Genomic DNA, 72,089 nt, shown 5'->3' with positions numbered 1-72,089 from the left:
CATTGCCTGCCACCCTAATCGGCCTCCATGGCCGGAACCTCTTTCAAGCACTGGTGGCCCTGCGACTGCCCGCCGACGCCACGAAGGATGTCCACCTGGAGGTCGCGCTCACCACAAGGCGCCTCACCCTGCAAGAATTCGTCGACCTACACATCCACATGTACGAGCAAATCGTGTACATATGTATCTACAAGGCCAGTGAGGACGCTACGACGTTGGCCTTCCTCAACCGGCTGGAAGCCTTGGATGCCTTTGCTGAGAAGCACCTCGACCTCGCCACAAAAGCCGCCGCTCCTTAGCCGTCGGTCGGTGGCCTGGCGCACTAAGTTGAGGAGGAGGAGGTCGTACATTTGTGGATACATCTTTCTTCTTGCCTTCTGTAACCACCACTGCGATCGCATCATCGTGGCCTTAATTCTTATTGTGCTGTTGCTTTCTCGTTCCAGTCAATACCGACATGTGCGATCCCTTTGCTTAATTATATGCATCACTGTAACTAGTACTCCATTCGTCAATTTATAAGTTGTGCTTACCGTTTCCATCAACTTCGTGCAACGCGCGGGCATCTTGCTAGAAACACTACTCCCTCCGTCTAGGTGAATAAGTCATCTTAGATTGTGTGTATGTCATGTGGGGCCTTAGTGTAGCTTGCCTAAGGTGTGGCTTGAACCAAACACTCGCCTAAGTTAATCAAACTTGCCTAACCTTACATTCCATGAGATTTTGCCACATGTTAGAATCCAGAAAGCTCCACATGTAGAAGCATATTGCACAAACCACCAGAATCTCATGCGTGCAATGCACGTGTACCTTACTAGTACTAGTTGGTAGGAGTAGTAGTAAGAAACAAATTCCAGTTTTGGCACGAGCTCGTACTACGGGAGCACCACAAGGCCTACCGCAGGAGTTACATTTCCCTCTTGGGGCCCACGGGACCGAACTTCAGTGGCTTAGTGCCCGACCTATGAGTCAATGACATGCGGACCTTAAATGCGGCTGGCCCACATGTCATTCTCATGGTGGTGGCGTGGTTCGCGACTCACTCGTTCGAGATGAACCGGCCGGTGGTGACGTGGCCATGGCGAGGGTGCCACAGCTGGGCGTCGGGGCGTTACGAGGCGTAGATGGCCACACCGGCGGGTTCTACCTGTAGTACATAAGTACTCCAGCTGAGGATTGATGCCCGGGACGAAATGTGTCACAGCCGCTGGATGAAAATTCGATGGTGCGGGAGTACGGATCGGAGCACAACAGCGGAGCAGGCAAACTGCGTCCAATCGGGTGTGTCTGTGGTAGAAAGTTGATGGTCGCCGCAGTTCAGCTGGCCCGCATGTCATGCACACAAAGGCAGAGGAGCGGTGGGGCCGATAGGGATGAGGGGCACGTCGAGGGGATGAGGATCCCCTGACGTGAACAAGCCTACCATTTTGTCACTGACATGTGGGATCCATAAGCGTGGGTCCCACCTGTCAGCGAAGGAAAGGCAGGGCAAGGCAGTGATAGCCACGTCAGAGGATCCATGTCCACGTTGGGGGACATCGTGCCGTGGGTTGGAGCGGCATCGTGGGAATCGCGTGTGGGTGTGGCAGTGGTAGAAACAAGAAACGTGATGGTCGCCGTGGTTCAACTTCCATGGACAAGCTGTCATGTCTGCTGACACATGTATATCAAAACTAGAGTGTTTATATTTCAAGCACGTGAACAAGTATTATTCTACTACTTTGGATCCATTGCAACGCACGGGCCAGCACATTGGTAGTAGTAGTGTCCATCTCTATCTCTAGAGGCCTTCCCTCGTTCATCCTTTTCTCTCACAAGATAAACTACTCATACAAATGCATCTTCATGTTCCATGGAACGCACGAGGATGTTTCCTTGGGGGTCTCTCCAGTGCGGCGTGGCCATAGTTGCAAGTTGACGCCCCTTGAGATGCCGACGTTGAGGGGCACTCCGATTTCCTCCTATGAGCAGGTAAGATGAGTTTGATCACGTAGTAAATGCATTCTAAAGACTACTTCCGTGTCCATTTCCTAATTCTCCCCCTGCCCACTGTTTCACAGGTTAGGTTCGGTGCGAGTGGAGATTGGCTTGCATATGTACGGGAGGGTACCAACATCAATTTGCACAACATTTACAATGGTGAAACCGTTCCCGTAGAACCTTTGTCCAACATTGGGATCAGCCATGCAACGGGCCACCACATGAATTGGTACGATGGAACCACGGTGAGATTGAATAAGATAGCACGAACCTTCCACATGGCAGTCAAAGTTGGACCATGCTGTCTGCGGCCGATTTGTTGCCGTACGAGTAGGAAGACGTTGTGCTCCTTTCTAACCGCATCTTCGTGGTGACAAACCAGGGGACTTATTTTGTACGGGACACATCCTACAATACACTCCCTCTCTCCCAGTTTATTTGTTTTAAATCTTTTCGTTTTATAAGTTTCAAATTCAAATTTAGAGCTCCCCATCACATGTTGAGATTACAATGTCCATTAAATCGTTGTGTGTATGTATAGTAAAGAAACAAATCTTGAGTTTGGCACGAGTTCGTGCTGCGGGAGCACCACAAGCCCTGGCGTAGGAGTTACATTTCCCTCTCAGGGCCGTCGGGACTGAGCTTCAGCGCCTTACTACACCTACCTTTGAGTCAATAACATGTGGACCCGATAGGTGACTGGTCCACATGTAATGCTCCCATAGGTAGAGGGGCAGTGGGGCCAATAGGGGTGAGCCGCAGGTCAGGGGACGTGTGGTTTCATGGGTTCGAGCGGTGTCGTGGGAATCGCAGGTGGCTGTGGTAGAAACTTGATGCTCGCTGCATTTTAGGTGGCCCACATGTCATGCACATGAAGGCAGAGGGGCGGTGCGGCCGAGAGGGGTGAGGTGCACGTCGGGGGGCGTGGTGCCGTGGGTTGGAGAGGCGTCATGGGAATCACGAGATGAAATGTGATGGTCGCCGTAGTTGAACTTCCATGGACAAGCTGTCATGTCTACGGACACATGCACTGCATACCGATCACTGGAAGGAGTAGCAGAGAAAGCTATATATGCGGATAAATAGTTCCTTATAGTCAAGCGGACCCACGCTACTACTGTTCCAAAGACATGCACACCATCGAAATAGTCCATCTATATCAATATACACCAAGAGGGAATGATTTTTTTACAAGAGAGGAAATAGTTCATCCATCCATAATGCCCTCCTGCTGGTGCAGCCTCTTCTTCTTCTTCTTCTCATTCTCTGTGGGAGATAGCTTCGCAACAAGCTCTTTGGACCTTGCAGCTATCTCGAAACTCACACGGGCATCGAGGACGGTACACTTGATGGTCAAAATACTATTCATCCGGTCCTCACAGTGAAGTGACAACACCCTGCGCCTGCCACTAGTCCAGTCGGCGTGTTCGGGTTACCAAAGTCAGCCTCACCCTGTGCACTGTGCAGTCTGTCACCACCACTGTACAACACATTGGCGCCTTGCCTCGTCTCCCCCTCCTTTCCCATAGCACCACTCCATCTCCATCTTCTTCTCCGTCTCCGTCTCCGTCTCCATCTCACTATGCCCCCGTGTACCATCACCTCACTCGCCTCCCCCAGTACCACTATTCCCTCACTAGCCGCTCCAGCACCGACATCCTTCTCCCCCGTAAATCAAGCCCCCTTCCAAACTCCACCATGGCGGAACGCGAACCGCACAACATCCATATGAGCCGCGATTGGATCAATCTCCCCAGTGACATCCTCAACCTCTGTTGTTCGTGTATGGATATGTTGAGTGCCCTGCGGCTGGCTGCATGCTCGAGGGACATGCACACGGCCATCATCAAAGCGAGGCCTAAGCTTTTTAGGACACCCTGCTTGCTGCTATCTGGTCTTGCGAGATTGGCTCACCATGATACGGAGGCGTGCATGATGCCCCTCGACTTCAATCCGATCTCCATTAGTCGAAACTTCTTTGCAGGTATGTAGTGGGTCACCGTACATCATTTCCCTCGACATCGATCCGATCACCATCGCCCGAAACTTCTTGGTAGGTATGTACTGGGTCGGCATGAACTCCCACTGGATGGCTGCCTTCAGAGAAGACGGTAAAAATTTGGTGCTCGTGAACTTCCAGACCTCCCATGAGATTATCCTTCCTCCGTTGGATTATATAGAGTATTACCATCGCGGTCCAAGTCATCTAGATTACTACGTCAGTTGGACGGACCTTGTTTTGCAGAAGATTGTAATCTGCCAAGTGCCCACACGACATGCGAATTATGCAGACTTCAAGCTAATTGCCTTGTTCGACCGCGGACTCGCCTATCTTTACGCCGGTGCCTTCTTTAGCTGGAGACAACTCGGCTCGCAGTGGATCATCATCAAAGCTGATACACACTTCTGTGATGCTATTGAACACAATGGCATCATCTACGCGATCGACAAAGCAGATGGCACCACGTATTGCTGGGACGGCGCGTGTAAGTTGTTTCCTCTCATGTTAATGATGACGCCATGACACTGTTTGAACTTTTTGTGATGATTGGCATATCTCTGTTTGAGCAGAATTTGAGTAGAACTATGGCAATGTATTAGAGACGCCGTAAATCAGCTATATTTGGAATGAGATTATTCATGCGATTGTGACCATGTCATTACAGCCAATTTGTACCCTGAATAATCAAACGGTTAGGAATATATGGATATTATCCTTATTTTACAGTAATCTATATACTACTACTACTAAATATGAGTGTGTATCAATGTCCATGTTAGTTTCCTCATTTTCATGATGTAGAAACATGCACCACACTATTGGTTTCATCTAACCATACATTAGGGAAGTAAATGTGCATATGGAGAACTCTATATTTGGAAGTAGTGAAATCCTGCAATTCTTACCATGTGTACATACCTATATTCGCCCTTCAGCAATCAATGACTAGAATAATATCCTCGCAAAAATTTTGCCCACGGAACACGAGTATATAACAATGCATGGTCTGTTAGTTACCTTGAAGAATTTGTTTGTGAGGACAGAACATGATTACATAACATGCATGACATGGTAGTTTCCTGTGAAGAATCGATTGTGAGATAACATGAGTATAACCATGCATGGCACTTCTATATTTTCGAACCCATTATACATTTCCCTGTATTTTCCTCCCAGTTCCAACAGGGACATATCAATGTTGTTTCTTGCATTATCCTACTCATACTCTGAACAATGCTGATCTTACATTAACAATGCCTGTCCTTTTTGATATGATGCAGTGTCCCTACAGTTACTGCCCTTTGTAATCACACCACCTTCGCCAAAAACAGGGAAGCACAACTGGTTCCTCGCTCGATCAGACGACGGCAAAAGACTGATGATCATTCGGACACATGAGCCGGAAAAGTTATATTGCAAAAACCCCACTGTATACAAGCACCGTGTAATACGTGAGTATCCGGACAGTGGCTGTTACGTCTATGAGCAGGATACCAGCTTGTTGGGGCCTTTAGGATTTTTTTAGTTGGAGGCGGGTAAACAGCCTTGGTTCACACTCTCTGTTTCTCGGACTCAATTATCCGATTAACCAGGAGATCACCGTTGGCAAGGACCTTGATGGCAGAGAGGCTCTGTTTGCTATGGAAAACTGTGTCTACACAGCGAGCCCTAGGAGTTCGGGAGCAAACTCCCCTGATTGTCAACGATACAGCCTGCAGCCAAAAGAAGGTGAGAATGACAAAGGCAACCGGATTAACTTTGATCCTTGGATGTCTCAATTACGACAGGCAGTGATGTGGTCGAGCCTTCAGGTTGATAGGTAATTGGGCTGTTGCATCGAAAGGGTGGAGTACTGGTGTCTCCGGATCACTGGTCGCTGAAGCGGGGCTGCAAATTATGATGGTGTTGGATCATCTCTTCGAATGACTTTGTTGTCTTTGCTGCTGGTTCTGGATGGGTAGTTCTTTCTTTTGTTATGCATATTCCTTGTGATTTGGTCATCCTCGTCTATGTCACTCTTACTATGTAATAGTTGCTTCTGTTTAGAATGTCATTCTCATCTGGATCACGAGAGTCTGAGCGCTGCAGATGGGTGTGTTTTGGTGGTGTAGCAAGACTTCTTATGAACTATCATGTCTTGCTGTTTATGTCAGTAGTAGTCACTAGTCAGTGTTTGAATGTTGTATATATCATTGTTTCGAACTGTTTATTGTCTCGAACTACTGGTGGGCTAAATGAGGGCATCACCATTCTCCAGTGTTCAGAGTATATCTCCTTTTTTTCAAGTTATATAATTTGAGCTCAGTGTCTTTTCGATGATGTACACTTGTTTGGGCCAGTGAGATGTCGTTGAATATGGGTAGAGTAGTAATGCAATGCCAAACAGGTCAATTATGACTCTCAGGCCGGGCTCTCAAAAGATCCTGAAAAAAAAGGTCGGGCTCTCCGAAAAAGAATGAATAAGGACTCTTAGGCCGACATGTGGGCGCCACCGGTGTTTTCGTGCGCTTGCGCACCGAGAGCATATTGGCGTGTGCTCGAAATTCATGCTACCTTTTCATCCACAGTCTCCCGCCCCTCCCCCACCTCTGGAATCTCGATTCCTACTCTAGTTCCCCCAAATCCCCCTCCTGTACTCCCTGTACTCAAGCGCACTATCATGCCGCCGGTCAACGCGGATCTCCGAGCTGGAGATCCTGAGGTCCGTCCTGCCTTTGGTCGCTGTGTGCTGTCGCTCAACAGTGGCATGGCGGCGCTTGACGACCAGTTTGCCGGCAAAGTGCTGATGGTAACCATCAACGGCGACCGGCCTCCCGTCTCACCGGATGACCTTGTCAAAGCTCTTGGCATTGCGCACGGCATCCAAATAAGTGACTTGCTCGTCGAAGTCTATCCGCCACCGGCTGATTTCTTCATCAGGTTCCGAACAACTTTCGACTGCAGTCTTGTGTTCGAATCTTCCCGGTGTTTGTTCTGCGATGGCGCGCTGGTGAGCTTTGATCGGTGGCACCCAGGATGGGGCTCGGTGCCCTCTGAGCTTGAGTTTTTAACAAAGCTTACCTTCCACGGCATGCCTCGACGTGCTTGGAACAGCGAGTCCATGAACGAGCTTATCAACGACCTTGGAGGTGAGCTCATAAGTATGTTTGTTCCTCCAGACAGCCGGGCTCTGACGGTTATGGCATGGATGAAGAAGCCATCCAGCATACCAAAGGTGATTGGTGTTGAGATACTGGTGTAGGAACCGGGATTGTACTATTCGTCGCCACCAAGGCCGCCGCGGACCATGTTAGGGATGTACCTGTATCGAGTGTTCGTGCATGTCGAAGAAGTGGTCAATCCATCAATCGAAGTCCTGCCGCCGCCGCTGGTGCCAGGGTCCGTCGACGATGTCCATTACAGGAGTCAACATCAGACTTTCCCCGTGTTGCTCGGAACGATGGATGGCACAGGGTCTACTCCATCGCGCGGCGGAGGCCACTGCTTCTTTGGGAGAAGAGGCAGGGCTGGCTGCCTGGATGTGCTCTAATTTGAGGTAACAACTAAATCTTGTCAGATACTAGTTAAATTCGAGCTATGGGTGTGAAGCACTGATATGCCGGTACATTTGATTGTGACCTGTTCTAATTTTGTACCTGAACTTTTTTTAGAAAGGGCTGTACGCCAACTTAATGTGCTAGGAGAACTTATTGTGTTGTCTGTCTGTTTTCTTTGCACAACATTCAAGATATTTCCCCGTCATTGATAAAGATGATGAACCGTTATGTATGACTTTGTTGGTTTCAACATAGTCCTTCTCGTAGCGATCCACTGCTTCCATCCTGATTGTGCCGCCTGCGTGAAATTTTTGTATGCAAGTTCAGTATGCTATGATGTTCTATATTATTGTGTCAACTATATAAGTTTTTACTGAGCATCAGCAATGCATATGGCTGAAAGATGTATTTACGAGCATCGGTCGATGGGTCTCTCTCTCTCACACACACACATACACACACACACACGCGCACGCACACGCATAAGTGGGACCCGTTGAATTATTTATTTGCTCGTGACAGATTTTAATTAGGCTCCACTGTAATCTAACTTTTTTCTTAAGTTATTAATTGAGCTCAGTGACTTCAAAAAGTTCTACAGAAGCCTTGTTTGGGTCTTTCCGGCGTCGCTGAATGTGGGTTGAGTAACCATGTTAGGTTGTACTCTACTACACAGGCCTTTTTTGCTATTTTTTAAATAATACATTTTTTTAATTAATTTTCATAAATATTACACTGGGTAAATTTTTTTCAAAAATAATACACCGTCGGCCCGCTGCAGGCCGACTGGGCCTAGTCGGCCCACAGCAGGCCAATTGGATTCCAGTTGGCCTACAGCTAGCCGACTGGCCCCTGTCAGCCCACTGTGGGCTGATTGGGTCCTATCGGCCCACAGTGGGCCGACTGGAGCTAATTGGCTTGTTGTGGGCTAATTGTTTTTGCAAAAGTGTTAATCATGTATTTAAAAAATATGTGTATTGTGACCTCCTCCGCTCGCTGTGGGCCCACTGTTGACTAAAAAATATGTTTTAAAAAGTGTTAATCATGTATTTAAAAATTGTTAAATGTGTGTATAAAAAATGTTCCTTATCTATTAAAAAAAATTTAAATGTGTGTATAAAAAATAGCTTTTTTTCAACATCAGCAATGCAACTGGGCTGACAATTGTACACAATATTCGGGTCAACTTGTTATTCTCCGCCCCGCTGGGCTGCAAACTTTCTTAGGAGGTATACATTAGGCTTAACAATAAAATGGACTTTAAGAAATAATAAATGGGATGTAATTATAATAACTGGACAGTTACTATGCACCAAACACGTAATTAGTTTGAAAAATATATTATTTTTGGAATTTGAAAATTTTAATTTCATTACTTGTGCGTGCAATATTTTGTTGGATTTTAATGTAATACAACTTTATTTTGAAATTATATTTAACCTGACTAGAAATTTTGGATAAAAATATTTCGGATCTCATCAAAATGTGGGAATTTTTTTTGAATTCTGTTTTGAGCGGTTGTTTGAAATTATTAATCGTTGTCCTAGCTAGAAGTTGGGCTGTACTTTTAACAAACTGTAAATAGGCTGTAGTAAATTCTATTAGAATTAAAAAATGGGTTGTACATTCTTACAAATCGCAAATGGGCTATATGTTCTCTGCCAAATCCGAGCTGTGGGCCTACTAAGTTGACGCGTACCAAGGGCTTTCTCAACTTAGTCAATATAAACGATTCTAGCTGCAGCGATCGTACGATGTCCATCCAACGGCCGTAGTGCTTCTTCAACCTCTGGTCTTCTTGCTCCAGCCGCCCAAAGCAGCGCCAGTCGTGTCACGTGCTCCTGCCTCCCGTGGCCGGCTGTGATGCCACGGAGGCCTCACCTGTTGGGGAACGTAGTAATTTCAAAAAAATTCCTACGCACACACAAGATCATGGTGATGCATAGCAACGAGAGGGGAGAGTGTTGTCCATGTATCCTCGTAGACCAAAAGCGGAAGCGTTAGCACAACGCGGTTGATGTAGTCGTACGTCTTCACGGCCCAACCAATCAAGCACCGAAACTACGGCACCTCCGAGTTCTAGCACATGTTCAGCTCGATGACGACCCCCGGACTCCGATCCAGCAGAATGTCGGGGAAGAGCTCCGTCAGCACGACGGCGTGGTGACGATCTTGATGTTCTACTGTCGCAGGGCTTCGCCTAATCACCACTACAATATTATCGAGGACTATGGTGGAGGGGGGCACCGCACACGGCTAAGAGATCAATGATCAACTGTTGTGTCTGGGGTGCCCCCCTGCCCCTGTATATAAAGGAGCAAGGGGGAGGAGGTGCGGCCAGGCAAGGGGCGCGCCAGGAGGAGTCCTACTCCTCCTGGGAGTAGGACTCCCCCCCTTTCCATGTTGGACTAGGACTTGGGGGGAAAGGAGAGAGAGGGAAAAGGAAAGGGGGGCGCCCACCCCCCTCCTTGTCCAATTCGGACTGGGGGGAAGGGGGCGCGGCTGCCCCTTGGCCTCCTCTCCACTTCCTCCACTAGGCCCATTAAGGACCATTAGGTTACCGGGGGGTTCCGGTAACCTCCCGGTACTCCGGTAAAATGCCGATTTCACCCGGAACACTTCCGATGTCCAAACATAGGCTTCCAATATATCAATCTTCATGTCTCGACCATTTCGAGACTCCTCATCATGTCCGTGATCATATCAGGGACTCCGAACAACCTTCGGTACATCAAAATATATAAACTCATAATGAAACTGTCATCATAACGTTTAGCGTGCGGACCCTACGGGTTCGAGAACAATGTAGACATGACCGAGACATGTCTCTGGTTAATAACCAATAGCAGAACCTGGATGCTCATATTGGCTCCTACATTTTCTACAAAGATCTTTATCGGTCAGACCGCATAACAACATACGTTGTTCCCTTTGTCATCGGTATGTTACTTGCCCGAGATTCGATCGTCGGTATCTCAATACCTAGTTCAATCTCGTTACCGGTAAGTCTCTTTACTCGTTCCATAATACATCATCCCGCAACTAACTCATTAGTTTCAATGCTTGCAAGGCTTAAGTGATGTGCATTGCCGAGAGAGCCCAGAGATACCTCTCCGATAGTCGGAGTGACAAATCCTAATCTCGAAATACGCCAACCCAACAAGTGCCTTCGGAGACACCTGTAGAGCACCTTTATAATCACCCAGTTACGTTGTGACGTGGTGGCACACAAAGTGTTCCTCCGGTAAACGAGAGTTGCATAATCTCATAGTCATAGGAACATGTATAAGTCATGAAGAAAGCAATAGCAACAAACTAAACGATCAAGTGCTAAGCTAACGGAATGGGTCAAGTCAATCACATCATTCTCCTAATGATGTGATCCCGTTAATGAAATGACAACTCATGTCCATGGTTAGGAAACTTAACCATCTTTGATCAACGAGCTAGTCAAGTAGAGGCATACTAGTGATACTCTGTTTGTCTATGTATTCACACATGTATTATGTTTCCGGTTAATACAATTCTAGCATGAATAATAAACATTTATCATGATATAAGGAAATAAATAATAACTTTATTATTGCCTCTAGGGCATATTTCCTTCAGTCTCCCACTTGCACTAGAGTCAATAATCTAGTTCACATCGCCATGTGATTTAACACCAATAGTTCACATCACCATGTGATTAACACCCATAGTTCACATCGTCATGTGACCAACACCCAAAGGGTTTACTAGAGTCAATAATCTAGTTCACATTGCTATGTGATTAATACCCAAAGAGTACTAAGGTGTGATCATGTTTTTCTTGTGAGAGAAGATTAGTCAACGGGTCTTCCACATTCAGATCCGTAAGTATTTTGCAAATTTCTATGTCAACAATGCTCTGTACGGAGCTACTCTATCTAATTGCTCCCACTTTCAATATGTATCCAGATTGAGATTTAGAGTCATCTGGATCAGTGTCAAAACTTGCATCAACGTAACCCTTTACGACGAACCTTTTGTCACCTCCATAATCGAGAAACATATCCTTATTCCACTAAGGATAATTTTGACCAATGTCCAGTGATATACTCCTAGATCACTATTGTACTCCCTTGCCAAACTCAGGGCAGGGTATACGATAGGTCTGGTACACAGCATGACATACTTTATAGAACATATGGCTGAGGGATAGGGAATGACGTTCATTTCTCTCTATCTTCTGTCGTGGTCGGGTTTTGAGTCTTACTCAACTTCACACCTCGTAACACAGGCAAGAACTCCTTCTTTGACTGTTCCATTTTGAACTACTTCAAAATCTTGTCAAGGTATGTACTCATTGAAAAACTTATCAAGCATCTTGATCTATCTCTATAGATCTTGATGCTCAATATGTAAGCAGCTTCACCGAGGTCTTTCTTTGAAAAACTCCTTTCAAACATTCCTTTATGCTTTGCAGAATAATTCTACATTATCTCCGATCAACAATATGTCATTCACATATACTTATCAGAAATGTTGTAGTGCTCCCACTCACTTTCTTATAAATACAGGCTTCTCCAAAAGTCTGTACAAAACCAAATGCTTTGATCACACTATCAAAGCGTTTATTCCAACTCCGAGAGGCTTGCACCAGTCCATAAATGGATCGCTGGAGCTTGCACACTTTGTTAGCTCCCTTTGGATCGACAAAACCTTCTGGCTACATCATATACAACTCTTCTTCCAGAAATCCATTCAGGAATGCAGTTTTAACATCCATTTGCCAAATTTCATAATCATAAAATGCGGCAATTGCTAACATGATTCGGACAGACTTAAGCATCGCTACGGGTGAGAAGGTCTCATCGTAGTCAATCCCTTGAACTTGTCGAAAACCTTTTGCAACAAGTCGAGCTTTGTAGATAGTAACATTACCGTCAGTGTCAGTCTTCTTCTTGAAGATCCATTTATTCTCAATTGCTTGCCGATCAACAGGCAAGTCAACCGAAGTCCATACTTTGTTCTCATACATGGATCACATCTCAGATTTCATGGCTTCTAGCCATTTTGCAGAATCTGGACTCACCATCGCTTCTTCATAGTTCGTAGGTTCATCATGATCTAGTAGCATGACTTCCAGAACAGGATTACCGTACCACTCTGGTGCGGATCTTATTCTGGTTGATCTACGAGGTTCGGTAGTAACTTGATCTGAAGTTTCATGATCATTAGCTTCCTCACTAATTGGTGGAGGTGTCATAGAAACCGATTTCTGTGATGTACTACTTTCCAACAAGGGAGCAGGTACAGTTACCTCATCAAGTTCTACTTTCCTCCCACTCACTTCTTTCGAGAGAAACTCCTTCTCTAGAAAGGATCCATTCTTAGCAACGAAAGTCTTGCCTTCGGATCTGTGATAGAAGGTGTACCCAACAGTTTCCTTTGGGTATCCTATGAAGACACATTTCTCCGATTTGGGTTCGAGCTTATCAGGTTGAAGCTTTTTCACATAAGCATCGCAGCCCCAAACTTTCAGAAACGACAACTTTGGTTTCTTGCCAAACCACAGTTCATAAGGCGTCGTCTCAACGGATTTCGATGGTGCCCTATTTAACGTGAATGCAGCCGTCTCTAAAGCATAACCCCAAAACGATAGCGGTAAATCTGTAAGAGACATCATAGATCGCACCATATCTAGTAAAGTACGATTACGACGTTCGGACACACCATTACGCTGTGGTGTTCCGGGTGGCGTGAGTTGCGAAACTATTCCGCATTGTTTCAAATGTAGACCAAACTCGTAACTCAAATATTCTCCTCCATGATCAGATTGTAGAAACTTTATTTTCTTGTTACGATGATTTTCAACTCCACTCTGAAATTCTTTGAACTTTTCAAATGTTTCAGACTTATGTTTCATTAAGTAGATATACCCATATCTGCTTAAATCATCTGTGAAGGTGATAAAATAACGATATCCGCCACGGCCTCAATATTCATCAGACCACATACATCTGTATGTATGATTTCCAACAAATCCATTGCTCTCTCCATAGTACCGGAGAACGGCGTTTTGGACATCTTGCCCATGAGGCACGGTTCGCAAGTACCAAGTGATTCATAATCAAGTGATTCCAAAAGTCCATCAGTATGGAGTTTCTTCATGCGCTTTACATCGATATGACCTAAACAGCAGTGCCACAAATAAGTTGCACTATCATTATCAACTCTGCATCTTTTGGCTTCAATATTATGAATATGTGTATCACTACTATCGAGATTCATCAAAAATAGACCACTCTTCAAGGGTGCATGACCATAAAAGATATTACTCATATAAATAGAACAACCATTATTCTCTGATTTAAATGAACAACCGTATCGCATCAAACAAGATCCAGATATAATGTTCATGCTCAACGCTGGCACCAAATAACAATTATTTAGGTCTAAAACTAATCCCGAAGGTAGATGTAGAGGTAGCGTGCCGACCGCAATCACATCGACTTTGGAACCATTTCCCACGCACATCGTCACCTCGTCCTTTGCCAGTGTTCGCTTAATCCGTAGTCCCTGTTTCGAGTTGCAAATGTTAGCAACAGAACCAGTATCAAATACCCAGGTGCTACTGCGAGCTCTAGTAAGGTAAGGTACACATCAATAACATGTGTATCACATATACCTTTGTTCACTTTGCCATCCTTCTTATACGCCAATTACTTGGGGTAGTTCCGCTTCCAATGACCAGTCCCTTTGCAGTAGAATCACTCAGTTTCAGGCTTAGGTCAAGACTTGGGTTTTTTCACTTGAGCAGCAACTTGTTTGCCGTTCTTCTTGAAGTTCCCCTTTCTTCCCTTTGTCCCTTTACTTGAAACTAGTGGTTTTGTTTACCATCAACACTTGATGCTTTTCTTGATTTCTACCTTCGTCAATTTCAGCATCACGAATAGCTTGGGAATCGTTTCCGTTATCCCTTGCATATTATAGTTCATCATGAAGTTCTACTAACTTGGTGATGGTGACTACAGAATTCTGTCAATCACTATTTTATCTGGAAGATTAACTCCCACTTGATTCAAGCGATTGTAGTACCCAGACGATCTGAGCACATGCTCACTGCTTGAGCTATTCTCCTCCATCTTTTAGCTATAGAAATTGTTGGAGACTTCATATCTCTCAACTCAGGTATTTCCTTGAAATATTAACTTCAACTCCTGGAACATCTCATATGGTCCATGACGTTCAAAACGTCTTTGAAGTCCCGATTCTAAGCCGTTTAAGCATGGTGCACTAAACTATCAAGTAGTCATCATATTGAGCTAGCCAAACGTTCATAACATCTGCATCTGCTCCTGCAATAGGTTTGTCACCTAGCGGTGCATCAAGGACATAATTCTTCTGTGCAGCAATGAGGATAAACCTCAGATCACGGATCCAATCCGCATCATTGCTACTAACATCTTTCAATTTAGTTTTCTCTAGGAACATATCAAAAATAAAATAGGGGAGCTAAACGCGAGCTATTGATCTACAACATAGATATGCTAATACTACCAGGACTGAGTTCATGATAAATTTAAGTTCAATTAATCATATTACTTAAGAACTCCCACTTAGAAAGACATCCCTCTAATCTTCTAAGTGATCACGTGATCCAAATCAACTAAACCATAACCGATCATCACGTGAAATGGAGTAGCTTGCAATGGTGAACATCAATATGTTGATCATATCTACTATATGATTCACGCTCAACCTTTCGGTCTCAGTGTTCCGAGGCCATATCTGCATATGCTAGGCTCGTCAAGTTTAACCTGAGTATTCTGCGTGTGCAAAACTGGCTTGCACCCGTTGTAGATGGACGTAGAGCTTATCACACCCGATCATCACGTGGTGTCTGGGCACGACAAACTTTGGCAATGGTGCATACTCAGGGAGAACACTTTTATCTTGAAATTTAGTGAGAGATCATCTTATAATGCTACCGTCAATCAAAGCAAGATAAGATGCACAAAAGATAAACATCACATGCAATCAATATAAGTGATATGATATGGCCATCATCATCTTGTTCTTGTGATCTCCATCTCCGAAGCACCGTCATGATCACCATCGTCACCGGCGCGACACCTTGATCACCATCGTAGCATCGTTGTCGTATCGCCAATCTTATGCTTCCACAACTATCGCTACCTCTTAGTGATAAAGTAAAGTATTACAGCGCAATTGCATTGCATACAATAAAGCGAAAACCATATGGCTCCTGCTAGTTGCCGATAACTCGGTTACAAAACATGATCATCTCATACAATAAAATTTAGCATCATGTCTTGACCATATCACATCACAACATGCCCTGCAAAAACAAGTTAGACGTCCTCTACTTTGTTGTTGCAAGTTTTACGTGGCTGCTACGGGCTTAAGCAAGAACCGTTCTTACATACGCATCAAAACCACAACGATAGTTTGTCAAGTTGGTGATGTTTTAACCTTCACAAGGACCGGGCGTAGCCACACTTGGTTCAACTAAAGTTGGAGAAACTGACACCCGCTAGCCACCTGTGTGCAAAGCACGTCGGTAGAACCAGTCTCACGTAAGCGTACGCGTAATGTCGGTCCGGGCCGCTTCATCCAACAATACCGCCGAACCAAAGTATGACATGCTGGTAAGCAGTATGATTTATATCGCCCACAAATCACTTGTGTTCTACTCGTGCACAACATCAACGCATAAAACCTAGGCTCTGATACCACTGCTGGGGAACGTAGTAATTTCAAAAAATTTCCTACGCACACGCAAGATCATGGTGATGCATAGCAACGAGAGGGGACAGTGTTGTCCACGTACGCTCGTAGACCGAAAGCGGAAGCGTTAGCACAACGCGGTTGATGTAGTCGTATGTCTTCACGGCCCGACCGATCAAGCACCGAAACTACGGCACCTCCGAGTTCTAGCACACGTTCAGCTCGATGACGATCCCTGGACTCCGATCCAGCAGAATGTCGGGGAAGAGTTCCGTCAGCACAACGGCGTGGTGACGATCTTGATGTTCTACTGTCGTAGGGCTTCGCCTAAGCACCACTACAATATTATCGAGGACTATGGTGGAGGGGGGGCACCGCACACGGCTAAGAGATCAATGATCAACTGTTGTGTCTGGGGTGTCCCCCTGCCCCTGTATATAAAGGAGCAAGGGGGAGGAGGTGCGGCCAGGCAAGGGGCGCGCCAGGAGGAGTCCTACTCCTCTTGGGAGTAGGACTCCCCCCCCTTTCCATGTTGGACTAGGACTTGGGGGGAAAGGAGAGAGAGGGAAAAGGAAAGGGGGGCGCCCACCCCCATCCTTGTCCAATTCGGACTGGGGGGAAGGGGGCACGGCTGCCCCTTGGCCTCCTCTCCACTTCCTCCACTAGGCCCATTAAGGACCATTAGGTTACCGGGGGGTTCCGGTAACCTCCCGGTACTCCGGTAAAATGCCGATTTCACCCGGAACACTTTCGATGTCCAAACATAGGCTTCCAATATATCAATCTTCATGTCTTGACCATTTCGAGACTCCTCGTCATGTCCGTGATCATATCCGGGACTCCAAACAACCTTCGATACATCAAAATATATAAACTCATAATGAAACTGTCATCGTAACGTTAAGCGTGCGGACCCTACGGGTTCAAGAACAATGTAGACATGACCGAGACATGTCTCTGGTCAATAACCAATAGCGGAACCTAGATGCTCATATTGGCTCCTACATTTTCTACGAAGATCTTTATCGGTCAGACCGCATAACAACATATGTTGTTCCCTTTGTCATCGGTATGTTACTTGCCCGAGATTCGATCGTCGGTATCTCAATACCTAGTTCAATCTCGTTACCGGCAAGTCTCTTTACTCATTCCGTAATACATCATCCTGCAACTAAATCATTAGTTGCAATGCTTGCAAGGCTTAAGTGATGTGCATTACCGAGAGGGCCCAGAGATACCTCTCCGACAGTCGGAGTGACAAATCCTAATCTCGAAATACGCCAACCCAACAAGTACCTTCGGAGACACCTATAGAGCACCTTTATAATCACCCAGTTACGTTGTGACGTTTGGTGGCACACAAAGTGTTCCTCCGGTAAACGGGAGTTGCATAATCTCATAGTCATAGGAACATGTATAAGTCATGAAGAAAGCAATAGCAACAAACTAAACGATCAAGTGCTAAGCTAACGGAATGGGTCAAGTCAATCACATCATTCTCCTAATGATGTGATCCCGTTAATCAAATGACAACTCATGTCTATGGTTAGGAAACTTAACCATCTTTGATCAACGAGCTAGTCAAGTAGAGGCATACTAGTGACACTCTGTTTGTCTATGTATTCACACATGTATTATGTTTCTGGTTAATACAATTCTAGCATGAATAATAAACATTTATCATGATATAAGGAAATAAATAATAACTTTACTATTGCCTCTAGGGCATATTTCCTTCATCACCGCCCCGTACTACTTCCACCGCTGGCCAGGCCATCCCTCTACTCACCTAGACCCCCTGTTATTCTGCGGCGATGGCAGCCTCACACCGCAGCCGAACCAGTGAACCCTCGTACTCCTCTCCGTGAGGGCTTCCACTGCTGCGTCTTCACTGGCTCCGCGTCGTCCCCTTCCTAGGCCTCGCCGTCGTCCAGACCACCGCCCTGGTGCTCTCGGCGCGGCGTGGTCAACGTGGTCAACGACCGACTTCCATCGGAAGAGTACTGTACGTGGAGAGGCTGACAGCTGGGTCCACGGCAGCCGCAAGGAAGTGCCTCCTTATTACGTGCAAAATAATTATTCCTCCACCTGACAGCGGGGACCCACCGGACGGGCCACCATATTTCGCAAAAAAATGATTCGCCCCTGACTGCTGGGACCCACGAGCTACATCTTCGCACGCAAGGAAGTGCGTCCGGAAAAAAAAATGATTCACCCCCCTGACTGCTGGGACCCACCAGCTACACCTTCGCACGCAAGAAAGTGCGTCTGGGCAAAAAACAAAACGATTCGCCCCCTGACTGCTGGGACCCATCAGCTACATCTTCGCAGGCAAGAAAGTGCCTGACAGTCGGGACCCACCTGGTCGAAGCGTACGTAGCGTTGTCATTCTGGTCGCGAACGTGTACGTACATACTGGTCGATGTAGAGGTGCGCACGTGTCGTAGTAGAGGCGCGCACGTAGCATGTACACGTACGTACATCGGCCAGGGTGCAAGAAAGAAAATACGGCCACGTATGTGTACATACTGGCGGGGTCTCGAACGCCTACTCGCGCATACGTATGGCCAGGGCTCATGTACATGGTTGGGTCGGAACGGAGAAACAGCATCGTCGTCGTGTTCATTGGGAGGCACCGGAATGCGTCGTGTTCATGGGGAGGCAACGGAATGCGTCGTGTTCATCGGGAGGGCTTGGACGGAACAGGCGATGGAAACGAGGCCTGGGGTACCGCAGAACGGAGGAAACGGCCTTGTGTTCGACCGGCCACGTTCGAAACGGGATCCTGTTCATCGGGAGGGGTCTGGCGTACCGCAAAACGGAGGAAACAGACCTCCTACGGTCGAAACGGGGGTCCTATTAATCGGGAGGGGTGTGGCGTACCGCAAAACGGAGGAAACGAACTTGTGTTGGAGCGCTATGGTCGAAACGGGGGTCCTGTTCATTGGGAGGGGTGTGGCATACCGCAAAACGGGACTCCACGGGATACTGTTCATCTCCACCGTCGACCTCCTCCAGCCTCCACGGGCTCCTGTTCATCCAGCCTCCACCGCGCGCTACTCCACCGGCTACTGTTCAACCACCCCTCCACCGTCTACTGTTCATCCAGCCCTCCACACCACGGGGTCCTGTTCAACCACCCCTCCACGGGCACCCCTCCACCGTCTACTGTTCATCCAGCCCTCCACACCACGGGGTCCTATTCAACCATCCCTCCACCGTCTACTGTTCATCCAGCCCTCCACACCACGGGGTCCTGTTCATCCACCCCTCCACGGGCACCCCTCCACCGTCTACTGTTCATCCAGCCCTCCACCACACCACGGGGTCATGTTCATCCAGAGGTAACGCCACCGCTCACTGTTCATCCACCCCCCCCCCCGACAACGCTCACTGTTCATCCCATCGATCGGCTTCAGTTAGCAGCAGTAGCGAAGGAATCGCTTGATCAGGTTCAGTTAACAGCCATCGATCGATCGCTCGGGTTCAGTAACGCGTAGCCTGCAGTGCAATCGCTCAGGTTCAGTTAGAGCCCAACGCCTCGCTCGGGTTCAGTTAGAGCCAACGCCTCGCACACACGCGCGTACATGTACAAGAGAAACGCGCATCGCTCGGCCCCCGACCTCCCACCATAACCGGGAACTCCCCGAAATGTTCCTCGCCCTCGCTTCTACCACGGTTTTTTCCGTCATGGACGGCCCAAAGAATGTCATGCAGCTGCGTCTCCGGCCCGCCCAGGACGAAAAGCCCATTTTCTATCATGATTTTTTGTTATAGAAGTAGGAGCCCACCACATCTATGATGATACTGGGTTTTGTCACAATTATCGTCATAGAAGTGTCATATGTATGATAGAAAAAAATGTGTTTGGCCCAAAATGTCACGGATGTGTCTTTTTTTGTAGCGCATTCCCCTTGGCAACTTCCAAGCTTGGGGGAGTGCCCCAGTATCATATCACCATCACCTTTATCCTTACCGTTTTTCTTAGTTCGATCCTTTTGGTAATATCTTGATCTAGTAGAATAAAGTTTATGGCATGATCTAGTTTTGAGTTTTGCTTTATGACCCCACTATGTAATCGAGCCTGTGAGCTATATATAATAAAGATTAGTGTTGAGTCAAGGGCTTGATTATTTTGCCATGATCCTAAGTGAATAAAAGAAAAGAGAAAGAATAAAAGGGGAACAAAGAGATCATGTGGATCTTATGGAGAGTAATGAGCTCACATAGAAAAGTATGATGAATAAAAGTTGTTGAGAGTTGACAAACATGGTTTTGGTCATCATTGCAATTAATAGGAAGTAATAAATAAAGAGAGGTCTTCACATATAAATATACTATCTTGGACAACTTTTATGATTGTGAGTACTCATTAAAATATGACATGCTAAAGAGTTTACGTTGAACAAGGAAGACAACGTAATGGGTTATGTTTTCTTACATCTGAGATAAATTACATTGTCATGGATCATCCAACATGGTTGAGCTTGCCTTTCCCCCTCATGCTAGCCAAATTCATCGCACCAAGTAGAGATACTACTTGTGCTTCCAAATACCCTTAAACCAGTTTTGCCATGAGAGTCCACCATACCTACCTATGGATTGAGTAAGATCCTCCAAGTAAGTTGTCATCGGTGCAAGTAATAAAAATTGCTCTCTAAATATGTATGACTTATTAGTGCAGGAGAAAATAAGCTTTATACGATCGTGTGATATGGAAGAAATAAAAACGACAGACTACATAATAAAGGTCCGTATCACAAGTGGCAATATAAAGTGACGTTCTTTCGCATTAAGATTTTGTGCATCCAACCATAAAAGCGCATGACAACCTCTGCTTCCCTCTGCGAAGGGCCTATCTTTTACCTTTATGTCCCACCTTACATAAGAGTCATGGTGATCTTCACCCTTCCTTTTACATTTTATCCTTTGGCAAGCACAATATGTTGGAAAGATCCTGGTACATATGGCTAATTGGATGTGAGTTTTCATGAACTATTATTGTTGACATTACCCTAGAGGTAAAACGTTAAGAGGCAAAACTATAAGCCCCTATCTTTCTCTGTGTCCGATTAAAACTCCATACCCATAAGTATTGCGTGAGTATCAGCAATTGTGACAGACTATATGATAGTTGAGTATGTGGACTTGCTAAAAAGCTCTTATATTGGCTCTTTCCTATGTTATGATAAATTGCAATTGCTCCAATGATTGAGATTATAGTTTGTTAGTTTTCGATGAAGTTTATGATTCATACTTGAAATTGTGATTGAATTATGACTCTAGCATAAGAAATCATATGACAAGAATTATATAAGTTGCTGTTCTAAGAATGATCATGATGCCCTCATGTACGTATTTTACTTTTACGACACCTCTATCTCTAAACATGTGGACATATTTTTCGATTTCTACTTTCGCTTGAGGACAAGCGAGGTCTAAGCTTGGGGGATTTGATACGTCCATTGTGCATCATGCTTTTATATCGATATTTATTGCATTATGGGCTATTATTATACATCATGTCACAATACTTATGCCTATTCTCTCTTATTTTACAAGGTTTACATAAAGAGGGAGAATGCCGGCAGCTGGGATTCTGGGCTGGAAAAGGAGCAAATATTAGAGACCTATTCTGCACAGCTCCAAAAGTCCTGAAACTTCACGGAAGACATTTTCAGAATATATAAAAAATATTGAGCGCAAGAAGTTCACCAGGGGGCCACACCCTGCCCACGAGGGTGGGGGCGCGCCCTACCCCCTGGGCGCGCCCCCCTACCTCGTGGCCCCCCTGGTGGCCCTCCGATGGCCATCTTCTGCTATATGGAGTCTTTCGATGAGGAAAAATCATAAGCCATCTTCTCGGACGAAACTCCGCCGCCACGAGGCGGAACCTTGGTAGATCCAATCTAGGGCTCCGGCAGAGCTGTTCTACCGGGGAAACTTCCCTCCGGGAGGGGGAAATCATCGCCATCGTCATCACCAACGTTCCTCTCATCGGGAGAGGGCAATCTCCATCCACATCTTCACCAGCATCATCTCCTCTCAAAACCCTAGTTCATATCTTGTGTCCAATTCTTGTCTCCAAGTCCGGGATTGGTACTAGTAGGTTGCTAGTAGTGTTAATTACTCCTTGTAGTTGATGCTAGTTGGTTTATTTGGTGGAAGATCATATGTTCAGATCCTATATGCATATTAATACCCCTCTGATTATGAACATGATTATGCTTTGTGAGTAGTTACATTTGTTCCTGAGGACATGGGAGAAGTCTTGCTATTAGTAGTCATGTGAATTTGGTATTCGTTCGACATTTTGATGAGGTGTATGTTGTCTCTCCTCTAGTGGTGTTATGTGAACATCGACTACATGACACTTCACCATTATTTGGGACTAGAGGAAGGCATTGAGAAGTAATAAGTGGATGATGGGTTGCTAGAGTGACAAAAGCTTAAACCCTAGTTTATACGTTGCTTCGTAAGGGGCTAATTTGGATCCATATGTTTCATGCTATGGTTAGGTTTACCTTAATACTTTTGTTGTAGTTGTGGATGCTTGCAATAGAGGTTAATCATAAGTGGGATGCTTGTCCAAGTAAGGACAGTACCCAAGCATCGGTCCACCCACATACCAAATTATCAAAGTACCGAACGCAAATCATATGAACGTGATGAAAACTAGCTTGACGATATTCCCATGTGTCCTCGGGAGCGCTTTTCTCTATATAAGAGTTTGTCCAGGCTTGTCCTTTGCTACAAAAAGGATTGGGCCACCTTGCTGCACTTTATTTACTTTTGTTACTTGTTGCTCGTTACAAATTATCCTATCACAAAACTATCGGTTACCACTTATTTCAGTACTTGCAGAGAATACCTTGCTGGAAACCGCTTATCATTTCCTTCTACTCCTCGTTGGGTTCGACACTCTTACTTATTGAAAGGACTACGATAGATCCCCTATACTTGTGGGTCATCAACTATCAACCGGAAGATTAACTCCCAGCTGGGTCAAGTGATTGTGGTACCCATACATTCTGAGTATGTGTTCACTGACAAAACTATTCTCCTCCATTTTGCAGCTGTAGAACTTATTGGAGACTTCATATCTCTCAATCCGGGCATTTGCTTGAAATATTAACTTCAACTCCTGGAACATCTCATATCCTCCATGACGTTCAAAACGTCGTTGAAGTCTCGGTTGTAAGCCGTAAAGCATGGCACACTGAACTATTGAGTATTCATCAGCTTTGCTTTGCCAGATGTTCATAACATCTGTGGAGTTGCTCCTGCAGCGGGTTTGGCACCTAGAGGTGCTTCCGGGACGTAATTCTTCTGTGCAGCAATGAGGATAATCCTCAAGTTACAGACCCAGTCCGTGTAGTTGCTACCATCATCTTTCAACTTAGCTTTCTCTAGGAATGCATTAAAATTCAACGGAACAACAGCACGGGGCATTTATCTACAACAACATAGACATGCAAAAATACTATCAGGTACTAAGTTCATGATAAATTAAAGTTCAATTAATCATATTACTTAAGAACTCCCACTTAGATAGACATCTCTCTAATCATCTAAGTGATCACGTGATCCATATCAACTAAACCATGTCCGATCATCACGTGAGATGGAGTAGTTTTCAATGGTGAACATCACTATGTTGATCATATCTACTATATGATTCACGATCGACCTTTTGGTCTCAGTGTTCCGAGGCCATATCTGCATATGCTAGGCTCGTCAAGTTTAACCCGAGTATTTTGCATGTGCAAAACTGGCTTGCACCTGTTGTATGTGAACGTAGAGCTTATCACACCCGGTCATCACGTGGTGTCTCGGCACGATGAACTGTAGCAACGGTGCATACTCAGGGAGAACACTTGTACCTTGAAATTTAGTGAGAGATCATCTTATAATGCTACCATCGTACTAAGCAAAATAAGATGCATAAAGGATAAACATCACATGCAATCAAATAAGTGATATGATATGGCCATCATCATCTTGTGCCTTTTGATCTCCATCTCCAAAGCACCGTCATGATCACCATCGTCACTGGCTTGACACCTTGATCTCCATCGAAGCATCGTTGTCATCTCGCCAACTATTGCTTCTACGACTATCGCTACCGCTTAGTGATAAAGTAAAGCAATTACATGGCGATTGCATTTCATACAATAAAGCGACAACCATATGGCTCCTACCAGTTGCCGATAACTGCATTACAAAACATGATCATCTCATACAACAATTTATATAATCACGTCTTGACCATATCACATCACAACATGCCCTGCAAAAACAAGTTAGACGTCCTCTACTTTGTTGTTGCAAATTTTATGTGGCTGCTACAGGCTTAGCAAGAACCGTTCTTACCTACACATTAAAAACCACAACGTAGTATAGTGATTGCTTTTTGATCTTCAGAAAGAACCCTGTTCATTGAAACCGATTCAACTAAAGTTGGAGAAACAGACACCCACTAGCCACCTGTGTGCGAAGCACGTCGGTAGAACTAGTCTCGCGTAAGCGTACGCGTAATGTCGGTCTGGGCCGCTTCATCCAACAATACCGCTGAATCAAGAATCAACTAGTGACGGCAAGCAATATGTATATACCCACGCCCACAACTCCTTTGTGTTCTACTCGTGCATATAACATCTATGCATAGACCTGGCTCAGATGCCATTGTTGGGGACGGTAGTATTTCAAAAAAAATCTACGATCACGCAAGATCTATCTAGGAGATGCATAGCAACAGACGGGAAGAGTATGTCTACGTACCCTCGTAGACCGAAAGTGGAAGTGTTATGAAATGCGGTTGATGTAGTCGAACGTCTTCACGATCCAACCGATCAAGTACCGAACGTACGACACATCCGCGATCTGCACACGTTCAGCTCGGTGACGTCCCTCGTACTCTTGATCCAGCTGAGGCCGAGAGAGAGTTTCATCAGCACGACGGCGTGATGACGGTGATGATGAAGTTACCGACGTAGGGCTTCGCCTAAGCACTACAACGATATGACCGAGGTGGAAATCTTTGGAGGGGGCACCGCACACGGCTAAGACAACTGTCAACTTGTGTGTTCTGGGGTGCCCCCTGCCCCCGTATACAAAGGAGCAAGGGGAAGGTCAGCCGGCCCTCATAGGCGTGCCAAGGGGGGAGGAATCCTCCTCCTAGTAGGAGTAGGAATCCCCCCTTTCCTAGTCCTACTAGGAGAAGAAGGAAGGAGGGGGAAGAGAAGGAAGGAGGGGGCGCCACCCCTCCCCTTAGTCCAATTCGGACTAGGCCCATGGGAGGGCGCGCGGCCAGCCCTTGGCAGCCCCTCTCTCTCTCTTCCCTAGGCCCAATAAGGCCCATTACTTCTCCAGTGGTTCTGATAACCCTTCCGGCACTCCAATATATATCCGGTGACCCCCAGAACTCATCCGGTGTCCGAATATAGTCATCCAATATATCAATCTTTATGTCTCGACCATTTCAAGACTCCTCGTCATGTTCGTGATCACATCCGGGACTCCGAACAACCTTCGGTACATCAAAACACATAAATTCATAATATCGATCGTCATCGAACGTTAAGCGTGCGGACCCTACGGGTTCGAGAACTATGTAGACATGACCAAGACTCACTTCCGGTCAATAACCAATAGCGGAACCTGGATGCTCATATTGGCTCCTACATATTCTACGAAGATCTTTATCGGTCAAACCGCATAACAACATACGTTGTTCCCTTTGTCATCGGTGTGTTACTTGCCCGAGATTCGGTCATCGATATCTCAATACCTAGTTTAATCTCATTACTGGCAAGTCTCTTTACTCGTTCTGTAATGCATCATCTCGTAACTAACTCATTAGTCACATTGCTTGCAAGGCTTATAGTGATGTGCATTACCGAGAGGGCCCAGAGATACCTCTCCGACAATCGGAGTGACAAATCCTAATCTCGATCTATGCCAACTCAACAAACACCATCGGAGACACCTGTAGAGCATCTTTATAATCACCCAGTTACGTTGTGACGTTTAATAGCACACTAAGTGTTCCTTCGGTATTCGGGAGTTGCATAATCTCATAGTCATAGGAACATGTATAAGTTATGGAGAAAGCAATAGCAATAAACTAAACGATCAAAGTGCTAAGCTAATGGATGGGACAAGTCAATCACATCATTCTCTAATGATGTGATCTCGTTCATCAAATGACAACTCATGTTTATGGCTAGGAAACTTAACCATCTTTGATTAACGAGCTAGTCAAGTAGAGGCATATTAGTGACACTCTGTTTGTCTATGTATTCACACATGTACTAAGTTTCTGGTTAATACAATTCTAGCATGAATAATAGACATTTATCATGATATAAGGAAATATAAATAACAACTTTATTATTGCCTCTAGGGCATATTTCCTTCAGGTCCACGGCCGCAACAAGGAAGTGCCTCCTTATTACGCGTAAAATAATGATTCATCCACCTGACAGCAGGGACCCACCGGACGGGCCACCGTATTTAGCGAAAAAAAGTCCCCCCTGACTGTTGGGACCCACTAGCTACATATTCTCACGCAAGGAAGTGCGTCCATATTACGGGCAAAAAATATGATTCTCCCCCTGACAGCTGGGACCCACTAGCTATATCTTCGCACGCAAGGAAGTGCCTCCTTACCTCCCTGACAATTGGGACCCACCCGGTCGAACCGTACATAGGATTGTCTGTCTGGTCGCGAACGTGTACGTACATACTGGTCGATCGGTTTGTCTGCATGCTTTAGCGATGAACCGTGGCCGAGTAAGGAAGGGCACGTGTCGTAGTAGAGGCACAGACGTAGCATGTCACGTAGTCCGGTCAATATCGTGTACACGTACATACAACCAGGGTGCAAGATAGTAAATACGGCCACGTACATACATACGGGCGGGGTCTCGAATGCCTACTCACGCATACGTATGGCTAGGGCTCGTGTATGTGGAGAGGCAGTGGAGAGGAGCAACGTGCCCTGTTCATCGGCAATCAACCGGCTGGGTCAGAATGGAGGAATTGTGTTGTGTTCATCGGGAGGCAATGAAATGCATCGTGTTCATCGGGAGCCAACGGGCTTGGACGGAACAACCGAAACGAGGCCTGGCATACCGCAGAATGGAGGAAATGGCCTTGTGTTCGACCGCCTACTGTCGAAACGGGATCCTCTTCACCGGGAGGGGTCTGGCGTACCGCAAAACGGAGGAAACGGACTTCTCTTCGACCTCCTACGGTCGAAATGGGGTCCTGTTGCCCGGGAGGGGTGTGGCGTACTGCAAAACGGAGGAAACGGACTTCTCTTCGGCCTCCTACGGTCGAAATGGGGGTCCTGTTCATCGGGAGGGGTGTGGCGTACCGCAAAACGGAATTCCACGGGCTAATATTCATCCACTGTCTACTGCCTCGCTCCAGCCTCCACGGGCAACTGTTCATTCACCGTCGACCTCCTCCAGCCTCCACCTGCGACTGTTCATCCACGACGTCTCCCTCCTGCCTCCACCAGCTACTGTTCATCCAGCCTCCACTGGCTACTGTTCAACCACCCCTCCACGGGGTACTGTTCATCCAGCCCTCCACTGACTACTGTTCAACCACCCCTTCACGGGGTCCTGTTCATCCACCCCCAACCGGCTCGATCGGGGTCCTGTTCATCCAGCGGCAACGACCTCTACTACCACGGGGTCCTGTTCATCCAACCCCCATCGGGAAATGTTCATCCAACCCCCAACAACGCTCACTGTTCATCAAGAGGCAGCAGGTTCGATCGGCTTCAGTTAGCAGCAGTAGCAAAGAAATTGCTCGATCGGGTTCAGTTAACAGCCAGGGATCGATCGATCGATCGGGTTCAGTAACGTGTAGCCAGTGCAATTGCTCGGGTTTAGTAGGCTAACACCTCGCTCGGATTCAGTTAGAGCCAACGCCTCGCACCCACGCGCGTACATGTATAAGAGAAACACACAATCCCTCCGTGCATCGCTCGGCGCCAACCACCCACCTTAACCGAGAAATCCCCGATATTTTCCTCGCCCTCGCTTCTACCACGGGTTTTTTTCATCATGGACGACCCAAAGAATGTCATGCAGCTGCATCTCTGGCCTGCCCAGGACGAAAAGCCTATTTTCTGTCATGATTTTTTGTCATAGAAGTAGGAGCCCATCACATCTATGATGATATCGGGTTTTGTCACAATTATCGTCATAGAAGTGTCATAAGCATGACAGAAAAAATCCGTTCGGCCCAAAATGACATGGATATGTCTTTTTTTTGTAGTGCTTGGTGCCACGGATCTGGGCTCGCAACCTCTTCTGGACAGGTAGTGAATTAAATCGATAGTGTTGGTACGGGATTCAGGCATCACCCATTCCCCTTTGCAGGTGGATGGTGGATGGATAGAGATCTCATCCCGGTGAAGTAAGCGCTCTGGCTCGGACCTGGCGGATAATAGGGAGTGGTGGTGGGCACCTCACTTGGACCAGGGCGACGGCTGCCTTCTTAAGCTTCGAGGGGAAGTGCTTCAGGTGCCTTAGCAAGTTCCATTGTAGAAAGGACTGTAGAGACCCTCTTTGCTTCATCATCTGGAACTGGCACTGGGCATTGAGTTGATAGGTTAGTTCCCCAAAATGATCTAAAATTGCATATAAAGCATACAAGATTGATGATATAATAGCATGAGCAATCAAATATTATAAATACGCTGGAGACGTATCATTAACCATCGCGCGCCCCCGATCTGATCACACAAAAGTTTCTTCAATAAAAGAGAAATCACACTCCGACTTCCTCGCTAATGCTAGCGGCCACCACTTTCATGCATAAGGACTCACAAACTTTAACACCAATATTCATGCTTAGCTCTAATTATTTACTAACACACTCACATATTATTACCTCAGTATCACAAAACTATTGCAAGGAATAAAACTTATCATATTCAATGATCTACATGTCCATGCTAGTTTTTATTATACCACCTTTATGTACCAATCATTTTTTGACCAACCATATAACTCATGCAAATTATCACTTCCTATCTAACTCTCAAAAATATTGAAGTGAAGCAAGAGAGTGCAAATAATTTCTACAAAACATATCGCCATGCTCAAACAAATATAAGTGAAGTATTAGAGCAATTGCCTCAACTTAAATAGATATAAGTGAAGTACGGATGAGCAAATACCTATCATTTCTGGACCAAACATATAACTCATGCAAATTACCACTTCCTATTTAAGTCTCAAAAATATTTAAGTGAAGCAATAGAGTGCAAATAATTTCTACAGAACATATCACCATTCTCAAACAAATATAATTACAGTACTAGAGAATTGCCTCAACTCAAATAGATATAAGTGAAGTACAGATGAGCATATACCTATCATTTTTGGACCAAACATATAAGTCATGCAAATTACCACTTTCTATTTAACACTCAAAATATTTAAGTGAAGAAAAAGAGTGTAAATAATTTATACAAAACATGTCGCCATGCTCAAACAAATATAAATGAAGTACTAGAGCAATTGCCTCAACTGAAATAGATATAAGTGAAGCACGAATGAGCATTCTACAAATTTAAGATGAATGTGTGTCTCTCTTTATAGGTGTGATCAGGAAAAGATGATTACAAAGATAAACAAGCAAAACAAAAATAAAAACAAATACACTCCAAGCAAAGCACATATCATGTGAAGAATAAAAATATGATATATGATAGTTTTGAAGACAAAGAGGGGATGCCCCGAAAGCTTAGATGCTTGAGTCTTCCTTGAATTTTTTTTTTGGGGTGTCTTGAGCATCCCCATGCTTAGACTCTTGCCGCTCCTTGTTCTTCGCATATCTTGTTCTTCGCATATCTTCAGCTCACCCAAAACTTGAAAACTTTACTCGCACGGAACTTAATGTAAGCTCGTGAGATAGGTTAGTATAATAAAATAAATCAATTACTTAGGTACTGTCAAGACAAGATTCATAATTATTGCCAATTTATGTTTATTGTATTATATCATTTCCGCAATTTATATCCCCCAATATAAGTCATAGAAACTTTAAAACAAACAAACAAAGAAAACAAAACAGAATCTGACAAAAACAGGACCGTACGTAAAGATCTAATTTTTGGTCATACTTACCTAATCCAACAATTCTGAAAAATTAAGTAAACGTCGACAATTTGTATAGCACTACTGTGTAAAAATTTCAGCAATTGATCATGTTCCAGTACAGAATGAAAATTTAAATACTAGACGCAAAAGTTTCTGTTTCTGCACAGAACCAAATAAACAAGCATCCAAATCACGTGAGGCTGAATGTTACTCAGGCCACAAATAGCCCAAGTTACCGTCGGTCATTAACACACCGAAAGATGCACCGGGCTGGAATTGGCCCAACTCTGGAACGGGCCGTTAAGAGGCCAAAAACACACAAGGCCGTAGTTTGGCCCGTATATATGGCGAACTGTTAATGGACCGGAACTGCCGATGGGCCATGCGCAAGGAGGCCGTTAGTGGGCCGGCTCACTAACTTTTCTTTAAATTTTGTGGGCCTCTGTTTGGGCTGGCCTTTTTAAGTAAATGGACCATTGTTGGGCCCTGCCATGTGTCTCCTTTTCAGTGGCATGTATCGTACGTTGGATGTGCGACATCTGTCGCAACATAAAGCAGACACGTGGTTTAGTAGGCAAATGAGAAATTGATACGCGGAAAATCGCCATTGGCCGGGGTTGTTAACGGGTATCAGATCCAAAACCGACACCCGATAGCTTGATAGCGACCCGTTACGATGGCTGCCCCATGTCGGTTACCCTTGATGAAATCACTTTCATGATGTGCCATTTATAATCATGGAAGTGTACACTTTCGCGATGAAAAATGAATTATTTTTATGGAACACTTCCACGACAACGCATGTATGACTATATTGATTCTGTCATAAAGTCATCATGGATGTACATGCATGACAGAAAACATGACCTATTATAACAAACACATATTATCAAGAAAGTGTTTTTTTGTAGTAGAGGGACACAAGATTTAGCATGAAAACCCCCTCCAACACGAGTCAAGAAAGTGTTTTTTGTAGTGGAGGGACACAAGATTTAGCGTGAAAACCCCCTCCAACACGAAGGAGAAAAAATCACAGGTGCCAGCAAATGAAACTTCACTATATCGAGAGATGTTACAAATCCCAAGGATTTACATCTGATCAATGTATCCTATGCGGCGGCTTACAAAGAATATATGTAGTAGAGGCAACCTAGGTCGATACTGATCCATACCTCACACGCATGGGGGAAGGGGGTGTCACAACCCCCAAGAGTCCCTGGCAAAGGGCAGGCCAATATGGGTTAACTTCAGACTCCGCTCCGCTACGGCCCAAGCCTCTCCGTGACGGGCCTCCGCTTGGCTCCGTTAGAAGTTATAGCCTTTATACTATATATATGAATTTAGATCACAACTTAAGAAAAAAGACGAAGCCATCATAAGAGAATCGTTATTTGCTTGCGATCTACATAAGTGAAGAGAGGAAGATGTAGCCTAGCCCACATATCTCTCTTCCTAACAGATGTCGAATAAGGCGGCTTCTTCAAGTCCTCGAACTCTCGGCCATCTGATCTGCTTCTTGCAACAATTTCACCCGTCTGAGTTTCAATGCTCGCATGAAAACCTAGTAAAGGAGAAATGTCGGTGCTTTGTGTTGCCTACGGTCAAGCAGAGCTAGCCCTGAAACTACAGACCATTCCTCCGAGGCCAACTTTTGATTGTTTTAGGTACTTGCTTTGTCCTGGTTTATTGGATTTCATTAAAAAAATCAAAAATTGACCATATTTTAACTAGTAAAATATCATTCGCAAAAATAATAAAATATAAACTGGATAGCAAGTCAAAAAATGTACCCTAGAAAACCTCTTTTGTCAAATACAAATCCAGTAGTATACTTTATGTAGAAGATATAAGATAGTATTTTATTGATCGATACTAAATATATAGTAGAGATGACCTAGGTCGATACTAAATACTCCCTATGTAAAGAAATATAAGATTTTTATTGATCTAAAATTTTATATTTCTTTACGTAGTGTATAAGAGAAAAAGGAAAATACTACGTGAGGTTAAACGAGCCACGCTCATGCAGACCACAAACCATGCACGTCCTATATTTCTTTGTGGTGTCTAGGAATTGTTGTGTTATAGAGGAGTACTCAAATTCTTACCCTCTTGATCAAAGAACACTGGAGTACTATACTTTTAACAATTCCCATAGAATGTCACTGGCCGTGTATGTGCAGACAGACATAACAATTACAAAGTCATCAACAGAACGAATTGAACAGAACCTAGCTAGCTCTCCTTTTTGGCGTAACTTAGCTTAGCTATTTTTAGCTCCACGAAGAAACAAATTGAATCATGAGTCCTAATTGCACGCATGCATGCATTGCACGCACGTGTACGTGTAGCCACTCTACAACTCATCTCCTTCCTCCCGTGGTCTCCCTGGCCACTGCCCTGGCCCACAGCTTGAGCTTCTCCTTGACGTCGTCGTCGTAGCTCCGCGGCTTCCCGCCACGACGGAGGCGCGCTTCCTCCTCCCGCCGCGACGCCATGATCATGCCCACCGGCACGACCTCCTCCAGGAACGCCTCGAAGGCGCGCAGGTGCTCCGGCGGCGTGGCGGCGTCGTCGTCCTCGACGTGGTCGGGCTCGGAGCAGCACGCCGCCGCCGGCATGCAGCGGCGTGCGCCGGCCATGGCCAGCGCCTCGACGGACGGCCCGCCCTTGCTCGCCGCCGCCCCAAGCGTACGGCCGTGCTGCTTGTTCTCTTCCTCGGTGGCGCACATCGTCTTAGTCTTAGTAGTAGCAACCGCCGCTGCACTCCGTTGCTCTGGTCGGTCGTCTATCGGAACTGTATATAGGTTCGGATAATAAAGGTGCATGCTAAGAATGCAAGCTCCGTATTTATACGCAGCTTGCTAGGCATTGCTCGATCATGCACGGCCGGTGGTCAAATCATCCGTTGGTCTGGAGTGTTGGAATTGTATGAGGGGATCGGGGTACGGAGATGGCACACTCTTCTGCGCACCGTATCCGGGCATCACGGGTGCGAGCTTGGAACGGATTCGTGGAGCTAGGTACGTATAACAGAGCCGATCCGGGTCACGCGTACGTACAACCGAATGCAAGAAGATGGAGCTAGGTAGCTTGCGCGCACGTACGCACGCACGCACGCGTGCGGCGTGGCTGTTTCCGTATCCGGACGTGGTTCATGTGAGCTCGCCCCATCGACCAAGACCGGCCTTGCTCGCGCGCTCTGACCAACATATGCGTCAATTTGTCTGTCCGGTAGTCGTCTTTGGTGCATGGTCACGCTTGATTTCATGCATGCGTGCATGCGTGCGTACGTGTATGTATACGTCTCCATATTTTTTGTCGGGCAGGTGTCAGATCGGACGTATACTAGTACTGGTCTCGGAGCTTGCACGGGCGAGCCTTGACTTGACTTGCACTTGCACGTGTGAGAACCGATGGAAGGGTCTTTTGGATATCAAGGCGTACGTGCAGTTCATCCATGAGACGCGACAGTTTGGATACGGTACTCGAGTAGATCCTCCTGTGGCTAAGAGCAGCTGCACGTATAGGGGTACTACTAGCAGCTAGCAGCGTTTTCTTTTTTCGAGGAGAAGAAAGAAAGGCGATCTCGCCTCGTGCCGCCAGGGCCGCCTTCCTTCGCCGTCGTCCTCCAGCGGCTCCCCTCTGCTGACGACTTCGGTCGTCGGTGGTGAGGGGGGCCGCCGGATCCGCGCGTGTGGATTGATTTAGGCATTAGTTTTTTAGGATTTTGGGTTGTTCATCGTCATGGCTTCGGCTGTGGTGATGGCGGCGCCGACTAATAAATCTTCAGATCCTTTCCCGACGAAGCGATCTGCTTTTGGGGTGGATTTGGAAACCAGACTGTTCAAGCGAGGATGGTGCGGCAGCGGCGGCATCCTCGTAGTGGACCTGTGTCCTCGGGCTCCGCTGTTGCGATGACGTTTGCTCCAGCGCCGGCGTGGAGCTTGGGAGGTAGTCCAGGAGCGGATGCAGATTGTGGTCTGCATCGACGACATCTGGAAGATGGGGGATCTGGGTTCGTGGTTCGTGGCAGGCAGGTATGGTTTCCTCCTCCAACGTCTTAGTTGGGGGTGCCAGATCTGGAGTTCAATGGCGTGTCCGGGGTATTGCCCCGGTCTGATTCGTTCAACGGCAATGATTTCGCCTTTATTGATGAGCCACCTTGAAGGTCCGCAAAGCTGCATATCAGCGATGGAGCCGCGTCAAGCTCGGGTGTGGAGGTGACCCGTCATTTTCTCTTTTGGTGGCTGCTATGGTGGTGCCAGAGACAGGTGACGGTCGTTGGTGTCAAGCTCAGAGGATTCTTTAGTCTTATTTGTAATTTTACTTCTTGGCTGGTGTTTCTGTGTGCAAAGGCTAGCGTTCTGCTGTCTTTTCAGTTTTGTCAGGTCGGTATGTACGTGACTTGTACTATGACCCTTACGATATAAATGACACGTATTACCATGAAAAAAAAGTATAGGGGTACTACTACGATCGTGTGAACGCAGGCTGGATCCTGTAGCTGGCTAGGAGTACTAGTTGTCGCAACTTGCATGCATCCTCTTCGGCTAGCAGTAACTGACTATAGCAGCTGCACGTACATGCTGCGTGTGAACACAAGATGGGGTTTTGACTTTGGCTCACCGGTGCAAAAAGGTAACCACAAATATCTATTGACCGATCTGACAGATGGATGTTTTACCCGGATCTGGTGCAGATGGTATACGTGTCTTATGCCAAGCATTACAGTTGACATCCTCCTATATCCTGCATATCGAATGCTGAAAATGCGCATACGGTATCGTTTGCGAGTATATTCCTACGAGGTATTAGTAGTAAAATTATCGAGCTAGCAAGCCGCATGAAAACACTCGCGCTTACTAGTTTCTACTCCCTCCGTCTCATTAATGTACATTTTTTTAAAACATCTTACATTATGAGATGAAGGAGTACCAACATACACACGAATGATAAATTCTGTCATGAAACTGGGCGACTACGACGGCCAGCGCTTGGCCTTGCGAATAACCGACTCTTCTCGGAATGTTCCATCGGATCTCCGTTCGATTTGGTCACGAGCTGCATCTCCCTAAGCAGCCACAATTCTCCGTTCGATTAGTCCTGATTATGTATTAACAAAAAAAGTGGAATTTCCATGTGGGAAACTCAGGTGCATAGAGCAACGAAGAGAAAATTAAGTGCTCGTGGTATGCCAAGTACGCAACATTCAGCGCTACAAAACCTTCTCTGTCAAAGCAACTTCAATCAGGACCAACTATCATCCTACTTCTACGTATATGGTTCAACAAGTTACAGTGAGGTTCCAATTTCACAAAGGGCGATGTATCATAACACATGTTACAGGTTTCCTTTCTGCATGAACATGGTGGGCCAGTCGGCAAATGGTTAGAGAAAAACGACAACTCATAACTGGGCAAACGCTCCGTGGATGATCGCATGAACTTCAATTAACATCCTACAATCATCAGTAACCAGCTCTTTTCCTCGTCAACATGATAGTTGAGATCCAGGGGGCCTCTACAGCTCTACTGCATACTGAAGCTACACCGCATCAACAAAACACTGGGGAGTAGAAACCACCTATCTTGGGGGCAAACTGTTACACCTCGTCTACTCCTTGACCCCCTCTCCCTCTACTTCTTTGTGCATGCCGGTTTGTTCGCCGTGCATTTCTGTGTATGTGCCTGATTGTTCATCGTACGAGTACCTGCAAATACCATATAGCACATCAGCACAGATACTGCCAGCATTCAGAGACCTGCAGCAAGGACTCAGTCATATGGTATATCAACTACGAAAATACTGCAGTTATATGATATGGATGCCGACAAGCAACTTTGTTCTATAAATGGAAAATTGCAGAGCCAGCATATCCATCACTCAGTTACATGAGATTATGGTAACAGCACGGTTTGGATCTGGTACTCGTTTCCACAAACCAGTGTGTCCTGTTCAAACTGACAAAGCTAGTTTTCCCTTACGTTCTGGATATTTCTTGTGTCAAAAGCTTTGTTGGACGCATTCTGCAGTTCTATGGTCAACTGGACATGCATCAAACTAGAAACAAAAAACAACTCGAGCTGAAATGCTCAGGGATACTGGGATGCTTGAGGTAATTAGGTATGGATGCTTCACTAGCAGTGGTCAGTGATTACTTGCCTACAATCAAGCTACTTTTCATATGGGATACACCCTTATTATATATGGGGTACATCTTTTATTACAATGGTTATAAGTGGACACATGTTACACGTAAAAAAAAAAACAGGCTAGCAATTGAGAGCAACTGGCAGTAAACCTGGAATCACGCTTATCCACTTTATCATGATGATGCAATTAGATTAACATTACAACGCAACCCAATGAAAAATCACTGTGAAATAAAACAATAAGCAATTCCTCTATAACCGAAAATGACTGCAATGAACCTCGGATCATTCCCGGATAACCAGAACTACACTAAGAAATAACAAACTCGCTACAAAGATTCAAGGATCCAATCCTAACTACCATGATCTACTCCCCTATTTGGATAACGCCCACATGAACATGATAACTTCATCCACATCATAATTATTCCACGGTATACGATTCCTCTAAGCAGGTCATACTGTAATTACCACAAGCATACTAACCAAAAGGGAACCATACTAGAAAGCAAGTTGATGCACCCACAAAAAAGTGGTCAGACACACAGAAAGAAACATTAATTGATTGTGAATGAAAGAAAAACACAAAAAGAAATACCAGGTTCCTGTAGATGCAGCGCAATAACACCCAGATGCAGCATCATAGTAATAGCCTGTGCTGCTGCTGTAATAGTAACTGCATGAAAACCAATAAGGGAGTATAATCAACGCAAGTGATGAGATCAACAGTACAACAGTCAGCTGCTAACTACATATCTCTTGCTGTAACGAAAAACTAAATTATATAATTAGAGTGTAACTGCAGCAAATTACTATAAAGTAAGATCTATAACCTACCCTGACGATGGATCGTAGACATAATCTGAGTCTGCACTTCCATTACCAACCTCTGCAAGAATAACCAAAAGAGTTGCTAACAAGTACAGACATGATTCTTGACAAAAAATAAAAGGAGAGCATGAAATTCACTGAGATAAAAGCTTACTTTCAGCACCTGAGGTTCCAGAAGCATCTTGTGGTACTGGCTCGGGATTGGAACCTGAATCTAAAGTTTTTGCATCAGAATCAGGATTGACATCAGTGTCGTCATTTTCACTGAACATGTCAAAGTTATTATCATCATCATTTGCTATAGCAGTTGTCGCAGAGGTATTGGCAGCTGAAGGACCACTGTCCATCTCCAGTAAGGACGTGGTAGTCGGGCCACTCTCTGTGGCGTCTGCAAATATATCTTCTTCAACTTCTGGTATGCCAAGTCGGGCACGTGCTAGACGTTCATAACCCTCTGCAAAACGCAAAATGATGGAAACATGTAATCAGGTGCGATCCCCATTGAGACAATATTAAGGAATAATTTACAATAAGCATAAAAAAGCACAATGCTCTACAGCTACAAGACTATTCATAAAAGTAGCAAATATCCGCATGGATTTAGACCAACAGGCTCTATCTGCTTCTTATCATTTTCTACCATCACCTTTTGTAAGCTGGGTAGATTCTTAGTTCATCTACCGGTGGGTCATCTTTTGAATGGGGAAAATATATTGTGTGTTTGTTTAATGAGCCATCATGTTAGCTTGACTAAGTTATGTCAACACTCATTTTGTATGGACAATGGTGCTAGCTCCAGAATAGGTGATAGCAGTAGCACGAACCATCTAAAGTACTTCTATTCATTCAAGCGGGTGAATGGATTCAAATGGGTGGTAAGTATTCGGGGCTGTTTGGATGACTACCAATAGTTGCCTTACCAAAATATTGGTCACGCACGACCTTTTTGGCCTCCACTTGGATCACGACCAATTTTGGCTCGCCCCAGCGCGCCCGCATCAATTTTTTCCAAATCGCGGGCGAAACGGCGGCGCGGAAATCAGCCGCCAAAAAATTGGCAGCATCAAGTCGCGCGCGAACTGAGCGCCGAGTATAGAAGGTAGGCAGCGAAATTTCCTCGTCGGTTCCTTCACTTTCCTCTTCTCATCCCAGGCAAACACACAGGAGCGAGCGGAGGGCAAGATCTGCAGCTATCACCAAGGCCGCTGGATTCCTGCGACAGTACGAGCTTCTCCGGCCGCCGCTGGCGTTGCTCCGTCTCTCATTCTCATCTCTCAATCCAACCACGGTCAGCAGCTCACATCCCCTTCAATCCCACCCCGATCCCCTTTTCTCTTGGCATGATTTGCTTCAATCTGACCTTTTTAATTGGTGATATGCTGCACGTACGTATATACTTGCTAGATCTAAGTACTTGCCTACCAAATCCATGCCCTTTGCCCCTGCTCCCAGTCTTAGATCTCCATATGCAGCATCTGTGAAGTCTTGAAAAGGCAGCCAAGGCACTAGAAATTAGGACATGAGAAGGATATTTGACACAGAGCTAGTTATGAGTCCATACGACCTCTGTTTTTAGAACATTGTTGTTGTCCATAAATTTCTTAGAAGCCGGCTGGACATATATGATTAATTGTTGATTGGGACTTATTATCTCTGTCTCTTATTTCTGGTTCACAAATAGTCAAGCACATATCTGTATTTTTTGTTAATGATTTAGGTGGATCTTTTTATAAGTTACTCATCGGTATTATTAGTTATAAGCAGCTCTGATTTTGTACAATGTAAATATGATTTAGATCATTCATATTAATGTACTTACTATATTGATTCAGATGGACTTGGATCAGCAAAGATATTATTATCTCACCATGTTGTGGCAGAGAACTCTGTATGTCATTGTTCTTCTCTTGGCTCTTTGGTATAGAAACAGAGATGATAGAAAATTTAGAAGTGGAGGAAGAAAGTATGGTCCACTAGTTGAGAGAGACATCTACAGGACTAATGTCCTGGTTAGGCTAATTGACATATCCGATGCAATATGTATCAAGCAACTGCGGATGTCTCGAGCTGTGTTTTACAAGCTATGCATTAGGCTCAGGCAGAAAAAGTTGTTAAGTGATACACTACATGTTTCAGTAGAGGAACAAGTAGCAATGTTCCTATACATGATCGGTCAGCATCACACAAATTCATCCATTGGATTTTGGTTCTGGCGATCTAGTGAAACAGTGAGCAGATATTTCAATATTGTTCTTCGTGCGATGGGGGAGTTAGCTCGTGATCTCATTTACGTTAGATCAACGGACACGCACACAAAAATCACTAGCAGCCCGGACAGATTCTACCCGTATTTTGAGGTAACCCTTAGACCGTAGATTTATTACTGATTATACAAGATCGACCTAACCCAAGCTTGACATGAACTCCCCTTTCTCATATTCATAGGGATGCATAGGGGCACTAGATGGCACTCATGTTAAGGCTTGTGTTCCTGCCCACATGGTCGACAAGTTTAGGGGTCGCAAGTCATACCCCTCCCAAAATGTGCTAGCGGTTGTTGACTTCGACCTTCGATTCACATATGTTCTAGATGGTTGGGAGGGCTCTGCCCATGATTCTCTTGTGCTAAAAGATGCCCTCACACGTCCAGGGGGATTAAAAATACCCGAAGGTACATATACAACGTAACATACATGTTTGTCACTGTGTTGTGCCAACTTGACTTTAACTCACTGTTAATACAACATGACTGTAGGGAAATATTTCTTGGCTGATGCTGGGTATGCTGCGAGGCCGGGGATATTACCTCCTTATCGTGGTGTGCGCTACCACCTAAATGAATTTGCTGGAGACCGTGACCCAATTGCCCCAAAAGAATTGTTCAACCACCGCCATTCATCACTTAGGACCACAGTTGAACGGGCATTTGGGACTCTTAAGAGTCGCTTCAAGATTCTTACTCAAAGGCCCTTCATACCTATAAAATCTCAGATTAAAGTGGTAGTTGCTTGTTGTGCTTTGCACAATTGGATATTAGAAAATAGTCCAGATGATTATGTTGTGGATGAGGCGACATGGTATACCAACCTCCCTAGGAGTAGTGGGCGGGTTCGTGATCAAGAGGCTGACATACGTGAGTGGGCTGCCAAGCGAGATTTAATCGCTCAGCAAATGTGGACAGATAGAGAGAGTGCACGTGACAATGAGGCTGATGCTATCCCAGCTTAGGCCTCCTTTGGTTCATAGGATAGAAATGTTGTAGGAATAGGAAAATCATAGGAAGTGAGATGACATGCATCTCAATTCCTATAGAGAAAGAGATGTCATTTGATGCATAGGATAGGAATTTTTCCATTGAGTCTTAGCTAATGTTTTTTTCCTCCAAAATGTGAAGGATTGATTCCTATCCTATATAGGAATAGGAATCCATTCCTACAAACCAAAGGGCCTCAAAGGAAATTTTCCTATGCAAATCCTATCCTATAGAAATCCTATGACATTCCTACAAACCAAAGGAGGCCTTAGTATCTTTGATGTATTTCCATGTGATGGAACATTTGAAGGATGTACTATACCTTTGATGTATTTCCATGTGAGGGAACATTTGAAGGATGTACTGTACCTTTGATGTATTTCCATGTGAGGGAACATTTGAAGGATGTACTGTACCTTCGATGTATTTCCATGCGAGGGCAAATTGAACGATGTAGTGTTCTATTTTAATGACTTTGTGTAAATTATCGTATCCTCGTAATATTGTTTGACTTATTTCAATTTAATCTGGTCTCTCTGTCCTATTAAATAAGTTTAGTTCTGTCCTGCTATAAGTTAGATCTGTGATGCTTCATGTTCGTATGCTGACATTTTTTTGAGGGTTTTTGCTTCCAACTCACTTTCTTAATAACTACTCCCTCCGTCCCAAAATATAAGAACGTTTTTAACACTAGCATAGTGTCAAAAACGTTCTTATATTCTGGGACAGAGGGAGTAGTTGTTTGCAATGGTGACCTATCTGTAGGTCATGGGGAAGCATAAGCTCACTCTGAAGACCGAGGAGGACTCCAATCCTGGTGATAAGTACATAACCTGGACTGACGAGGCGACAAGGTTTATGCTTGAATGGTATATCGACCTTCGTAAGGACAAACCTGCAACTTTCAAGTTCAAGAAACAACACCACTTGCAATGTGCTGATGCTCTAAATGGCAAGTTTTCGCTTGGTGTCACTCAAACCCAAGTGGATCGACACTATCGTCAATGCAAGGAGAAGTGGGGCTGGGTGCGTCGTGCCATGGCCAATAGTGGCAATGGCCTAGACAGAACCACTTTCACATTCACACTTTCTGAGTCAGAAAAGCAAAGACTCAATGTAAGTTCTTATTATTTTTTTCTCTTATTTATATCATGGTCTGATCTAAAAATGAGTGGATAGCTGCTATTGTCTATATATATGTATGCTTCATATTCACTGTCTCTTGTTGTGTTTTTTTATACCTGCAACTTCTCTCATGTTTTGTGTTCATTACATCATTATTTTACTCTTTTTACCTTACCTTGTGTGCAGAAAACTGCAGTCAATTATCATACCAGACCCATTAGGTTCTTTCATCAATTGGAAGAGTTATTCTTGGATCAATCTCATGCTGATGGCTCACTCGCAGTTGACCAAACCACTGTCAATGTGGATGATGCTAGTGATGACAGCGAGGATGTGAGGGAACTTGAGGGAAATCTAATTCCAGTAGACAGTGATGAAGCTGACTCTGACACTATTGACCGTCACAGTCCTAAAGTCGACTTGGATGGCAATCCATTAAACAAGAAGCGCAAGTGTGTGTCATCATCACCTTCCAAGAAGCCAACCAAGGGCAAAGCAAACAAGAAGGGCAAGGTATCTAATGATGATATGGTAACCAGTATCAAGAAGCTAGCTGAATCCCTTGCATCCAATGCAACCTGCAGATCCTTATGCAAATCTTTGGAAGCAGATCAATGCCCTTACCATCCCAGCTAAGGATAAACTTGAGATTGTTGCCTATCTATCCAAGCCAGACCAAGATATCTTCCGTAGCTATCTTAACTATGCCGATGAAACAATTCTTCGAGAGTGGGTCATTAGCTACTTTGAGCCTCAGTTTCATGAAGGTGGCAGTGATGGATCTGCGGCTGCTCACTGAATTGCCACATGATTAGATAGAGTTTGTGGCAACCTTTTGTTTATATCGCTAGGAACGCTTTAACACCTAGTGGGAGCATGGATAACATCGTCATGCATATTTTGTCTATATACAGCGAACTTGGGTGCATCATGTACTGTTTGTATGGAGTGCATTTGGTGCATGGCTGGCTGTTATGTCCTAGATGGTATGGTAAAGTATGTGAACCTTATTTTGTCTATCATGTATCAAACAATATATGAGCTACTTAATGTATGAGTTTAGTTATGTCATTCTGAAGTTCTGGAAATGCATAGTTTGTGTGCGTACGTGTTTTGGTTAATTCAATTTTTTTTGTAGCATGTGATATGTGACTACTTGTTTACACACAAGTGTTCTTTTATTGGCTGGCATGCATTTTTCAAATTTTGAAACCAAACCAAACACATGCCAGTGAAAGGTGCCAAACATTTGGCTTCAAACCAAATGACATCCAATGGTTTTGCCAAAAAATTGGCAAGTACTAATGGCTACAATCCAAACAGCCATGACTTGCCAATTTTTTGGTCATGCCCTGGAATTGGTCATGCCAATTATTTGGTAGGGCAAGATTGGGCCCAATCCAAACAGCCCCTTCATTTCATGTATTAATTGCAGTAACACAGATGGATCTGTTTCTGTTGGAAATAGACATAACCTAAAATGTAGCATATCTATGTGACTTGCAAGCTTTTACTGAAACAATGTCACAAAACTGGCACCTGATTGGTGATGGCTGATATTAAGCATATTCGTTAAGCACACACATTTCATATAGCGTTCATTTTAACTGTCGCCTATTGAGTTTTGACTAGTAACACTAATGCAATATTGTTTTCACGTTGGGAATGGGAACATGTGGTAGTATCAAAACTGAGACATGGTGATAAGAAAAAGAAGATATGGATAAGTTAGTAATAAGGGAGGTACTAACCAGCCTCACGTACAAATGTCTCCCGATCATCTGAATATACATCTACACCAGGACAATAAAAAATGATATAAGAATGCAGATCATGAGAAGGTTATTGCCATACCGAAATGATTAATGAATGGTTTAAAAACTAACAAACTAAAAAAGTTAAACAGAAAAGGAACACATACTGTACTCCCCATTCTCCATTAGATTCATGGCAGCTTCTGTCAGCTCATCAAATATGTGCTTGGTCCCCTCAGTCATTCTTCCCCGATTGTCAGTAGCTGTACTCTTCAATCGTTTCAAAGCCTGAATTATCTGGCAGAACACCATTCAAGAAAAGATTTAACATGCATTCAACCCATGAGTGCATTATTAACAGAAAAAGGTCTCACATGGTTTCCTTTGTTTCATGATAGGTTTTGACTCATACAATGTTTTGCTACAAGTCTATAAAGATTCAACAACAATGTGACATAGCAGACATGGTTGTAAGCTGTATCCAGGTAAAAAAAAGTGTACCACATACTCTAAGGTTATAACTGTATCAGACTTTTTACTGAACATTTGGCATACAATCTGTAATAAAAGCATATGCTCCAAGAAATGCCGTGAAGCAAAAAATGCAATAGTTTCTGGATTCGTTTGTTACAAATCAAGTTTATAACCTCAGCATTGAGAGAAGATAATGCAGCACACGAGCATATCAAGAGCATGCTTCCCTCAGTCTCCAATAGACATGATAAGTACAAACAGCATTGTGCGTTACAGACATGCAGTGCAATTCGATTGATTATCCATACAGCAAGGATGTAAGGGCAAAAAGTAACACACTGCCAGGTTTATGTCACCAAGCACCTTGAGACTACGGTTAAACTAATTCACTAAATCATTTCTCTAGTGATGTTGCCGGTAAGCCAAGAATACAACAAGGGAACCTTGTGCCCCTCTTGTAACTATCACAATGTTAAAGTTAAAGCTATACAGAAGCTGCAATTGAACATACCGTTTCTGCTGGTTCAAGCATGTTTGCTATTCTCCTTTTTATCTTTCCAATATCATCAGAAGAAAGGTCCTGGAACTCCTCTTCTTTGTCTTTTTTCTTTTGAACCTTTCCAGCAAATTTGGTGTCTACTTCAACATTATCCAACCAGGCATCCTGTACAAAACAGGTGATTGCGTCACCAAATTACAGATTGTAACTCCATGCGCAACATCCAAGACGATAAACATAAAATAGACCATACCTTCATATCGTTGCCTCTTGCAAACTCCACAAAATTCCCATTTTCATCAAAGTATCCTTCTTCCCTCTCTTGCTCCAAGTTAAAAGGTTCTATCTCAATACCATCATCGATAAAGTTGGCGTCGTCCTGTTGAACATCAAAGTCTGTGTTATCTGACAATGATAGCAAAGTGGTTAGCTTCAAACTTATGCCTAATAATCATACTACCAATGATAAGCAGGGCAAAGTGCAGGTATAAATATATTATCATGCTTAGAAGTCAAAATATGAAAAAGGCTAAGTAAAAGTCATGATCACAGGATTTTATACAACAGCCAAGCAATATGAAAGAGCAGCTATGTAATATTTCAGTCGTAAGTTGAAAAGCATAGTAAAATAATCAAGTTCATTTTTTACCAAAACAATGTAAAAAAAACTGCATCCTTCCCTGCATAGAACGTGCTAAGATGTGAGCAATATGCATCGTAAGAAACACTAAGGGCACGTACAACGCGACGCTAAGGACGGACGCTAGGGATCCTAATCTCGGATGTTTCACTCATTGGGAGAATTTTTCCTGGCGCCTGCTAGCTAGCGCTGCCAAGTCTGGCAGCAGGCGCTCTAGTTGACATGGGCTGATTTTAAGTGAGAGACTTAGCGCCCCATAACATCTCAGCGTTGGAAAGTCAGGCTCTTACGCAAACGCTAGGAAGCATTTTTTAATTTTTAATCCTTAAACATCTATACAAGCGCCTATGCAATGGATATGCCCTAATCCTTTAACATAGGCCCATGGCTTCAACATGAACCAAACAAATGCCCAACTAATAATTTATGTAATCTAACCATAGATACTAAACCAATTGGTAGAGGCCTGGTCTATGCCACTAGTTTTTCTGTTTGGTGTTTGATCACCGGATGTTTTGCTAGACCAGTGGCCATACATAAACGCAAACACCTCCTCTATTTTTATCTTTAGTGCCCTCAGGACTGCAATTTTCCATCAGAACCTTCACAAAAAATACAGGATCATTTGAAGTTACTGGGTAATTTCACCAAGTTGGCATGTTACCAAATAATATCCATAATGGACATAGTTTAATAGTTTAATTGGTCGCAGCCATGTGAGAAAAATGCATTTAAAAGTAGCACGACAACACAGTATAGCATCAACTAGCTCCAATTCTGCCTAGACATCATCTGGTCGCAGCCATATGGCAGCTTGTAAATTCCGACGAGACTTCATAGAAACTAGAAACTACAAGACTACAATCACTTGCATAAGAATCCTATCTATCCGATCCACATAAGAAATCAAGCCCTCTGAAGAAACTCAAGGGCAGGAATAGCACTGCATACCTTGTAGCGCATTTCGAAGCCCTTGACGTTGGCGGTGCCCTGCGCGTCGTCCCCTTCCCTGCGGTGGCGCCGTCGCGCTCGCTTCACCGCCGCGAGCTCGGGGTTCATCAGCTCGTCGATGTCCTCCGCGGCGGCGCCCCCCTCCCCGCTGCTGCCAGCGGCAGCAGGGTCGCGGTACTTGGCCTTCTTCCCCTTGGGGAACCGCACCTTGCGGTCCCTTGACAGGAGAAAAGATGGAAAACATCAGCCGAACCGGAGCGCGAAACCCTAACGCGGGGTACCGGGGAGAACGGGAGAAAACGGATAGGGGTCAGGCCGGAGGGAGGGGGTTGGGTTGACTTACCCGAGGGCGGAGCGGTCATCGTCTTCGTCCCCGGCGGCGGTCGCGGGCAGGGGGCGCTTGGTGCCGCGCTGCGGCGCCGTGGGATCCATAGGTCGGCGGCGAGCAGAAGCGGCGACGGTGACGGCAGAGCGAAGGAAGAGACCAGAAGCACGCTTGTATATTTGGGCCCTTGCCAGCTTTCTCTCTCGTGGGTTGATTTCAAATTGACCGAAGGAAAGGGCTGGGCTGGGCGGAAGTTGATTTCAGATAGGCAAAGGATTGCTAACCAAGGTTGTAGGCCGGCCTTGTCACACACCTTCCAGACGTCACGCAAAGCCCCCCGTTGCTGATTCTCAAAAGGCAAAAAAAAATAAGGCCCGTTGCTGGCCCGACACATGGTACTTACAGAGGGCTGGACCTTTTTTTAAGGGCTAGAGCGCTGGAGCTATATCTCGCTTAGAGCATCTTCAACAGGCGCGGCAAAACGTGCGCCCGCGCGGTAAAAACAGTTTTTCGCGCGCGCCGGTTGGTTCCGTGCGCTCCATCGGTGGCGGGAAGTTACCGCGCGCGGGAAGCGTTTGCGCGCGCGGGAGAAAGCGGCACGCGGCGCGGTAGATTTGGCGCGCCGCTTCACGCGCGCCTATAAAGTCCCGCGCTTCGCCACGCGCCCTTCTCCTCGCAACCTCGCCGCTTCGCCGCTTTCTGCGCCACCACCGCGCCACCATGCCGCCGCGCCGTCGGGGTGCTTCGTGCTTTCGCGGCGTCCGCGAGCGCCCCAACGGCTGGTACTCCGCCGAGATACGGTCCGGCGACGTCCGGCTCGGCCTCGGGACGTTTCGGAGCACGCGCGAGGCGGCCCGCGCGTACGACGCGGCGGCGTGGCGCTTGGAGAGGCCCCGGTCGCAGATGAATTTCCGGGACGTCTTCACGCGCGAGGAGGCGCAGCGCCTCGCCCCTCCGCCGCGTCTCATCACGGACATGGACCGTGCCGACCACTCTCGGTGGCAGCGCCGTCTCCTCGTCGCCGAAGAGGACGAGCGAGCCATGGCGGAGTGGCGCCGTCGCCACCCAGAGGACGTCGACGCCGAGCGTGCCTACTGGGCGGAGAGGACGGCAAGGCGCCGCTCGGAGCGGGTGGACCGGCGTCAGCAGAAGGCAGTGGCGAACGAGCAGTGCGACATCGTCTTCGCAGGTGGGAGGTCATTCTTCACCTCGGACGATGAACGTTGGGACGACATATGGCTCTCAACCTCGGACGACACCGACGAGAGTGATGATGGTGATGATAGCGACTTGGAGTAGTTTTCTATCTATGTATGCCGTAGTAGTTTCTATCTATCTATCGTTTTTTATCTATGTAGTTGCACCTCGGATTTTACCACTGCTTGCAAACTTCCACAATGGGGTAGTATAAGGGATCCTCGCAAATCTGAATTTATAGATTTTCTTGCTAGCATAACTGTAGGAGAATCTAGAGATATTACACAAGCTATCATAGGGAGCATTCATTTTCCTGCTATACATTATTTTGCTCTCTTTATAGGTTGATGCATTAATGGTAAAGATGAAGCATGTCACATGTGTGTCCTCGATCTCAGTATTCTTAGGACTGCTGTGTTAGGAGATAAATCTTATAATTTGGGAGCCATTGTTGCACGTAGGTTGCATCTTAATAGATTTAATGGAGATTTCTTTGGAGGAATGTATGCAACCCGCATAGCTAATTTTCTTGGTATAGCCATACGCGAAGATGATATTGAACTACCTCCTGCTTACCTAGATTTTAATGCTATGGTTCACCACCAGTTTGTCGAGAGGAATGAATCACCTCTCCAGTATCGACTAATCTTTGACAGGCGCCGTGCTGTCCATATTACTCTCCCTACTCCTGCCTTCTTTGATTATCAGGCAAGAGGGAGATATACCATTACCAGAGAGGAGGCAGATGAGTACGAGAGGAGAGCGGAGGCCACTCGTCGCCATGCTGCAGCTCAGCAGGCAATTGCTGCTGCATCGCAGTACGACCCCAACTATTATTATGGATATCCGCCAGGCCAGCCGTGGCCATAGACCAACTTAGGCCAAAAGCCTAAGCTTGGGGGAGTACGTATTTCCCACCAACATTACATTTATGTTCACACACTCATTGCTAGATGTCGGTGCTCATACTTTTTCATTGTATCATCCATGCTAGTTTATTTTCCTTTTTATGCTTTCTTCTTGTGTGTTTAATAAACCTTAAGAAAAACCAAAAAAATAGTTGTAGCTTTTAATCAGTTTAATTTCCATGCTTGTAGTAGTAATTAAAAATGGAAGATCGTAGATGTCGCCTAGAGGGGGGTGAATAGGCGTTTTAAAATAATTACGGTTTAGGCTTGAACAAATGCGGAATAAACCTAGCGGTTAATTTGTCAAGCACAAAACCTAAAACAACTAGGCTCACCTATGTGCACCAACAACTTATGCTAAGCAAGATAAGCAACTATGTGATAGCAAGATATATGACAAGAAACAATATGGCTATCACAAAGTAAAGTGCATAAGTAAAGGGTTTGGGTAAGAGATAACCGAGGCACGCGGAGACGATGTATCCCGAAGTTCACACCCTTGCGGATGCTAATCTCCGTTTGAAGCGGTGTGGAGGCATAATGCTCCCCAAGAAGCCACTAGGGCCACCGTAATCTCCTCACGCCCTCGCACAATGCAAGATGCCATGATTCCACTAAGGGACCCTTGAGGGCGGTCACCGAACCCGTACAAATGGCAACCCTTGGGGGTGGTCACCGAACCCGTACACTTTGGCAACCCTTGGGGGCGGTCACCGGAACCCGTCAAATTGCTCGGGGCAATCTCCACAACCTAATTGGAGACCCCGACGCTTGCCCGGAGTTTTAGACCACAATGATTGAGCTCCGAACACCACCAACCATCTAGGGCACCCAAGCACCCAAGAGGAACAAGCTCAAGGGTACCAAGCACCCAAGAGTAATAAGCTTCTCAACTTGTAACTTCCACGTATCACCGTGGAGAACTCAAACCGATGCACCAAATGCAATGGCAAGGGCACACGGAGTGCCCATGTCCTTCTCTCTCAAATCCCACCGAAGCAACTAATGCTAGGGAGGAAAATGAGAGGAAGAACAAGAAAGAGAACACAAAGAACTCCAAGATCTAGATCCAAGGGGTTCCCCTCACATAGAGGAGAAAGTGATTGGTGGAAATGTGGATCTAGATCTCCTCTCTCTTTTCCCTCAAAAACTAGCAAGAATCCATGGAGGGATTGAGAGTTATCAAGCTCGAAGAAGGTCAACAATGGGGGAAGAACACGAGCTCAAAGGATAAAATTCAATGGGGAAGAAGACCCCCTTTTATAGGAGGGGAAAATCCAACCGTTATGTGCTCAGCCCGCACACGAGCGGTACTACCGCTCAGGTGGAAGAAACAGGGAAAAGGAGCAACAAAACATGAACCTTGGGGTGGTAGTACCGCAGGAGACAGCGGTACTACCGCTGGGTTAAGCGGTACTACCGCTCCCTTCGGCGGTACTGCCACGCAGAACGAAGGGGAAAGGGAAAGAGGGAACCGGGCGGTATGACCGCGGAGGAAGGGCGGTACTGCCGCTAAGGAGCGGTACTGCCGCAGCGAGGTATCGCACAATCTGACACAAAAAAGACCCCTCGAATCGACGTGGTAGGGACATGGTAAGCCAGCGGTAGTACTGCTGCGGAGTCGCCGCCAGTACTACCGCTGCGGAGCGGTACTGCCGCTTGTGACTCCTCGGCGGTACTACCGTTGGGTACCACGGTACTACCGCTGGGACCCTGACAAAAACCACACTCAAGAAAACCAGAACTGCCATAACTTCTACATATGAGCTCCGAATTGAGCAAACTCAAGCTTGTTGGAAACAAGACGACGAGTAGCACCAAAACAACGACTGGTTATAGTAAGAAGAGGCAGGGGAGGTATGCCTAACAAATGGAGGAGTGAAACCTCCAACCGAGAAGAACCGGCAAAACCTCCAACATTGAAAACATCATAGAAGATGCAAGCGAACTCCGTTTTCGATGAACTCAAGCTTGTCAACAAGATGACCATAAGCTCTAAGACTCACAAAGAGAACCAAATAAGAACCAAGAAAGATGATGCAAGGATGCAATGGTTTGAGCTCTCTACTAATGATACGATCAAGCTACCAACTTGAGAGCCCCCCTTGATAGTACGACAAACGATCCCATAACTTGGTCTCCAAACTACCACCATGAGACCGGTAAAATAGAAAACCTATCAAGAGCAAACCTTTGCCTTGCACATGGTCCACTTGAGCTAGATGATGACGATCTTGACTCCCTCAAGTTGGACCACCTTACTTGATTGCGTTGGCACGATGAAGACTAGATGATTGCTCCCCCATAGTCCACTATGGGTGAGCCACTCTTCGGCACATCTTCACAAGTCCATTGTCACCATAATGGCCGGGAAGCTTCAAGCACTTGATCTCTCCGCGATGATCCACTTGAACTTGCACACGACACAAATGGCTAGTCACCGGGATGCCCGGTCCCATGCTTTATGCAAACTAAATCAAAATAATTGCAAACAAAACTCCCCCTGGGACTCTTGTTAGTTGGAGGCACTCGTTGTTTCGAGCAAGCCATGGATTGATGCTTGTTGGTGAAAGGGGGAGTATAAACTTTACCATTCTGTTTGGGAACCGCCTATAATGTGTGTAGCATGGAAGATATCGCCATCTCTTGGTTGTTATGTTGACAATGAAAGTATACCGCTCAAAATATTATTCACCTCTGTTTCAAAACCGAGTTCTGGCACCTCTACAAATCCCTGCTTCCCTCTGCGAAGGGCATATCTATTTACTTTTATGCTGAGTCATCATCCTCTTATTAAAAAGCACCAGTTGGAGAGCACCGCTGTCATTTGCATTCATTACTGTTAATTTACATTGGGTATGACTTGACTAGATCTCTTTTACCATGAATTACAATGTCTAGTCAGTCCTTGGTCTTTAAAGGTGCTCTGCATTTATGTTTTGCGGTCTCAGAAAGGGCTAGCGAGATACCACCTTGTTATATCATATTATGATTGTTTTGAGAAAGTGTTGTCATCTGAGATTTATTATTATTGCTCGCTAGTTGATTATGCCATTGATATGAGTAAACTTGAGACCTATGCGTTATTATGAATGTGGTTAGTTATAATCTTTGCTGAAAACTTGAATGCTAGCTTTACATATTTACAACAACAAGAGCAAACGGAGTTTGTAAAAGTTTTTCTTTATCACTTTCAGTTTATCAACTGAATTGCTTGAGGACAAGCAAAGGTTTAAGCTTGGGGAAGTTGATACGTCTCCGTCGTATCTACTTTTCCAAACACTTTTGCCCTTGTTTTGGACTCTAACTTGCATGATTTGAATGGAACTAACCCGGACTGACGCTGTTTTCAGCAGAATTACCATGGTGTTATTTATAAGCAGAAACAAACGTTCTCAGAATGACCTAAAACTTCAGGGAGCGACTTTTCAGAAAATATGAAAAATACCTGCAAAAGATGAAGGCCAGGGGGCCCACCACCTCTCCACGAGGGTGGGGGGCGCTCCCCCTACCTCGTGGGCCCCCTGTTGCCTCTCCAACTCCATATATTGTGTTTCGGGGAGAAAAAAATTAGAGAGAAGAAATCATCGCGTTTTACGATACGGAGCCGCCGCCAAGCCCTAAAACCTCTCGGGAGGGCTAATCTGGAGTCCGTTCGGGGCTCCGGAGAGGGGAATCCGCCGCCATCGTCATCATCAACCATCCTCCATCACCAATTTCATGATGCTCACTGCCGTGCGTGAGTAATTCCATCGTAGGCTTGCTGGACGGTGATGGGTTGGATGAGATCTATCATGTAATCGAGTTAGTTTTGTTAGGGTTTGATCCCTAGTGTCCACTGTGTTATGAGATTGATGTTGCTATGACTTTGCTATGCTTAATGCTTGTCACTAGGGCCCGAGTGCCATGATTTCATATCTGAACCTATTATGTTTTCATCAATATATGAGTGTTCTTGATCCTATCTTGCAAGTCTATAGTCACCTATTATGTGTTATGATCCGTTAACCCCGAAGTGACAATAATCGGGATACTTACCGGTGATGAACGTAGTTTGAGGAGTTCATGTATTCACTATGTGTTAATGCTTTGTTCCGGTTTTCTATTAAAAGGAGGCCTTAATATCCCTTAGTTTCCGTAAGGACCCCGCTGCCACGGGAGGGTAGGACAAAAGATGTCATGCAAGTTCTTTTCCATAAGCACGTATGACTATATTCGGAATACATGCCTACATTATATCAACGAACTGGAGCTAGTTCTGTGTCACCCTAGGTTATGACTGTTATATGATGAACCGCATCCGGCATAATTCTCCACCACTGATCCATTGCCTACGAGCTTTCCATATATTGTTATTCGCTTATTTACTTTCCCGTTGCTACTGCTATCATCACTACAAAATACCAAAAACATTACTTTTACTACTGTTACCTTTTGTTACCGTTATCACTACTATCATATTACTTTGCTACTAAACACTTTGCTGCAGATATTAAGTTTCCAGGTGTGGTTGAATTGACAACTTAGCTGCTAATACTTGAGAATATTCTTTGGCTCCCCTTGTGTCGAATCAATAAATTTGGGTTGAATACTCTACCCTCGAAAACTGTTGCGATCCCCTATACTTGTGGGTTATCACTCCTTGTTGTGGAATCTCACTATCTGGTCTAGAGCAAAGGATTTGACCTAGCAGAGATGGCCGGTCGAGTTGACGACAAGGGTGACACCGCCAAAGATGAACATCTACCCTAGCGGAAAGATCGTGTCAGAGCCGATCTGAGCATTGATTCGAACTCACATTGAAGTGCGACAATCACCTAGCACGACTTCTATAGGCCACCACCATCGGAGCTAAATCCAGCAGATTCCTCGGTATGATATCCTAAGCTAGATGCCTTAGGATGATGATAACAAGGGCACAAAGTTTACCAGGTTCAATCTCTCCTGAGGAGATAAAACACTGTGTCCTGCTTTGTGCTTCATTGGGTTGGAGTGTATCAAGAGTACACAATACCGAGAGATTTTTGTCTTTCTATCTACGAGCCTGCCCCGACTTATATAGCATACCCTCGGGGGGGCCTAGTCGGTGATAACCCACAAGTATAGGGGATCGCAACAGTTTTTGATAAGTAAGAGTGTCGAACCCAACGAGGGTCTAAAGGAAGAACAAATATTGCCTCAAGTTCTATCGACCACTGATACAACTCTACGCACGCTTGACGTTCGCTTTACCTAGAACAAGTATGAAACTAGAAGTACTTTGTAGGTGTTGTTGGATAGGTTTGCAAGATAATAAAGAGCAAGTAAATAAAAAGTAGGGGCTGTTTAGATAAAGACACAACTAAGTTAGGTTTAGTAAAGAGCTTGTTGTTACAAGAAAGTTATTTGTCCCTAGGCAATCGATAACTAGACCGGTAATCATTATTGCAATTTTATTTGAGGGAGAGGCATAAGCTAACATACTTTCTCTACTTGGATCATATGCACTTATGATTGGAACTCTAGCAAGCATCCGCAACTACTAAAGATCATTAAGGTAAAACCCAACCATAGCATTAAAGCATCAAGTCCTCTTTATCCCATACACAACAACCCCCTTACTCGGGTTTGTGTTTCAGTCACTCACGCAACCCACTATAAGTGAATCATGAACGTATTGCAACACCCTACAACGGGGATCCCTCATGCTTGCGCGACACGGAGAGCACCATAGGACAACACCAATAATAAAACATGCAACTCAAACCAATCACAATCATCAAATACCCCATAAGACAAAGCAGATCTACTCAAACATTATAGGATAGCCATACATCATTGGGAAATAATATATAGCGTTGAGCACCATGTTTAAGTAGAGACTACAGCGGGTAAGAGAGAGGTTACACCACTGCATAGAGGGGGGAAGAGTTGGTGATGATGGCGGTGAAGTTGTTGGTGAATATTGCGTTGATGATGATGGCCACGGCAGCGTTCCGGCGCCACCAGAAGAGAAGGGGAGAGGGGGCCCCTTCGTCTTCTTCTTCCTTGACCTCCTCCCTAGATGAGAGAAGGGTTTCCCCTCTGGTCCTTGGCCTCCATGGCTTGGGAGGGGCGAGAGCCCCCTCCGAGATTGGATCTGTCTCTCTGTCTCTCTCTGTTTCTGCGTTCTCAGATTCTACCCTTTCACCATTTCTTATATTCCTGGAGATCCGTAACTCCGATTGGGCTGAAATTTTAACACGATCTCTATCCGGATATTAGATTTCTTGCGGCAAAAGAAGGGCATCAACTGCCTTACGGGGTGGCCACGAGGGTCAGGGGCGCGCCCCCTGCCTCGTGGGCCCCTCGAGCATCATCTCGCGTTGATTTCACTTCCCAAAATTCACATATATTCCAAAAAAATCTCCGTTAGTTTTTATCTCGTTTGGACTCCGTTTGATATGGATTTTCTGCGAAACAAAAAACATGCAACAAACAGGAACTGGCACTCGGCACTGGATCAATATGTTAGTCCCAAAAATAGTATAAAAAGTTGCCAAAAGTATATGAAAGTTGCATAATATTGGCATGGGACAATAAAAAATTATAGATACGACGGAGACGTATCAGCATCCCCAAGCTTAATTCCTGCTCGTCCTCGAGTAGGTAAATGATAAAAAAGATATTTTTTGATGTGGAATGCTACCTAGCATAATCTTGATCACATATCTAATCATGGCATGAATATTAAGATACGAGTGATTCAAAGCAATAGTCTATCATTTGACATAAAAACAATAATACTTCAAGCCTACTGTAGGATCGAAAGTATGTCTAGAGGGGGGGGGGTGATTAGACTACTTGACCAAATAAAAATCTAGCCTTTCCCAATTTTAGTTCTTGGCAGATTTTAGCAACTTTGGACAAGTCAAGCAATCTTAACACAATTCAAGCAAGCATGCAAAGAGTATATGAGCAGCGGAAAGTAAAGCATGCAACTTGCAAGAATGTAAAGGGAAGGGTTTGGAGGATTCAAACGCAATTGGAGACACGGATGTTTTGTCGTGGTTCCGATAGGTGGTGCTATCGTACATCCACGTTGATGGAGACTTCAACCCACGAAGGGTAACGGTTGCACGAGTCCACGGAGGACTCCACCCATGAAGGGTCCACGAAGGAGCAACCTTGTCTATCCCACCATGGCCATCGCCCACGAAGGACTTGCCTCACTAGCGGTAGATCTTCACGAAGTAGGCGATCTCCTTGCCCTTACAAACTCCTTGGTTCAACTCCACAATCTTGTCGGAGGCTCCCAAGTGACACCTAGCCAATCTAGGAGACACCACTCTCCAAGAAGTAACAAATGGTGTGTTGATGATGAACTCCTCGCTCTTGTGCTTCAAATGATAGTCTCCCCAACACTCAACTCTCTCTCACAGGATATGGATTTGGTGGAAAGAAGATTTGAGTGGAAAGCAACTTGGGGAAGGCTAGAGATCAAGATTCATATGGTAGGAATGGAATATCTTGGTCTCAACACAAGTGTAGGTGGTTCTCTCTCAGAAAATATAGGTTGGAAGTGTAGGTTTGTTCTGATGGCTCTCTCCACGAATGAAGAGGAGGTAGAGGGGTATATATAGCCTCCACACAAAATCTAGCCATTACACATAACTTTCCAAACTCGGTGGGACTGAATGATTAAACTCAGTTGGACCGATTCAGCAAAGCTACTGACCGTTAGGGTTTTCGGTGGGACCGACATGCAACTCGGTAGGACCGATATGATTAGGGTTAGGGCATAACGTAATCTCGATGAGACCGATTACACAAACTCGGTGAGACCGATTTTGGTAATAAGCTAACCAGAGAGTTGGTCAGGTAAACTCGGTGGGACCGATCACTCATTTCGGTGAGACCAAAACGTTACAAAGGGAAAACAGAGAGTTTACATTGCAATGTCGGTGGGACCGATCACTCATCTCGGTGAGACCGAAATGTTACGAAGGGAAACAGAGATATTACAACCCCATCTCGGTGAGACCGAGATCCCTATCGGTGAGACCGATTTTCCTAGGGTTTGTGGCAGTGGCTATGATATTTGAAACTCGGTGGCGTCGGATAGAAAGAATCGGTGGGGCCGAGTTTGACTTTTGGTTTAGGTCATATGTGGATGTGAGAAAGTAGTTGAGGGTTTTGGAGCATATCACTAAGCATTTTGAGCAAGAACCTCATTAAGCAACACCTCATCCCTCCTTGATAGTATTGGCTTTTGCTATAGACTCAATGTGATCTTGGATCACTAAAATAGAAAATGTAGAGTCTTGAGCTTTGAGCTTGAGCCAATCCTTTGTCCTTAGCATTTTGAGGGGTCCACTTTTCTCATCCATGCCATGTCAATCATTGAGCTTTCCTGAGATATTAATCTTGAAATAGCATTAGCTCAATGAGCTATATGTTGTTAGGAATTACCAAAACCACCTAGGGATAGTTGCACTTTCAATCTCCCCCTTTTTGGTAATTGATGACAACATATAGATCAAAGCTTCGAAAAATGATAATAAGAGTGAAAAACATTGTCGCTTTGAGAAGTACGTGAAAAGCAAGAGCTCCCCCTAAATTTGTGCATAGTTTAAGATTTGCTTTGGACTGCAAATGCACAAAGAGTTAGGATCATGGGTTACTCTTCCATGTCACATACATCTTGGTGGAGCGCTCAAAATGATAATAATTAAAATATATGCACTCAACACCAAGAAAAGTGAATGATCATATGGAATATAAAAAGGATAATGTCATCCAACAAGCATTAAGGTAGCATATGATCAAACAGATGATCATCTAAGCAAGCACAAAGTATAAAGTATCTCAACCAAGCAAATAAACGAAGTTTAACCACCAAACAAAAAGAGAGAATAAAAAGCAACACTCTCTCTCGAAGCCTATGATCTATACATTTTCTTCCCCTTTGGCAACAAGTTACCAAAAAGTTCATAAAAAATGCATAGTGCTAGATCGACACTCAGGCTTGGTCTTCAGGTGGTGGTGTAGACAGAACTCCAAGAACGAAGGCATCAGTCGATGTAGATGGAGCTGGTGGAGTAGGTGCTGGAGCCGGTGGTACTGAAGCTGTAGCTGGTGCAGATGAAGTAGCTCTGATGTCTGAAATAGGCACTGCAGCAGACCTCTGACCTCTGGGCACTCTAGCAAAAGCATCAGTGGTTATCTTGCCCTTCTTCTCCTGCACTTCATCCTGAAGTTGCTCAACGACTGACTGGATCTTAGTGACCTTCACATCTAAGTCATAGAACTTCTGCTCCATGATCCTCTCCAAACTCTCCTGGTTTTGAGTCAGAGTAGCCAATCCCTTCTCAATCCTCAGGGTGGAGGCAATCAAGTAGCCAAGCTATTCATGCGTGCTCTTCAGAAGATACTGAGATGCCTCTTCAGTGGTTGGCATCTTTGCAGCCTTTTCAGCCCTTGCCTTCTCCTTCTTGGCTTGTGCGTGCACAGAAGATGGTTCATTTTCATCCATCACCACAGTGTTGTCCTCAAAGTCTAGGTAGATGGGCAGGTGCTCCTTGTCCAGCAGATATGTGCTAGTGCCCATCTTGGAGTTGATTAGCTCTTGGATCTGTGGGGCATACCCACAACTCCTCTTCTGATCTACAGCTGTCCTCTTTATGGTTTCCACTATTAGGCTCATGACTTTGAACTTCTGTGGGACATCAAAGATGTGAAGCAAGTTAATTGCATGGCCTCTGATCATCTTGTGATCACCTGACTTTGGCAAGAGAGTGTGCCTGAGGATCCAGTTGATAGTTGACAAGCTTGACAGAAGGTAATGTATAGATCCAAACTTGTGTGTCTCAAGAGCAACATCTGGGATCTCCTTGTACATGTGTGCCATGGTGTTGTGATCCTTCTTCTTCTTGGCATAGACATCCAAGTCATCTTCACTCTCTTCTAGGGCATTGATCAACTTAGCCCATTCTGCAACTGTGGACTGGTACCTAGTACCTTCAGACATCCAGACAATCCTTCCATCTGGGTAGAAGTGAGATGTGGAGTAGAAATGCATGATGAGCTCATCATTCCATTTTGTGAGCTTCTGAGCCACAAACTCATCAACTCCACAAGCCTTGAAGCTGTCATATACACCAGGGAAGGGATCCCCATTTTCCTCAATGAATGACCAATCGACCCATCTCATGTCACACACTATGGGATTCTTGTCAAGCAAGATGGTCTCATAGAAGTCCTGCTGTTCCTTTGTATGGAACCTGTAGTCCACAGCAGTCCTTCTCCTGGTGGCATATGGATCAGACTCTCTCCATAGCCTTAGACCAAAGTCCTTCCTGACTTTCATGTTCTCTGCAACTGGATGAGCATCATTGTGATCTGGAATTTTTGGCTTCAACTTCCTCAAGACAACAAAATCATCTTCTTCTTCCATTGCAGCTTCAGGCATTGGGGCCTTGTTCTTCTCTGCTGCTGGGATGTTCCTGGTGCTCCTCTTGGGTGCAGTTTTGGGTTTTGGAGCAGCTGGCTTAGGAGTTCCTTTGGGCTTAGATGGAGCAAGCCCTGATCTTATGACATCTCCCATAAGCTTTTGAGCTTTGGGTGCTGGTGCTGCATCCTCTTCCTCTTCCTCTTGTTCAGAGTCTTTCATGATTGAAGATCTCCCAAGCACTTTGGCAGTGGTCTTCTTGACCCTTTCCTTCCTTTTCTTTTCTGCCACAACCTGGTCTTTGGGTGCAGATCCCAAAGTCTCTTGAGTAGATGTTCTGGCTTTAGACATTGGAGCTCTCTTGGCAGGAACCTTTTGCTTCATCCCTGGCTTGGTGGCAGCAGCTGTGCCACATTCCTTTTTCAAGACTTTCCTCTTTGAGGTGGTTTCTTCTTCCTCAGCCACATAGTCCTCATCCTATGACTCCGAGGTTCTTTTCTTGCTGGCCCTTGTGGCAGCCTTTGGCAAATTGCTGGGTGTGCTCCTGCTTCCATCATCTGAGCTGCTAGAGGGACTAGTGCCCTCACTCAAGTGAACATGTTCCTCAGGCTTGTTCTGACTGTCACTCTGATCTGACATGATGCAAACACTGACAGCAGACCCTGTGAATAGATTATAGATGAGGTAGAGTGGATGAGCATCACAAAGTACAGAGGTTTTTGCAAAAGAATTAGTTAAAAACTTAGTTTTAGTTTTCCACAAAAAACATTTCGGATCTACCGATTTGCAAACTCGGTGATACCGAAGCAGCTTTTGGAACCTAAACTAGTGAACTCGGTCAGACCGAGCCACATTTTGGTGGCACCGAGACTACTAGGGTTTCACAAAGTGCTGAACTCGGTCACACCGATTTGCAATTCTCGGTCAGACCGAGAATCACATGTGCAATGGCTTGAGCCAAATCGGTGGAACCAATTTCATCAACTCGGTCGGTCCGAGATGGTTTCGGCGGAAACCTAACCCTAAATTTTCAATTCACGACTAAACTATGGAGTGTTTTTGATGGATAGAATGATCTCAATCGTGGCAAGATACATGGAAAAGCAATGTGCTGGGTAATCGGAGTTAGAACAACACAAAGTTCAAGTCCATACCCTAGTTTGGCGATGAACTTGCTACGGCGGCAACGACGGAGACGATCCCGTTGACGGCGGCGGAGACCAGCGACAGGAGGCGGCTGGCGACGAGGAGGATGATCCGGAGACCCAGGGAGGCAGAGCATGCTAAGCGCGGGCAAGGAGGTTCGGAAAGTTTTCCAAAATTTGACGCGTGGATATATATAGCCTGACCCTGTCGGTGTGACCGAGTGGAACAACTCGGTGACACCGAGATTCATAACTGGAAGCAGTTACTAAAACTCGGTGTGACTGAAAAGTTCAAATTGGTTGCACCGAGATTGAAAACCTAGATCGACTTAGTGATCTCGGTATGACCGAAATGGATGAATCGGTCAGACCGAAACACACAAAGAAGTTTTGGAAGTTTAAGTCTATGACGAATCGGGGACTCCGAGTGCTCCTCACACAGAGTGGTTTGAATCTGACTTGATCAAACTTTGTGATGCAACATGAATAGAGTTTGAGACGAGAAAAGCATAGATAGCTAGAGAAGGTTCTTAGGCATTCTTGTCCATCCACTTGGCCAAAAGAAAAGGAAATCAATCAATTAAAACGACAAGTGGATGTCCTTGAATGAGTAAATTATGCAACCAACATGCTCACACAATAAAATGACAAATGAAATATGTGGCAAAGCATGCACAAACAATTCTAGCATCTATCAAGCACTTGGCGATGACTAGGTCATCTATATATGAGTATATTGACTTAGGAGTCAAATGAGAACATTTGATCATAGGTCATACTCATCGTTTAAGCACAAGTGGGGTTACCACTTTTACATAAAGCGTTGTTGTGTTCACACCATTAGAGTTGCTTTAACTCGATTGTTAGAGCAAAGCTCCCCCTAGATGTGAGATCTCCCCTAAGAGGGATGAACTAACCTTGGGTTTTGTCGATGGTGACTTCATGTAGGTGTTGAAGATGTGTATGCTCTAAGTTGATGTAGATCATTCGGAGCTGTCCTTTGGAGTGAGTTGCACTTCCAATACCTACACGGGTTAGTCCCACAAGAAACAAACAAGGATATCCATAGACATAGAGTGATGCACACACCAGATGATGTCTATGAGAGCATTAGGTTACCTTGTCCCTTGTCTTACCAACAAGAGGGTTTGTGACTCCTTGAACTAGTGCAAGATGTGGAAGTTGATTGCACTTGTTCTTGCCAAAATGATAAGAGTGAAGTATGTTGGCGGAGTCACCCTCAAGAACACTCTAGTTCTTCTTCTTCGGGATCCACACCATCTTGATGGGAATCCTCGGAGTTGTAGTTGTACTTGATGAAGTGGAACTTGATGTAGTCTTGGGAACCCACTTGACCAAGGCCTTAGGAGCTTCTTCAAATGCATCAATTTCCTCTTGAAGCTTGTCCTTCCGTTTTTGCTTGTGGTCTTGTGGTGGAAGATCATCTTGAGCTTGTGTCCCTTTGAAAGAAGTAGGATCATACTTCTCTTGTTGAGGAACAAACTTCGTCTTGGGGTATTGATCTTCTTCCCACTCAACTCCATTGGCATTGAAATTTCGTTCAAAACCAATACCTTGATTCTTCTGGTGCCTTCCTTGCTTGCGTACAATTTCCTCGAATTGCTTACTCCTGGCAAGGCTCTTGTAAACACCTTTCTCTATGATTCCCTTCAATAATCTATTTTCTTGCTCAAGTGTAACTTGGCTAAGAGAATCATTAGTGGAATCAAGAGAACTACTAGAAGCAACAATATTGGATTTAGAATTCTAGAGGAAGAATCCTTCTTGTTCTTGTTACTAGACTTGACTTGAGGCATGTAAGTGGATAAGAGTAAACGCTTGGCAATGTAAGAAGAACTTTTCTTGCAAAGATCAACATTTATTGCCTTTAAGAACTCATGCTCTTGCTCAAGATTGAGCTTCTCAAAACATAATTTCTCATGAGTCCTTAAAAGTTCTCGATGATCTCCTAAGATAGTTTCATGAGCTAACTTAAGAGTGTTTAGTTCTTTAGTTAGAGACTCAATCTTCTCCTTATCATTGTCATTCGTTTCATCTTGATTAGCATGATTAATTGACGTTTCATCATAGTATTCATCACTAGAGCTGTCAACAAGTAAATCATCATCACCTAACAAGTCGTCTTCATCACTATTGAAATCAACATACTCAGGGTGTGATACCTTTGGACCTTTGGCCATGAAGCATCTTCCAATTCCTTCATTTGGTGAATCAAATATGTCGTAGGAGTTGGTTGACACAAGTGCTAGACCGGCAACACCTTCATCTTGAGTATATTCGGAGTCAGAGTGATAGCTTCTCTCGGAGTGACTGTCGGAGTCGAAGCCGGATACCCATTCACCAACATGAGCTTGATGTCTTCGTTTTGTGTAGCTCCTTGATGACTTGTCCTTCCTTTCCGAATCCTTGCTTCTCCGAGAGGGTCTTCGTTCATAATGATCATCCCTACTCCTTCTCTCCCTCGATGGTGATTCTTCTCTTCTACTTCTTCTTTTGGGAGAATCTTCTCTTCTCTTGTGAGGAGCCATACACTCATTGGAGTAGTGTCTGGGTCTTCCACAATTGTAGTAGTTTCGCTCTCGACTAGAAGATCTTTTGTCATTGTAGGACCTTGACTTGGAACTTCTCTCTTTGCTTCTATTCTTGTAGAACTTGTTGAAGTTCTTCACCATTAGGCTCAATTCTTCATTGAAGGTTTGTTTCTCACTTGATGATGTGGGAGCTTCACATGAGGCTTTGTAAGCACCACTTGACTTGTTATGGAGCTCCTCCTTATCCTTAAGTGACATCTCATGAGCAACAATTCTTCCAATGACTTCCGTTGGCTTGAGATCTTTGTAATTTGGCAAATTTGGATCAATGTGCATACGATATCGTATTTTCCATCCAAGGCTCTTAGGATCTTCTTGATGATGAATTTGTCGGTCATCTCTTCACTTCCTAAGCCGACAATCTCATTTGTGATAAGAGCAAGCCTAGAGTACATTTTAGCGACACCTTCACCATCCTTCATTTTGAACTTGTCAAGTTGACTTTGAAGCACATCCAACTTGGATTCCTTGACGGAGTCGGTACCTTCGTGCATATCAATCAAAGTATCCCAAATTTCCTTTGCATTCTCAAGACGGCTGATTTTGTTGAATTCTTCGGGGCATAATCCGTTGAAGAGGATATCACAAGCTTGAGCATTGTATTGTAGCATTTTCAACTCTTCCGCAGTAGTTTCACGGTTCGGTTCTCTCCCATCAAAGAATTCACCTTGCAAGCCAACACACACAATAGCCCAAACGGCGGGGTTATGTCCAAGAATATGCATTTTCATCTTATGCTTCCAACTAGCAAAATTAGTACCATCAAAGTAAGGACCTCTACGGTGCTAATTTCCCTCGCTAGACGCCATACTCTCCTAGGTTGTGAATACAAGGCTATGATCACCAAAAGCTATGGAAATCAAAGCAAATGTAGACCAAAGCTCTGATACCACTTGTAGGATCTAAAGTATGTCTAGAGGGGGGGGGTGATTAGACTACTTGACAAAATAAAAATCTAGCCTTTTCCCAATTTTAGTTCTTGGCAAATTTTAGCAACTTTGGACAAGTCAAGCAATCTTAACACAATTCAAGCAAGCATGCAAAGAGTATATGAGCATCGGAAAGTAAAGCATGCAACTTGCAAGAATGTAAAGGGAAGGGTTTGGAGGATTCAAACGCAATTGGACACACAGATGTTTTGTCGTGGTTCCGATAGGTGGTGCTATCGTACATCCACGTTGATGGAGACTTCAACCCACGAAGGGTAACGGTTGCGCGAGTCCACGAAGGGCTCCACCCACGAAGGGTCCACGAAGAAGCAACCTTGTCTATCCCACCATGGCCATCACCCAAGAAGGACTTGCCTCACTAGCGGTAGATCTTCACGAAGTAGGCGATCTCCTTGCCCTTACAAACTCCTTGGTTCAACTCCACAATCTTGTCGGAGGCTCCCAAGTGACACCTAGCCAATCCAGGAGACACCACTCTCCAAGAAGTAACAAATGGTGTGTTGATGATGAACTCCTTGCTCTTGTGCTTCAAATGATAGTATCCCCAACACTCAACTCTCTCTCACAGGATATGGATTTGGTGGAAAGAAGATTTGAGTGGAAAGCAACTTGGGGAAGGCTATAGATCAAGATTCATATGGTAGGAATGGAATATCTTGGTCTCAACACAAGTGTAGGTGGTTCTCTCTCAGAAAATATAGGTTGGAAGTGTAGGTTTGTTCTGATGGCTCTCTCCACGAATGAAGAGGAGGTGGAGGGGTATATATAGCCTCCACACAAAATCTAACCATTACACATAACTTTCCATACTCGGTGGGACCAAATGATTAAACTCGGCCGGACTAATTCAGCAAAGCTAGTGACCGTTAGGGTTTTCGATGGGACCGACATGCAACTTGGTAGGACTGATATGATTTGGGTTAGGGCATAACGTAATCTCAGCGAGACCGATTACACAAACTCGGTGAGACCGATTTTGGTAATAAGCTAACCAGAGAGTTGGTTAGGTAAACTCGGTGGGACCGATCGCTCATTTCGGTGAGACCGAAACGTTACGAAGGGAAAACAAAGAGTTTACATTGCAATCTCGGTGGGACCGAAATGTTACGAAGGGAAACAGAGAGATTACAATCCCATCTCGGTGAGACCGAGATCCCTATCAGTGAGACCGATTTTCCTAGGGTTTGTGGCAGTGGCTATGACATTTGAAACTCGGTGGCGCCCGATAGAAAGAATCGGTGGGGCCGAGTTTGACTTTTGGTTTAGGTCATATGTGGATGTGAGAAAGTAGTTGAGGGTTTTGGAGCATATCACTAAACATTTTGAGCAAGAACCTCATTAAGCAACACCTCATCCCTCCTTGATAGTATTGGCTTTTCCTATAGACTCAACGTGATCTTGGATCACTAAAATAGAAAATGTAGAGTCTTGAGCTTTGAGCTTGAGCCAATCCTTTGTCCTTAGCATTTTGAGGGGTCCACTTTTCTCATCCATGCCATGTCAATCATTGAGCTTTCCTGAGATATTAATCTTGAAATAGAATTAGCTCAATGAGCTATATGTTGTTAGGAACTACCAAAACCACCTAGGGATAGTTGCACTTTCACCTACTAATAAAGCAATCATGTATTTTCAAAATAACATGGCCAAAGAAAGTTATCCCTAAAAAATCATATAGTCTGGCTATGCTCCATCTTCACCACACAAAATATTCAAATCATGCACAACCCCGATGACAAGCCAAGCAATTGTTTCATACTTTTGATGTTCTCAAACTTTTTCAACTTTCACGCAATACATGAGCGTGAGCCATGGATATAGCACTATATGTGGAATAGAATATGATGGTGGAGGTTGTGGAGAAGACAAAAAAGGAGAAGATAGTCTCACATCAACTAGGCGTATCAACGGGCTATGGAGATGCCCATCAATAGATATCAATGTGAGTGAGTAGGGATTGCCATGCAATGGATGCACTAGAGCTATAAGTGTATGAAAGATCAAATTGAAACTAAGTGGGTGTGCATCCAACTTGCTTGCTCATGAAGACCTCGGGCGTTTGAGGAAGCCCATCATCAGAATATACAAGCCAAGTTCTATAATGAAAATTCCCGCTAGTATATGAAAGTGATAACTCAAGAGTCTCTCTATATGAAGAACATGGTGCTACTCTGAAGCAAAAGTGTGGTAAAAGGATAGTAACATTGCCCCTTCTCTCTTCTTCTCTCATTTTTTTGGGCCTTCTCTTTTTTTGGCCTTTCTTTTTTTTCATTTTTTATTTTCATTTATGTGTTTTTTGGTGGGCTTCTTTGGCCTCTTTTTTTGTGCTTCTTTAGCCTCTTTTATTTATTTTTAAAGTCCGGAGTCTCATCCCGACTTGTGGGGGAATCATAGTCTCCATCATCCTTTCCTCACTGGGGCAATGCTCTATAATGATGATCATCACACTTTTATTTACTTAAAACTCAACATTACAACTCGATACTAAAACAAAGATATGACTCTATATGAATGCCTCCGGCAGTGTACGGGGATGTGCAATGATCTAGCGTAGCAATGACATCAAAAAACGGACAAGCCATGAAAACATCATGCTAGCTATTTTACGATCATGCAAAGCAATATGACAATAAATGCTCAAGTCATGTATATGATGATGATGGAAGTTGCATGGTAATATATCTCGGAATGGCTATGGAAATGCCATGATAGGTAGGTATGGTGGCTGTTTTGAGGAAGGTATATGGTGGGTTTAAGGTACCGACAAAAGTTGCGTGATACTAGAGAGGCTAGCAATGGTGGAAGGGTGAGAGTGCGTACAATCCATGGACTCAACATTAGTCATAAAGAACTCACATACTTATTGCAGAAGTCTATTAGCTATCTAAACAAAGTACTACACGCATGCTCCTAGGGGGATAGATTGGTAGGAAAAGACCATCGCTCGTCCCCGACCGCCACTCATAAGGAAGACAATCAATAAATAAATCATGCTCCGACTTCATCACATAACGGTTCACCATACGTGCATGCTACGGGAATCACAAACCTCAACACAAGTATTTCTACTAATCCACAACTACCCACTAGCATGACTCTAATATCACCATCTTTATATCGCAAAACTATTGCAAGGAATCAAACATATCATATTCAGCGATCTACAAGTTTTATGTAGGATTTTATGACTAACCATGTGAATGACCAATTTCTGTCATCTCTCTAAATAGATATAAGTGAAGCAAGAGAGTTTAATTCTTTCTACAAAAGATATGCCCACGCTCTAACAAATATAAGTGAAGCAAAAGAGCATTCTACAAATGACGGTTTTCTATGTAAAGAGAAACAGGCAATCCAAACTTCAAATGATATAAGTGAAGCACATGAAGCATTCTATAAAGCCATACTCAAAAGATATAAGTGAAGTGCATAGAGCATTCTATAAATCAACCAAGGACTATCTCATATCAGCATGGTGCATAAAAGAAAGATGAAAACTAAATGCAAAAGATGCTCCAAGATTGCACATATCGCATGAACGAAATGAATCCGAAAACATACCGATACTTGTTGAAGAAAGAAGGGATGCCTTCCGGGGCATCCCCAAGCTTAGACGCTTGAGTCTCCTTGAATATTTACTTGGGGGCATCCCCAAGCTTGAGCTCTTGCCTCTCTTCCTTCTTCTCATATCGAGACCTTCTCGATCATCGAACACTTCATCCACACAAAACTTCAACAAAAAACTCGGTAAGATCCGTTAGTATAATAAAGCAAATCACTACTCTAAGTACTGTTGCAAACCAATTCATATTTTGTTTTTGCATTGTGTCTACTGTAATATAGCTTTTTCATGGCTTAATCCACAGATATGAATTGATAGTTTCATCAAAACGAGCAAACTAGGCATCAAAAACAGAATCTATCTAAAACAGAACAGTCTGTAATAATCTGAACATTCACCATACTTCTGATACATGAAAAAAATCTGACAAAATTAGGAAAAAAACAATTTGTATAGAAAGACAGTGCAAAAAGAATCAGAACCATTTGACGTTCCAGCTAAAAATGTAAAATCGTGCACTACAGCCAAAATTTCTGTCCTGCACCGTACAAACCATCAAGCAAATGTAAACATCCTAAAGGCAAATCTTGGCACATTATTTTTATGATACAATGGGATTGTACAAGGGGATAATTACTTTTGCTGAAAATTTTTTGTAATCAAGATTCACAAAGTTGCCGTGAGCATGAACAAAGTTCAAGGAGCTCTCCCACTTCAACAATGCTTGTCTTTCTCACTTTCACTTTCCTTTTTGAAAGAGTTTTGGGTTCCCCTCTTTATTTTTGTTGTTTCTAAACTATATGAAAGCACTCAACAGAAATAAATGACTCCCTAAAACTTCCGGGTTGTCTCCCTGGCAGCGCTTTCTTTAAAGCCATTAAGCTAGGCATATAGTGCTCAAGTAGTGAATCCACCCGGATCCCAAGGTATATCAAAGCCAATTTTAATTAACAATTATTTATAATTTAGTAGTGAGCAAAAAGTAACATATATCATGCAACAACGAAGTCTAACTCTCTTCCTATGCATCGGCATGTCATAAAAGAACAATTCATGCACACAACATAAAGTCCAATGCATAGTATAAACAGTTTCTTGCAATTTTATCATGTGGGAAACATAGAGAGGTGGAGATATAGTTCCTCTCTCATAATAATTGCAAGTAGGAGCAGCAAGCACATGCATATTATATCTATCAAAATCATCATGTGTAATAATAAAACGCAACCCATCAATGTAATCCTTAATAAGTGCAAACTTTTCCGATATAGTTTAGTCGAGAGAATTCAAAAAGATAACAGGGCTATCATGCATGGGTGCAATAGCAACAATTTCATGTTTAACATAAGGAACTATAGCAAGTTCATCTCCATAAGCATAATTCATATTGGCATCTTGGCCACAAGCATAGATAGCATCATCAAAAAGGGATATTTCAAAAGAATCAACGGGATCATAGCAATTATCATAGCATTCATCCTTCGGTAAGCACGAAGGGGAATTAAACAATGTATGAGTTGAAGAGTTACTCTCATTAGAAGGTGGGCACGGAATTAAACAATCCGCTCTTCCCCCTTTTGTTCTTCGCTCTCCTCCTCATCTTTTTCATCCAATGAGCTCACAGTTTCATCAATTTCTTCTTCCATAGATTCCCGCAAAATATTAGTCTCTTCTTGGACAGCGGAGACTTTCTCAATAAGCGCATTAATATAGGAATTATATTCATAATTATCATAGGAATATTTCAATTTAGCCAAAATTTTAGGCCTATAAACATCATCATCAAAAGCTTCATACTTTTCAAACAAAGATTCAATTTCATAAGCACCCTTAAAAGCAACAAATTCTTCTATTTGTTCCACATCATAGTAATCATATATACCATTAGCATAAGAAGTTAAGGTTTCATTATCATTAAATTTGCATGAAAAGGGAAGGTGTGGAGCCTTCATCCTAGAGCAACAAGTATAATCATAACTCAAGCATACTTGCCGAGCATACCACTTCAATATATAAATTTGATCCCATAATAGTTTCCCTTTTTTGTGTCAAGCGATAATCCCTAAAGTATTCACGTTGATCCAATGTTACTCCCATTACCAAATTGAATGGGGTTTTCTCAAGATTATCAAAGTAGTACATAATTTCTGTCACATAACGAGCATCGAAGGTTTTAGGAGGTTCCTCATCTCCATGAGCAGCAAGTACACCTAATTTTTTTGGTATTTCGTGTTCCATATCCATAACTAAAGATAAAGAACAACTAAGAACAGCAAATAAAAATTACTTAGTGATAAAGCAAAGAAGCACACACGAGAATATTCACCCCACGCTATTGCTCCCCGGCAACGGCGCCAGAAAAAGGTCTTGATAACCCACAAGTATAGGGGATCACAACCGTTTTTGATAAGTAAGAGTGTCGAACCCAACGAGGGTCTAAAGGAAGAACAAATATTGCCTCAAGTTCTATCGACCACCGATACAACTCTACGCACACTTGACGTTCGCTTTACCTAGAACAAGTATGAAACTAGAAGTACTTTGTAGGTGTTGTTGGATAGGTTTGCAAGATAATAAAGAGCAAGTAAATAAAATGTAGGGGCTGTTTAGATAAAGACACAACTAAGTTAGGTTTAGTATAGAGCTTGTTGTTACAAGAAAGTTATTTGTCCCTAGGCAATCGATAACTAGACCGGTAATCATTATTGCAATTTTATTTGAGGGAGAGGCATAAGCTAACATACTTTCTCTACTTGGATCATATGCACTTATGATTGGAACTCTAGCAAGCATCCGCAACTACTAAAGATCATTAAGGTAAAACCCAACCATAGCATTAAAGCATCAAGTCCTCTTTATCCCATACACAACAACCCCCTTACTCGGGTTTGTGTTTCAGTCACTCACGCAACCCACTATAAGTGAATCATGAACGTATTGCAACACCCTACAACGGGGATCCCTCATGCTTGCGCGACACGGAGAGCACCATAGGACAACACCAATAATAAAACATGCAACTCAAACCAATCACAATCATCAAATACCCCATAAGACAAAGCAGATCTACTCAAACATCATAGGATAGCCATACATCATTGGGAAATAATATATAGCGTTGAGCACCATGTTTAAGTAGAGATTACAGTGGGTAAGAGAGAGGTTACACCGCTGCATAGAGGGGGGAAGAGTTGGTGATGACGGCGGTGAAGTTGTTGGTGAAGATTGCGTTGATGATGATGGCCACTACAGCGTTCCGGCGCCACCGGAAGAGAAGGGGAGAGGGGGCCCCTTCGTCTTCTTCTTCCTTGACCTCCTCCCTAGATGGGAGAAGGGTTTCCCCTCTGGTCCTTGGCCTCCATGGCTCGGGAGGGGCGAGAGCCCCTCCGAGATTGTATCTGTCTCTCTCTGTCTGCCCTTTCACCGTTTCTTATATTCCCGGAGATCCGTAACTCCGATTGGGCTGAAATTTTAACACGACCCCTATCCGTATATTAGCTTTCTTGCAGCGAAAGAAGGGCATCAACCGCCTTACGGGGTGGCCACGAGGGTCAGGGCCGCGCCTCCCTGCCTCGTGGGCCCCTCGAGCATCATCTCGCGTTGATTTCACTTCCCAAAATTCACATATATTCCAAAAAATCTCCATCAGTTTTTATCCTGTTTGGACTCTGTTTGATATGGATTTTCTGCGAAACAAAAAACATGCAACAAAACAGGAACTGGCACTGGGCACTGGATCAATATGTTAGTCCCAAAAATAGTATAAAAAGTTGCCAAAAGTATATGAAAGTTGCATAATATTGGCATGGAACAATAAAAAATTATAGATACGACGGAGACGTATCAGTCGGCTATGTACAAAGAGGTAGATTCCTCCACAAATCCAACTCCTTATATTGTACATCAAGTCTTCTAGAGTCTTGTTGTTATCCACCACGGCCTGCCCGAAGTGGCCTAGATCATGCATAACCAACAAGGGGTCCTCAGCCCGGCTCACCAGTCCGGGAGTCGACATGGTGAGAGGTCCCTTAGCCAGGACACCATCCGATAGATCTAATGGAAGTCTTGAGAGTACAGTTCAGTACTCGCCTTACTTTATCATTATTTTCTGATCTAGATTGTTACAAATCAGATGATAGCATTTTGAAAATATGTTTGTTAAAGGATAACATTAGCTAATTATCCCAAAGACAGTGGTCTAGGCAGGGATATTAATGTCATTGTTAAGGTATATTTTGCTTCCGTTATGAGTTGTATCTTGGTCGCAAAACCCTTGTAATGAATTCATTCGTTAAATTTAACTGCTCGGATTTGTTGTAGATATGTTGTTGTTACATCTTTCATGAATTGTGTTGTGATACCTATCCACCCATACAACGTGTATGTTGCGACATGCATGTTGTGTTTGGTGGGCGTCCCAAGATTGATATTATGTGGATGCTAGTGGATGTGACAGATCTGCATAAAGCCGGTTTTACGATGCTATAGCCACATGACGTGGATAGACTGCGTCAATATTTCCCCAAAGAGGAAGAGATGATGCAGCACAACTAGGGTAAGTATTCCCCTCAGTTGTGAAACCAAGGTACCAATCCAGTAGGAGAACCAAGCAACAATATGTAAATGGTACCTGCACACAAAGAACAAATACTTGCAACCTGACACGTAAGAGGGGTTGTCAATCCCTCCTCGGTAAAATGATAAATTATTTTGTATGAGATTGGATAAATAGATTCTGAATAAAACACGGAATAAAATATGTAAAGAAAAAGTGCAGCAAGGTATTTTTGGGTTTTTTGGAATAATAGATCTGAAAACAAATACAATAAAAGATAGATCTGAAAGTAATATGATAGAAGATAGACCCGGGGGCCAGAGGTTTCACTAGTGGCTTCTCTCGAGAAAATAGCACACGATGGGTAAAGAAATTACTGTTGGGTA

The 72,089-nt window shown here is 44.4% G+C and overlaps 3 protein-coding genes and 1 pseudogene across 4 annotated transcripts; 2 read left to right on the top strand and 2 right to left on the bottom strand.

Moving 5' to 3' along the window:
- Positions 1–32,722: 32,722 nt before the first annotated feature.
- Positions 32,723–33,114, bottom strand: LOC147971569 (uncharacterized). Its single transcript, XM_087524022.1, has one exon. It carries the CDS (start codon positions 33,089–33,091, stop codon positions 32,723–32,725), a length of 369 nt encoding a protein of 122 aa, XP_087380148.1. The 5' UTR covers positions 33,092–33,114.
- Positions 33,115–35,500: 2,386 nt separating this feature from the next.
- On the bottom strand, positions 35,501–46,566 carry LOC125509171 (CD2-binding protein-like protein). Of its 2 annotated transcripts, none has more exons than XM_048674079.2 (10): positions 46,385–46,566; positions 46,042–46,258; positions 44,704–44,829; positions 44,463–44,615; positions 43,645–43,774; positions 43,475–43,516; positions 37,509–37,799; positions 37,352–37,403; positions 37,113–37,190; positions 35,501–36,072 (listed from the first exon to the last, which is right to left on the bottom strand). In XM_048674079.2, exons 1-10 carry the CDS (start codon positions 46,471–46,473, stop codon positions 35,976–35,978), a joined length of 1,275 nt encoding a protein of 424 aa, XP_048530036.2. In that variant the 5' UTR covers positions 46,474–46,566; the 3' UTR covers positions 35,501–35,975. The 2 variants fall into 2 exon arrangements, with proteins under 2 accessions (XP_048530036.2, XP_048530035.2); XM_048674078.2 differs by having other exon boundaries at positions 37,500–37,799; positions 46,385–46,565.
- LOC147971568 (uncharacterized) lies at positions 41,315–43,466 on the top strand (annotated as a pseudogene).
- A 464-nt stretch (positions 46,567–47,030) lies between the features above and the next one.
- LOC125507046 (uncharacterized) lies at positions 47,031–47,665 on the top strand. The gene has a single exon (XM_048671743.2). The coding sequence runs from the start codon at positions 47,087–47,089 to the stop codon at positions 47,663–47,665; it is 579 nt and encodes a 192-aa protein (XP_048527700.1). The 5' UTR covers positions 47,031–47,086.
- The last annotated feature ends 24,424 nt before the right edge of the window (positions 47,666–72,089 follow it).

Source organism: Triticum urartu, chromosome 5A (assembly GCF_056163025.1).
Source record: "Triticum urartu cultivar PI428250 chromosome 5A, HENAU_Tu73, whole genome shotgun sequence".
Lineage (NCBI taxonomy): Eukaryota > Viridiplantae > Streptophyta > Magnoliopsida > Poales > Poaceae > Triticum > Triticum urartu.
The sequence above is the reverse complement of the archived record's forward strand: the minus strand, read 5'-3'. Positions and strand labels throughout refer to the sequence as shown.

What these genes read in the sequence shown, in the direction of transcription:
- LOC125509171 (XM_048674078.2), bottom strand. Translation starts at nt 46,473, where the DNA reads ATGGATCCCACGGCGCCGCAGCGCGGCACCAAGCGCCCCCTGCCCGCG. An exon ending in AATGGAGAATGGGGAGTACA is followed by an intron (nt 43,517 to 43,644) that starts GTATGTGTTCCT and finishes GTCCTGGTGTAG; the next exon opens with ATGTATATTCAGATGATCGG. An exon ending in GACATTTGTACGTGAGGCTG is followed by an intron (nt 37,800 to 43,474) that starts GTTAGTACCTCC and finishes TGCGTTTTGCAG; the next exon opens with AGGGTTATGAACGTCTAGCA.
- LOC125507046 (XM_048671743.2), top strand. Translation starts at nt 47,087, where the DNA reads ATGCCGCCGCGCCGTCGGGGTGCTTCGTGCTTTCGCGGCGTCCGCGAG.
- LOC147971569 (XM_087524022.1), bottom strand. Translation starts at nt 33,091, where the DNA reads ATGTGCGCCACCGAGGAAGAGAACAAGCAGCACGGCCGTACGCTTGGG.